The 72089-nt window shown below is 34.8% G+C and overlaps 6 protein-coding genes, 1 long non-coding RNA gene, 1 other non-coding gene and 1 pseudogene across 10 annotated transcripts; 6 read left to right on the top strand and 3 right to left on the bottom strand.

Annotated features, from left to right (window-relative positions):
* Window positions 1–23963: 23963 nt before the first annotated feature.
* On the top strand, window positions 23964–26327 carry LOC108210861 (cytochrome b5). The gene is made up of 4 exons (XM_017382306.2): window positions 23964–24102; window positions 24208–24308; window positions 25476–25542; window positions 25672–26327. The coding sequence occupies exons 2-4, from the start codon at window positions 24222–24224 to the stop codon at window positions 25920–25922; spliced, it is 405 nt and encodes a 134-aa protein (XP_017237795.1). The 5' UTR covers window positions 23964–24102; window positions 24208–24221; the 3' UTR covers window positions 25923–26327.
* Window positions 26328–26974: 647 nt separating this feature from the next.
* On the bottom strand, window positions 26975–27054 carry TRNAL-UAG (transfer RNA leucine (anticodon UAG)). Its single transcript has one exon. It is a non-coding gene; the product is annotated as a tRNA-Leu (tRNA).
* A 4302-nt stretch (window positions 27055–31356) lies between these two features.
* LOC108213460 (uncharacterized) lies at window positions 31357–32986 on the top strand. 2 transcript variants are annotated; one of them, XR_001805277.2, is made up of 2 exons: window positions 31357–32111; window positions 32340–32986. It is a non-coding gene; the product is annotated as an uncharacterized LOC108213460 (long non-coding RNA). The 2 variants fall into 2 exon arrangements; XR_001805278.2 differs by having other exon boundaries at window positions 31357–32119.
* Window positions 32987–39093: 6107 nt separating this feature from the next.
* Window positions 39094–43641, bottom strand: LOC108211281 (CDPK-related kinase 4). The gene is made up of 11 exons (XM_017382839.2): window positions 43024–43641; window positions 42285–42415; window positions 41939–41980; window positions 41724–41832; window positions 41475–41553; window positions 40806–41102; window positions 40561–40670; window positions 40307–40411; window positions 40092–40154; window positions 39658–39825; window positions 39094–39485 (listed from the first exon to the last, which is right to left on the bottom strand). Exons 1-11 carry the CDS (start codon window positions 43516–43518, stop codon window positions 39345–39347), a joined length of 1740 nt encoding a protein of 579 aa, XP_017238328.1. The 5' UTR covers window positions 43519–43641; the 3' UTR covers window positions 39094–39344.
* Window positions 43642–47319: 3678 nt separating this feature from the next.
* LOC135151167 (protein CANDIDATE G-PROTEIN COUPLED RECEPTOR 7-like) lies at window positions 47320–48192 on the top strand (annotated as a pseudogene).
* Window positions 48193–48359: 167 nt separating this feature from the next.
* LOC108210610 (polyadenylate-binding protein-interacting protein 12) lies at window positions 48360–52728 on the bottom strand. The gene is made up of 11 exons (XM_017381973.2): window positions 52558–52728; window positions 51987–52471; window positions 51594–51704; window positions 51474–51518; window positions 51332–51404; window positions 51135–51247; window positions 50942–51001; window positions 50803–50850; window positions 50650–50718; window positions 48886–48947; window positions 48360–48801 (listed from the first exon to the last, which is right to left on the bottom strand). Exons 2-11 carry the CDS (start codon window positions 52422–52424, stop codon window positions 48747–48749), a joined length of 1074 nt encoding a protein of 357 aa, XP_017237462.2. The 5' UTR covers window positions 52425–52471; window positions 52558–52728; the 3' UTR covers window positions 48360–48746.
* Window positions 52729–56227: 3499 nt separating this feature from the next.
* LOC108211214 (transcription termination factor MTERF8, chloroplastic) lies at window positions 56228–58145 on the top strand. Its single transcript, XM_017382752.2, has 2 exons — window positions 56228–56587; window positions 56669–58145. The coding sequence occupies exons 1-2, from the start codon at window positions 56362–56364 to the stop codon at window positions 57973–57975; spliced, it is 1533 nt and encodes a 510-aa protein (XP_017238241.1). The 5' UTR covers window positions 56228–56361; the 3' UTR covers window positions 57976–58145.
* Window positions 58146–63052: 4907 nt separating this feature from the next.
* LOC108210422 (two-component response regulator-like APRR3) lies at window positions 63053–67507 on the top strand. Of its 2 annotated transcripts, none has more exons than XM_017381698.2 (8): window positions 63053–63329; window positions 64715–64876; window positions 64963–65093; window positions 65181–65333; window positions 65540–65711; window positions 65799–66138; window positions 66233–67004; window positions 67107–67507. In XM_017381698.2, the coding sequence occupies exons 1-8, from the start codon at window positions 63179–63181 to the stop codon at window positions 67236–67238; spliced, it is 2013 nt and encodes a 670-aa protein (XP_017237187.1). In that variant the 5' UTR covers window positions 63053–63178; the 3' UTR covers window positions 67239–67507. The 2 variants fall into 2 exon arrangements, with proteins under 2 accessions (XP_017237187.1, XP_017237188.1); XM_017381699.2 differs by having other exon boundaries at window positions 65184–65333; window positions 67107–67373.
* Window positions 67508–70720: 3213 nt separating this feature from the next.
* Window positions 70721–71570, top strand: LOC108213191 (NDR1/HIN1-like protein 26). The gene has a single exon (XM_017384963.2). It carries the CDS (start codon window positions 70774–70776, stop codon window positions 71509–71511), a length of 738 nt encoding a protein of 245 aa, XP_017240452.1. The 5' UTR covers window positions 70721–70773; the 3' UTR covers window positions 71512–71570.
* Window positions 71571–72089: the final 519 nt, after the last annotated feature.

Below are 72089 nucleotides of genomic sequence, written 5' to 3'. Positions count from 1 at the left end.
ACGGAATTATACTTGTGCTGATGCCCAAGTTGTTCTATATAGGCAATGCACATAGTTTGGAGTTTTTCCCACATCTTCATTATTTTTCTAGAAGGGTGGTCCTAAAGATTACGGGATTCTGGTCAAAATCGGTTTATAACTCCATAATCTGTATATACTTAATATGTCCGTGTTTAAAAATATTTTATAGTCAAATATTGTTTTGTGAAAGAATATTTTATACGATGATCACACAAATGTGAAGGTGTTATAGTCAACAGATATAAAATTGAAGCAATAAAAGAGGTGATGTGGATCAAATCTACATAAAATGAAATAAAAAATAAAGAAAATGAGGGAGCAATAGCATTACTGAAGCAGCTGGGATTGTGGAATTACAGGTAGGAATACAGGGTGTAGAGATCAGACTTGACTTGTAGAAGAACAATACTATTATATGATTGCAATCATTCCATCACATAAATGATTGCTGCCTTACTGCTAACGCCCAGTCCCACAACCGAAAACTGCTGTTCACAAGTGATACTGAGCAGTTGTGTGCATTTGACAACTTGTGTACAAGCAGGCAGGCAGCAAATGCAATCTGTTATTGACGCAGGAAACATAGGCCTTACTTAAAACTTGGACCTACTGCACTTAGGAATTCTGATAAAAAGACCGTTTGGGTAAAGTTAAAAAAAGTGAAAATAAAGAATTAGATTATAAGTGAGAATTAATTAAGATTTATAAGCGATCAAGAAAAATTGAAGACGACTTTAAAAAAAAGAAGCTGAAAATAGTGGTAGCCAAACATGCACTAAGTGTATAATCCAACATACATAATAATTGATCAAGCATCCAATTCCAACCCAATATAGGCACAGTTTGGTGTCTATTTCTCAAGAAATATGAAAGCAATCCTTCATATTCACTCTAAACAAGGTCCGCGGGTAAGAGTTACCTGCAGGCAAGGACCGGTTTTGAGCAAGTGCAACAGAACAGGGCTCATAAAAATTTAGCGCCCCCAAATTATGACCATTTCATTCTATCTTTTAATATAGTCATGATAAAATTAATATAATATTAATATCTCTTTAATTTTTATCATTATTTTATTTAAACACTAATCAATTTCCAACCCCCATCTCATTTTATTCTTTTCCTCTCCCCACAAACTAGTACATTATATAAGTAGTAAATCCCACACGGCCACACACATATTTAAGTCTAATTACCCAAAAAACAAATAATTTTTCAGTTGTAGTATTACAATTTTGTTTATGATATCTTGTTATTTTAAATATATTAAAATTTTGTTTCGTCATTTGGAAGGGTCTCATTCTTATACTTAGCACAGAGCCTCAAAAAAGTTCCAAACCGCCCTGCCTTCAGGACCTCCGATGCTTAAGAGCCCAAAAATCTGAATCTTCCGTATGAAAATGTGTGAAATATACCTGATAGATATATATTAAGTTCCAAAACTGATTTTGACTAAATACCCCTCTAATTCTAAATGTGGTGGATCTGAGGGCCTCCCCTGTGCCTTGTACTCTGTTTCAAACTTGCATGTCAAAGACTCAAATTGTGTACCTCTGCGAGGCTCTGTCCCGTATTCTTCAACACTGCCCTCATGTAATAAAACCTCAAACTAGCTTTTCATAATTAAGATCATAAAAAACGACTATTATAATCTATCCTCAGAACTCTATCGATTTCGTATTCAATACTCTGATCACTCCCAGTAAATTTTAACTACAAAATTCTTGTCTAACGCGTTACGCGGGCCTTGGCCCAAGTGCCCAACAGCTTCTGCCTCGTACACAAATGTCTAACCCGGACACCGCTTCTAAGAAAAGTGAAGGAAAATAATAAAAAACAAACTATCCAAGCTCCCGGCGAAGAGGGACTAGATCTGTTTGTATTATTTACTGCAATGTTGTCCAGTGTCACAATCCAGCTAACAAGTCACTCACGCGTTCAGTGGACAAGTCACTTCACGCATCCTGAGAGCCAAAACAGCCTCGCGTTGTAATTGCTCTCAGCCCTCAGGGATATCCTGAAAACAGCCTCGCGTTGTAATTGCTCTCAGGGATATCCTGAAAATCACCGTGCCCTATTCTTAACTAATCATCGGGCACTAACCATCCCACTGACTCAATGTAGTGATCTAAATTACTATGTAGTGATCTAAATCACTAGAATTCTTTTTTAATGAATTCTTTTTCATTTAATGATAAATATATATATGTGGGAAATGCCCACTATTGGACTTGCCCCCGGTCATAAGTGTTATACATGGAACAATCAAGATTAGCTGTAAACCACAAAACTCGAATGCGGAAAGTATACATGGACCACAAAGATGAAACTCCATTGACATGAGAATCAGTAGTTAAAAAAGTCTCAATCATTTGAATATATGATTCTGTATAAAGTCAGACCTTTTCATAAATCTGCTCCATCCACTCAAGTAGAACACTGTGCCAATTTATCACTGAAAGAATCCACAATAAGAAAGGGGGAGGGACCACTTTTGTGTGAGAATAAAAAAAATTCAATATGGGCAATATGGGACTTCTGACGAAATACAATCTCCAGTTCACTGACTCAATGTTCAGTATTTGCTGGAGTGAAGAAGAGCTGGGCTGTGTGTTGAAGTGGGCAATTAACATGCTCTCCCAGCTCCCCAAGTCGAGCTAATTTCCGTTTGCATATCACAACCAAACTTACTGTTTGCTTCCGTGTTAGAGACTTATGGTTATGAGCCTACAGTTATACACATCTGCAACAGTTATATAATCACCAGAACTGAATGATAGGCAAATGCGTGTGTGAGCGGCACAATTGATCAAACACCTATGACCAGCACAAGCATGAAGGGGGCGTCATTTGGTTATCCAGTTAATATCAAGGTGGACTGCCAACAACTCAAATCCCAATTTGTTTGTGAACAAGTGTCAGTGAGGCTCACCAACAAAAGCTAGAACCAATTCAATTAATTTTTACATAAACTAGTATCACTGGAATTCAGTCATCAAGCACAAAACAAACCGCACAAATATTAATGTGAAAACTTGATAACAGTAAATGAAAAAGATCGATCATGAGGAAATCACAATTTCATACCAAACCATAGCATCACAAGGAATAATGAGTAGTGGAATCCAGCCATAGCTGAACTATGAAAATCAGTATGTTTTTCCTATAGCCCCAGAAAACAGATCGACTTTAGAAATCTTGAATTTTTTAATTTTTTTTTTTGCCAGAAAAAAAATAAAAATAGAAAAATTCAAGATTTAACTGATATATACAGTAATAGTTTATGTCTCTCTGACTCAGGGTCCCTTAAGGTTCTAGGTCTACCACCAGTAATGACATGCTTAAACATCCAGTTCAGTGCATCCCAATGAAACTTCAATACATAAATAAGCTTATTAAAAATAACAAGGCCCTTTAAAGTTTTAAGTATACTACCAGTGATAACAAGGCAAATACCTACTTAAATGACTTGCGTCCAGTTTGTTCCAATGAAGCTCCAACAACAAATCACTATCAAGAGCGGTAACATGATTAAGCAACAATCATAGAGACAGAAATTTAGTAATATGAGATAACTTAGCTAGCATTCTGGTATAAGAAAATGCAGAGCATAAAAACAGCTTCACTACACTATGCTCAAAACTTCATTTCAACCAAATTCTATATAAAATAACCCGAAAAAGCATCAATTTAACATAACATCATTAATCCATGAAACATTAATCTAAATTCGGATTCTCATAACATAAAACTACAAACACGTCAAAACTGCATAAATTTCCGGTCCTTGCGAAAATTCAACCAAGAAAACCTGTAGCCATGTGAAGTTAATTTAACATAAACCCGAAAAAGCCTTAATTTCACATTACATCATTAATCCATAAAACATTAACCTACATTCCAATTCTCATAACATAAAACTACAAACACATCAAAACTGCATAAAGTTCCTGTCTTTGTGACAATTTAATCAAGAAAACCTGTTTGCTGAAACACCGCATTCCGAACCCGCCTCAAGTCTCTCCCCTTTAGTGTCCTTCCAACACCCTCAAACACCGAGAACGTAACATGAGACCTCGCCACAATCTCGTGTGGGGGAATCATCTCTTCATCCCCCTCATCCTCCTCCTCCTCAATCTCATCAAAATTCTTGGCCCTCGTCTCCTTCTTCGGCCACACCGGAACATTCATCGGCGCAGACTGATGAAATTTCGCCCCATGACTCCCCTCGGATCGCTGCGGTATGGTTCTGACAGCTGAAACAGACGGATTGAGAGCTGATTTGCGGCGGAGAAGAGGGTGATGATCGGTAGACAAGGCGGCGGAGAGGCCGTGAAAGGAGGAGAGATGGGTGGGTTGACGGGGGAGATGAGAGGGAGTGGGGGGAGTAGGGGGAGAGACAGATACAGACTGTGTGTCTGACGAAGGTGAGAAAAATAAGTCACTTTCTTGGAATTCGAAGGAATCGGAAGAAGGGGGGTTGCTTGGGGTTGGGGTGGGAGAGGTGAGGAGGCGGAGGGTGGTGTTTTTGTGGTGGTTGTGAAGGCTGGTCATCTGTGTGTGTGATACACCGGAAGAACAAGGGGAGGGTTGTGGCTTGTGTTTGTTTTTCAGCTAGTTGAGTTTGTGTGATTTCATTTATTTTGTTTCGGGGAGAACACAAATACATCATACATGTACTCTAGGCGGTGGTCGGTCAAAAAGCAGCTTATGGTAATCTACTTATAAGTTAATTTCTGGTTTCTAAGTTAGAATTTATTACCTTCGTCTCATTTTGTTTGAGTATGTTTGACCAGCAATTTAAAAAAATGAATGTTTAACTCATTTTCAATCACATTAAGAGAAACAGGGTGTATTCGATTGGAATTTTAATGGATTGTTTTTAGTCTATGTATATTAATGAATTGTATGTGATTTTGTTCTTATGCGGATTATTGATAAAATGTCGCATAGTTGATAGGATTTAAGCATAATGCTTCAAAATCCCATTGATTTTGATGGTATTTCGAAAAACTTAAAATACACTGAATAATGCCACAAAATCCATCATTTTATGAAATCAAAAAAAAATCCATCAGCATTTGAATACCATCAGATTTTAATGGATTTTAAACAATCTCAATTGAATATCATCGGATTTTAAAGCATAATTTAAAATCCCAATTGAATACCACCAGATTTTGTAGCATAATTTAAAATCCCAATTGAATGCCTCAAGATTTTAATGGATTTCAAACAATCTCAATTAAATACCCTCGGATTTCATGAATGAAAAAAATGATATAAAATCTCAATCCAATACACCCCTCTTAGTGAATATTAAATGAGTGTAGTTTATGAATGTGTGGTAGTAATAATCTTAAGTGGAAAGTTCATTCCTTTTAAGATATCCAAAAAAGGAAAGTGATTAAAAAAAATGGGACGGAGGGAGTAACAAGTTGGAAATTCTAATTTTAATGACTTATTTTTATTTTTGAAATTTAATCTTATAAAAACGTAAAACACTATTTTAGATATTTTATTATTATATTAATAATTTTTATACCTGATAATTTGTAAATAGAGTAAATTCCAGGAGTGTAGTTATAGTTTACACCAATTTGTAAAATAGTGGTTGGTTTTTAAAAATAGTAGAAACTTGGCTTACGTTCAAACTCTACCTTTCAAAATCCTATATTATAAGAGCATCTCCAACCATAGAGTACCCTTAGCTAAAATGTGAGTTGGCATACTATAATTAAAAATTATAGCCAACATCGTCAAAAAAGTACACTCCAACCACGCCCACCTGTTGTCTATAATTTTAGCCAACCTCCTATGGATGGCTAAATTTGTCGAACCTCTACAGGTCTGTAAGAAAATCTGTAGGAAGATTGCACATCATTTATTACCATATTGAACTGATATATTCTATTTTAACAATTTGAAATATTAATAACATACTATTTTTAAATTATAGCCAACCAAGATAGCCAATACCATTTAAGCAAAATGTGTTACAGGTTCAGCAAATTTTACATAAAGTCTTACATGTCCAATTTAGCCAACGATTATAGCCAACGCCGTTGGAGATGCTCTAATACCTGAGTCTACCCAGGTATGCAGTTAACCAATCAGAAAATAGGAATTATTATTTTAAGACCAATCAGAAGTCAACCCTAAATTTTAGACCAATCATATTGATTCTCCAACTTTCCTTCTACCACTGTATGCAGATAACAAATCAGAAAATAGGAATTATTTTAGGACAAATCAGAAGTCATTCCTAAATTTTAGACCAATCATATTCATTCTTCAACTTTCTTTCAACCACCTTATGCAGTTAACCAATCAGAAAAAAAAGAATTATTTTAGCACTAATATTATTTATTATACAATATAATTAATCAACTCCTTTTCATTATCTGATTATAACTCAACTAATTAGACTCCTTTTCATTATCTAATTAAAAATAATCTAATTAGATAATAATAGAATTTGAGATTTACTTTAAGTAATTTAATTTAATTCAATTCAATTTATGAAAAAATAAATTATTTTAGGATGTTAACCAATAAAAAAAGAGGAATTATTTTGTACCAATATATCATTCCTTATTTTAGGCCAATAATATTTATCCGTTAACTTTAGATAATTTTAAAACAAATCAGAGTCCATCCTCAAATGCAGTTAACCAATTAAAAAGAAGAATTATTTTAGGACTGATCAGATGTCATTCCTAAATTTTAGACCAATCATATTAATTCTTCAACTTTCTTTCAACCACCTTATGCATTTAACCAATCAGAAAAAAAGAATTATTTTAGCAGTAATATTATTCATCATCCAACTTTTCTTCTATTAAATTTTATCCAAAATATTAACCACATACAAGTTAATCATGAGTTAGTCAATACAATTTTTTATTATACAATATAATTAATCAGCTCCTTTTCATTATCTGATTATAACTAAACTAATTAGACTCCTTTTCATTATCTAATTAAAAATAATCTAATTAGATAATAATAGAATTTGAGATTTACTTTAAGTAATTTAATTCAATTCAATTCAATTTATGAAAAAATAAATTATTTAGGATGTTAACCAATAAAAAAAAGAGGAATTAATTTAGTACCAATATATCATTCCTTATTTTAGGCCAATGATATTCATTCGTTAACTTTAGATAATTTTAGAACAAATCAGAGTCCATCCTTAAATTTTTTTTATATGAATAATCAATAATTATATGTTTAGATCAATTTGATAAATCTTTTTTAAAATTATACGAGTCTCCACACCCTACAGATTAGAACGAGCTTTTTATTTACTCGATGGCAAAGAAAAACAGTTTCCTTATGTTGCGGTGGATAAAATATTAACATGTTACATGACGTGCATGGTCTTTCGAGTATTATATGATATATAAAATTATATATTTACTATTTTAGAAAATTAAATTCACACTTAGCCAATATAAACATCGTTTTTATAATTATAAATATATAATTATAATGTGATTGGTTAACTGCATACCTGGGTAGACTCAGGTATTATAATATAGGATAAATACAAGTTAGCATCCAGAATGACCAGTTTTCATAAACCTCACAGTGATTTTATAATTTACTAAGACAAATTTTTTATTAAATCCATAAAATTTATTGACATAAGTGAATTTTTACAAGATATACACTGTTACGGTATACTCGATTGAATTTAATAATTTTTATTATTTCATAAATATGTTAAGTGCATACAAATTATCAGAAATATGGCTATAATGACAATTATGCAAATTAAATGAATATGCGTATAAATCAATTAAATTATATAATATAATAATAACGACTGATATTAGGCATGTTCCACCCGATCCGATCGACCTTAACCCAACATTACTTTATTCAATAGAGGAAATTAAAAAACATTATGACCTTGAAATTACTCGCCCGCTCGCGTCCCCATTCACTAACTGGCTCCCCAGTTCTCATATATATATATTATAAAAAATTTATACATAAATATTACAATATTGTTAAAATTAAAATAATTTTATACAAGTCCACCCATAAATTTTCATATGACTAAACAATAATTCTAATTTGTTGCGGTGGTTAAAATATTAACATGTATTACGTGACATACATGGTTTTTTGAGTATTATATAATATAAAATTAAATATAAAATATTTATAATTTGTTGCGGTGGTTAAAATAATTTTATACGAGTCCACCCATAAATTTTTATATGACTAAACAATATTTCTAATTTATTGCGGTGGTTAAAATATTAACATGTATTACATGATATACATGGTCTTTTGAGTATTATATGATATAAAATTAAATATTTCATATTTTATAAAATTAAATTCATACTCATCTAATATAGTGAAAATGCCCTAAATAACTAATATTTATGTAATGCATGCCCAAAATAACAAACGTCGAGTTTGATGCCTTTTTTATGCCTCTTTTAACCAATCAGTGGCGCATTCAAAGGATGCGCGTATATGAATCAAGTGATTTAACCACTACGGGGTACTTCTGATCCAAATAAAGACAACCCATGCATATTTCTTCATATCCAAAATAGCTTTGGACTCCGTGATGCTGTATGTATGATCATATATGTGTTTTCAAAAGCGAACAAAAAAAATGACACGCATTCTGACTATGCGTGTTTGTTGGTCACGCATACTATATATGCGTAACTTGCAAGCAGATTCAAAATTTAGTCTAATCCTCGCACACGATTGATGCTCATGCACAAAATCAGCCAAAGCATGCGCATTAACTAGATCCGCACTCAGTATTCGCATTCAGAGAATGCGACTCTTTGTGGTTATTTTGGTCCATTTTAGTGTGGGTGATCATTATGGACAATATGCGCAGAAAATGAGTTATATTGGATATTCACCCTCTAATATAAACATCGTTTTTATAAGTGTAAATTTATAATTATAATGAGAAAAATAATATAAAATAAACATAAGTTAACATACAGAACGACCAATATAGAAATCTCACAATGACTTTACAATTTATTAGGACAAAATTTTCATTATGTTCGTGATTAAAATAGATATAAAAATAAAATATATTTATCTTCTTAAATTCATAAAATCTTATTTACATGAGTGATTTTGTTACAAATTTATACCTTTAAGGCATGCTCCATTGAATTTAATAATTTATATTACTTCGTAAATAAGTTAAGTGCATACAAATTTTCTAAACTATGGCAACGAAAACTAATCATGCGGATATAAATGAATTTTTGCGTACAAATTAATTAAATTATATATTATAATAATAATGACTGATATCAGGGGATGCATCCACCCGACCCGATCGACCTTAATCTGACATTACTTTATTTAATACGGAAAATTGAAAAAATTTATGGCCCTCAAATTACTCGCCCAGCTCCCTTCCCTGTTTACTAACTGCCTCCCCAATCCTCATATATACTATAAAAAAATTCATACATAAATATTATATAATTGTTGACGATAATATAATTTTATATGTACATTTTTTATTCTCATATTAGTTTTCAATATCTCATATTATAAAAACAAATTAGTTTAGATCAACATCGGTGCAAATTCAGGATTCAGTATGAAATTGAGATAATTCAGATTTTGGATCCGAAACCGGGAGCAGGGATTGCATTCACATTCCATGATCTCTAAACGATAGTCGATCCTTATATAATATTTGATTGAAAAGAAAATATGATTATTTCATTTCATATAATATGAGGGTGTTGAGCAGAGTATTTAAGAAATAATATTATTTTTCTTAAAAATTTATACCTATATTATGTAATAAAATTATATAAATGATAAAACAATATGTACTTGAATTTGTAAGTATACAAACTTATTTTTATTTTATAAAAATAACCATTCGGTGCGTAGCACGGGTAAAATGCTAGTGTTGATAATGGTAAGGACGTTAGGTTTCAACCGTTAACTTAATTAAAAAAATAAACATTGAATAGGTATTTACACGGCTCTTCCTTTCGACAACCCTCTTTCTTCTTCTTTTTTTCTTTTCAGTTTAATCTTACAGCTGAACCGCATAGTTTCTTACTCTCGCTCTCAATCTCTCTCCTCTCTTTTGTTTGAGATGTGGATGATGACTGAGATCTCTTGCACCGCCGTCTCCATCGTCGGAAAGTCAACTCTCTATCAAACCCGAGTGCATCAAGTGTTTGCCGATTCCTAATCCAATCTCCTATTTGTGACTAGGCAGAAATTGTGATACAGAAGTCTAAGATTGTAAAAGAGCTTATTGGCTCCGTAACGAAGCTCTTCGGAAAAAAAATTGCATATCTTCCACGATCTTCTGAAGGTGTACATGAGTTGGCATTTAAAAAATTTATGAAATGCCAGGAGATGGTAAAACACTAATGACGAAACGACTCTTTAAAGAAGCCTAAGACCAGAATAGTATGATGAATTCGGGTAAGATACTCATCATTTTTGATTATGTGTGGGGTGAAATTTTTGTAAATGATATAATTTAGGTCACTCGCGGTTTCTCTCTCAGAGAATTGAGTTTCTCTCTCAGCTATAATAGTTGAAATTCATTATGGATATGAACTGAAATTTATGGTCTGTGCGCTCTTGTGCACATAATCGTGGAGCGATTAAGAGGGAGAGGGATAGTAGTGAAAGTTAGAGTTTTTCAGAGGAGGAGAAATTTTTCTTAAAATATGCAGATATCATTTGCTCTGTTACATCCATGAGGGAAGATTTAACGGTCATCAATATTTTGAAAGACGGAGTTGAATGTCAGCCACTTTATTCTATTTTTAAAATGCAGCCATAATTTTGCAAATCAGTGTAAACTATTATCACACCCCTGTAATTTACTCTTTGTAAATATTAAAAGAATTATCCAAAAATATAAAATAAAAGTTATTTTTAGCTTATATATAATTTCTCACTCATAAACATTAAACAGTTCCTTTAAGTTAAGTCAAATCAGTCGTAATGTACATGTTTAACAGTAAACTCAAACATAAGTATAATTTATTTAGATGAAAAGTGCACTTTGTGTATCTGTATTTTGAATTTTACAACACTTGTAATAACCTACTTCTAAAACGTACAATTGCGATACTGTTTTTCGAAATTTCTCATAATTGTGTACTTCTGTCAAACGTTGCTAATGTATTTGGTTGAAATATAAATAAACAAGGCTTGGAGTACACTTTGTGTATCTACATTTTGAACTTTACATCATTTATAATACTCTACTTGCGATATTGTTATCGTCTATTTGTATTCTAACATAATGCCGTTTGTAAAGCTTGACGGAAGTACACTAAGGGAAATCTCGAAGTTGATCGAGTATTGTAACTGTAGACTTCCGAAGCACAATATTACAATTGTTGTAAATTCCAAAATATATGCACACAAAATATATTTTTCTCTTTATTAGGGGTGGTGTATATTTTGGTCTTGTAAGCTTATAATTACATTACTTGCAATGTAGTCCGAAAATATAAACGATGGAGAATTTATTGTTATGTTAGATTTCGGTTCTTGTTGTTGGATGCTATGCAAACTTCTATTTTATATTTGAGCGATGCACTAATTGTCAGTGTGAGTTAGAAATAGATGTACTTAAAACATTGTAACTCATATTCTTCTCTCAGTGGAGCATCACATTGATATGCAATTGGTTTTGGCGTATCATCATCACTATTCCTCTGATAATGGCTTATATTGTGGATATTTAGGATCTATTTTTACTGAATATTGATGTTTTGATCAAAATGTTGTTGTAAATTGTGTATTTTGATTGGGTATATATCAAAAAATTAAATTAAATTTATATATACACTACTAGAAAAAGTAGGTATAACATCGCGGCTTTAACATCGGTTGTAAAAAGCATCGATGTTAAAAGCATTTCCAACATCAAAAGTGAAAAAACTGATGTGAAAGAGTACTTTAGACATCAGTAATTAAAATAATTGATATTGTATCTGCGGTTTAAAAATGAAAAACACGCGGGTTTTGTTTCCCCTTTTATCAGACAAAAATACACCCCTTTCTGTACTTAACCAAAAAGACACCCAAATTCATTTTATTTCGTTTCTTTCTCCTCCCTTCAGACAGCGTCCCTAGCTCTCTCACACCCCGCTACTTCTCTGCCCTCTCTCACTCTCGCAATGTGTGTGTGTGTTGCTCAACTTCTAGTGGAGTATCACACTAATATTCATCTACCAATAAAGTATCAACTTGATACTCAAGTACTAGTTGTGATGTATTATCATGATAATCCTCTTACAGTCAAATATTTTATGGGAATTTAGGGTCCTCCTCACAGGACAATCGTATTTTGGTTCATTGTTGAGGCATGTGCATGTTGGATATTTGAGACTCTTCTTTATGAATACTCCCTCCTTCCCATTTTAATTGTCCACTTTGCACAAATCACACAAATTAAGAAGTATTAAATGTGATATGTTGTTATCATTGTCATGCATTGGTTATACAAATATACTACTAAGTTTTCATTCATTTTGGTTAAAAGTCAACATAGTTTGCATTGTAAATAATGAAAATTGTGTGAACTAGTAAATGTTAACATTGAAACTTGTTGTAATTTGTATTGGACAAAGAAAATGGACAAATAATATGGGAAATTTTTTCTTGACAAAGTGGACTATTAATATGGGAAGGAGGGAGTATTTGTATTTTTGTTAAACAGTTTTTAAAATTGAGTGTTTTGACAAGACATTCTGCCAAGAATTTAATTGAACTTATAAATATATATATTGCTCCATTCTCATTGGAATATCACACAGATCCTCATCTACCAGTGGAGTATCATCCTGATACTCAATTGATTGTGATATATCATTATGATAATTCTCTTACAGTCAAATATTTTGTGGGTATTTAGGAGCCTCCTTACCGATGTTCGTATTTCGGTTAAATTTTGTTGAGGCAACGACATCTTGTATTAGATTGGGGTCTATATTTTTGTAATTAGTATATTTTCTAATATTTTTTGAACGAGTCAGGTTTATATGTCTTTGGAATTGTCTCCGCCTAATATTGGTTGCAGTGTGACGCTGTCCATGGCTGCTAGCCTGCTATTCCTCTTCTTTCCCTAACAAACGCTCCTTTTTGCCATATATTGGTGTTGGTCAATGTTAGTTGAACATAATTTTATATAGGCCGGTGAATCATGTGCACCTTCTTTATCACAGGCATTGTCTTCATTATAATTAAAATTAATTATTTTTTAAAAACTATTAAATTTAAATAAATTTCAAATCTAACATACAATATTATGATATATAAATTTGTAAAAGAATAGTCCCTCTACCCACCTATTTTCATACAGTTTGATGCATTACTTGACACATTTTCAAGATTTTTCTTAAATATAATTCTATAACTTATTTTGAAAAAAATTTATTTGTGAATAAAAATATAAACACTATGTTTTCTTTCAGCACAAACAAAAATTAAAATAATCAACTATATATTATAAGACTTTAAAATGCTTGTAAAACTCTATGTCCCAAACGTATACAATTCGGTGAGAATAGTGGGATCTAGGGAGTAACATTTAGAGCAAGTCTAATAGGGTTACCTATCTCATTCTTATTAATAATATAAAATAATGAATCCTATTGAATCTTAGTGATTTAGGTAATCTACTTTTAGTGTCAACTCCAATAACAATCCCTATATTTGTTCTCCTAAAATTATTTTAATAATAAATTTGAGAGAGAAATAGGGAAAGAGAAGGAAAAGACAAAGAAAGAAGGAGAGAGATGATTATTTTATTCATAAATATTAAATAGGTAATGGTTAGGAGTTACTTATAAATAGCTAATGGCTAGGAGATTTGAGGTTGTACTAGTGATTTAAGTAACCACTAGGAGAGTGTTGGAGTGGTTTTTTTTAGTACATTACCTAAATGTGAGTTTGGGAAAAAGTTTAAGTAACCTATTGAACTTGCTCTTAAAACTTGAAAAAAGTTCAATTTATTGATGAAATAATTTTAGATATATTTTTATTCCACTGTACACTCATATTGGAACTTTCATAAATTTTTAATGAACTTCAAATATATATATATAATATATAGAGGTAATTGTATATCGCACCCCATAACAATTGATCAAAAACGATATTGTACTCATACTTTGAGAAACTCTCGCACCCCCTATCTTTACATTTCAATAACGATACGCACATCCTCCGTTAACTTCCGTTAAAATACTCCCTTCATCTTAATTTACATGTCACTTTTGCTTTTCGAGGAGTCAAATTGACTAATTTTTGACCAACTATTAGAAAATATTTATTTATTATTTTAAGAAATAGAAAGTTACATATTAAAATAAACTAGATTTACTTTTTGATGATATTTTAATAGGCTAGATTATTTTATTAGAAAATACTCCCTCTGTCTCTTTATTCTTTTCCCATATGGGATGTCGGCACTGTTCATAACATGAGACAAATTATTAATTTACACATAATTTATAGAACCAAATATAGCCATGAGTGATCTTGTTAGATTCGTATTTATGAGTACTTTAATACGGTGAAATTTTTATATTTAATATTAATACAAAATTAAAGATATTAATGATCAAAAATGTGTGTTGGCAAACGTGTCGAAGGCAAACAAGAAAAGTATTAAGAGACGGAGGGAGTATTAGTAAGATCATTTTTAGGAAATAGTAAGTTACGTATTAGTGTATTGACGCAGTTGTTGGACCTTGGCCCGAGTGATTTCGCCCGGGCAAAAGTCCAAAGTGAAAGCATGAACACGGAGCACAACTCCGAAAAGGAAGGAGGCTCAAGTAAAGCCGATCTATATTAGTGATGAGTACACGTGGAACTAGGAAAATTTACGGGCGACACCTCGTCAGTAATCAGATGGGTCAAAGAGAGAGTCAAAGAAACAATAAAAATAATTATTTTTATTAGTGTTACTCTCTCCGTCCCCTTTTACATGTCCATTTTGCTTTTCGAGGAGTTAAATTGACTAAATTTTGACTAAATATTATAAATTATTCATTCATTATTTTTGAAATCTGAAAATTGCATATTAAAATAGACTAAATATACTTTCTAGTGGTATAATTTTTACTATTTTTCATAATTATATGATACATGTAAATTTCAGTCAAAATACAGTCAATTTGACTGGTCAACAGTCAAACTGGACATGTAAAAGAGGACGGAGGGAGTACTATTTAAGTTTAATAAAATTATATTTCTGCTAGTATCCAGATGGTCAAAACTTCAATATGTGATGCCCATGACTTAGAATTACGTGTAATATTGAATTTGTCATGGTCAATAATAGAGGGAAGTCGTGCCGGTATCTGTCTATTAATATTACAAATTTTTATTTTTTTGCGTTTTCCAATTTATAATTTATGTATGAATTAAAAAAAAAATATAATGATGAAATATTTATTGATCGAATTTAGAAAGAAAAAGAAAAGGCAAGCTAGTAGTATTATTTTTTTTTTTGAAAATAAGAATAAATCTCAACGAGAATCGGCAATTCACTGTGATAATTCTTTCATTCAAGAAAGCTTATTATCTAACCATCGGATATGCAAGATGACCGGGAAAATTTAGACAATAAAACTTTAATGTCCGAAAAGAAAAACGGCCTTCTTCCAAGAATCCTGAAAATAAAACAAGAGAAACAAAAAGAATATAAGTCGATATATTTAACAGATTATATCAAAATATTCCCACAATCATGATAACTCATGATTGAGACAATTAAGCTCTTAATTAAGGCAAAATAATAAAATATTAATATCCTTAATTAAGACACAATTAACGCCCTCAATAATTGAGGCTCAATTTACGCCCTCAATAATTGAGGCACAATTTACGCCCTTAATAAAGAGGCATAATTAACTAGGCACAATTACCGCCCCCAATTAAGGCACAATTAGCGCACTTTCCTTTCTGAAATCGAATCCCGTCCTGAAACCGCCGTCACCGCCACCATCGGCCACCACCGCTATGCTATCGATCAAGTTGCCTCGTCGTATGCGAAGCGAATAACGAAGCGTATCACATGTAACACGAAAAATCGCCAAAAACCAAACAAAACACATGGATTAAACAAACAAACAAATACACACAAACAAACAAGATTAAAATCAACACCTTTCGCAATTCCACTCAAAATCATGAGAAAAATAAAGAATATCGTAAATAATTGTAATAGAAGGACATACCATATTATATTGTTCAAGTAAGAAATATCAAAAATCAAGAGGAGACATACCCATGAACTGATTAGAAGAAGCATGAGCACATTTTGCAGATTTTCCCATGCATATTCCCAGAATCCCAGCTAGTAGTATTATTAGAGCATCTCCAAGGGATTAAAACCCTTAGCTAAATTATCTATATGGCATCTAATTGGCATCTAGTGGCACTATTTAGATATCATGTAAAAAGTGAAGTACTCCAACCATTAATTCTTAGCAAAAAAATTTAGATAACTAAAATTGGGGTTGCTACATTTGTAAAATCTTTAGAGTTATTATGTATAATTTTAGATAATATAATTATACATAACACCATTGGAATGTGTTAACGGAGGAATCTGGTGATAACAAGATTCGGGGAGGGTTGCTGGAACTTGTGGTGGATGATGACGGCGGACGACGGAGTACGGGTGGTGTTTTTGGGTTTGGCTGAGATCGTTCAAGGAATCAGAGTTTTCTCACAAGAGCGAAGGAGTATTCGTTCTTGCAAGGGTTGTGACTTATCCCCAAACGATGTGCCTACGTACCCTATTTATAGGGATCAAGCCAGACGTAGTTCTTGGGGAACAAGTAACCTAATCAGAATAGGTTTCTCATTCCCTGTTTCCAGCTATGGGCCACCGCCTCAGATCAGACGGATATGGGCTTCTGGAGCCCAGCCTCCTCCGAGGAGCATGAAACTAGGTGGGCTGACCAGCACTAGCCCACATGGACCTCCTCAGACTCAGCTGTTTGGGCCAGCCCTCCGTCCTCTCATAGGGCGAGGCTGATGGTGGGCCTGGGCCCTGGATAAAACAATAATAACTAGGCCCGAGAGCCAGGCGTATTCGGCCCTTTTCAGCATTGGGCGAGGAAGGTAAGCATTGGGCGAGGTCCATCAGCAATGGGCGAGGACCCTCTTGAAGACTTGAGCCGCTAGTCAATGGGCCGCGTAGCCTGATACATGCCTAGGACGAGGGTCCATACTGGGCGAGGACACTAACTAGGCGAGGACTGTCCCGTCGACCTGGGTCCATATGTTACTGGGTCCTCACTTCCTGGGCTTCATAGATGGCGAGGCCCATAGAATGGGCGAGGACAATCTCAGAGATTGGCTTTTTCCGTGAATTGAGGCGAGATCTACGCAATCATCTACTGAGTTGATATTTGGGCATAACAACTACCCCCCAAGCCCTTGAAGCACTGGTGCGAAAGGGTTTTGAAGAAGCAATAGGCGAGGAATATGATTCGTTCTCGCCTCCTCCTGCTCGATATATATAAAAATCTTCGTATCGACTTATAGATTTCTAGGAAAATCTCCAAAAAATTGGATCGATCTTCCATAAGTCGCCATTCTTGTTCAAGAGTCGTGCCTCGAAGGACGAGAAATCTGCCCAATCGGGGCACGCCACGTGGCTTTGACAGTTGTAGATTTCCCGCCTCTTCTCACCTCTATATAAAGGCGGCTTCTTTTCTTCCATTTCTTCATCTTATTCCCACGAAGTGCTGCTGGATCTCTCTCTCGAAAGCTCTACATTAGGCGACGCTCTTATCAAAGCTTCGCACCTTATTCTCCTTTCTGAAATCACAGGTACGCACGTCAGCTTTTTTGTAATTCAATTTTCTTTGCATTTACTTGCTTTGCATTTAGTCACGACCTAGGCACTTTAGGTCCTTCAGATGTCTATTAGGAGTAACGACATAGGCGTCAAAACGATAGAGGGCGAGGAACCCGCTAATTCAAGACCATCATAATTACTCAGGGCGAGGACCTTGCATAAGCGTCGTCGCCCTTTGTTTCTTTGCTTCTTTTCTTGACTTCTTCCTTTTCTTCTTTCATCAATTATCATCATTGATTCTATTCTCGCCATCTCTCTTTCAGATGACGAACTCCCAACGCTCACACCCCAGTGCTGAGGCCCCATTTGATTCATGGTCATCGCTCAAGGTTGACCCAAGAGCAGGTGAGGATTTGGATTCAGCGTGGTTAAGAGCCCATCAGGGCGAGGCGGGTCCCTCTCGTCGCCCAGACCAACAGCAGATTGTCAGCATCTCTTCAAGTGACGCAGAGAGCGTCCACAAACCTCATAAAGAGGATGATTCTTTGGAAGAGCTTTTTGAGGGTTTAGACCTCCCTGAGTCTTCTCGCCCTATCTTAGGAGTTGGGAAAGGCAAACAACTGCGGATTTGCCGAAATATCTACCACGACCTTCCTGAGGGCGAGGAAGGTGAAGGCGAAGACGACGAAGAAGGTGGAGACGAGAATCAGGGCGAGGGAGAGCAGAGATCCGATAACAGAGAATCAGCATCTGAGGGCGAGGATGATGAGGTCACAATATCCGCCTCGCCTATTCGCTATGCCATGGAATGTCCTTCTCCTCCCGACAATCCCTACATTCCTCAGACCTTCGATCATGATCTCGACTTCGACTTCGAGGAGGATGTTCCGGAGAAGGAAAGGAACAAGCATCGTCATATCAATAATACAGTCACTTGTGCTGGTCTTTCTTCGCAAATCTCTTCGGATGAGATTATGTGGATGATCGAATATTACAACCTTCAGGGTAGATGGTACCGTCCTCGCCGTTTCATGAGGATGCATAGATTTAATTTTGATGGTCTCCCCTGTCCTCGCATGGTGCTGACCAATAAGCTGGTGGAACTTGGCTTTGGATGGCCTATGCATCCTTGGTTACTGAAGCTTGTAAACCATTATGGCGTCGCCCCCATTCAAATCGGCCCAAACAGCTGGAGGCTCGCCATAGGCATCTACATGATGTATCGCGACCTTGGGTTCCCAGAACCTTCCATGCTTGAGATGGATCACTTCCTTTCCCTGAGGAAGACGGGCGAGGACTACGGTTTCTTCTACCTCACCCTTCACCCTTGTCATCATAAGAAGGGCTTTTCAGTTGGGAACCCCAGTAATATGAAATTCTGGAAACCCGATTATTTCTATCTCTATGACATTCCTCGCCAGAGGGTGTCATTCAACTTGGACCCCTGTAAGTAATCCCATCGTCGCCTTCTTATCTTTCATCCTCGCCTACTCTTCAAACTTATCTTTATCTTTTTCCAGATAAACCACGGCAGGCTGAGCTCAAGGACGAGCTTTTGGCTCGTGCTCAAAGGGTGGATGATCTTGACATCGCCCAGAAGGATCTTGATAAATTGGTGACCCCGGAGTCACTCAAAAAATACGGCTTTTATAACGACGGGTTTGGTCAAGTTCCTTTGATAAAATTCGATAAAAGAAATAAGTCCAAAAAAGCTATGGAGTGTCTAAAGAGATCTCTAGCTTCTCTGACTGGCAAAGGTGAGGACGTCGCCCAATAGGTCTTTGTCGTTACTCATTTGCTTAGGCTTTCGCTGTCAACTAAATGTTCCTCGCCTTTTGCACACACTCGTCGCCACATATTTGCTTATCTTTATCGCATTGTCTGCTTTTTCTATCTTCATTATGTTCTTCGCCATTCATACATACGTCGCCTAATCCTCGTACTTGGCTTTCTTTTCAGGAAAAATGGCTGAGCTTCCTTTCGGTAATAACCCATTCGCCCAAAGTGGTCAGGTCCCTGTCCCACAGCCTCGCACCACAATCTCCATCAATACCACCACCACTCCTCGCCAAAGGCAAACCCTCCCTGTAACAGAGAAAGATCAGAGGGCGAGGAACAAGAATAAGCGAGGAATTGAGGAGGAGGTCGCTGCTTCAAAGAAAAAGCCGAAGAGAGGCGAGGAATCTGTCCCCAGTTCCGTTTCGGTGGCCTTCGGGGTTCTGGCGGAGGACCACTTCGACGCCGAGGATGTTAAAGTCTGGTCGTCCAAGAAGGCCGAGGAAGCTGAACACAGCTTTAAGCTGGGTTTGGGCGAGGCATTCTTTCAGGGGTTGAACGTCCTCTCCGCCAAGAACGCTCATATCGCAGAGCTGACCAAGGTAAATGCCGAGCTTAAGAAGGAAGTAACCTCGTCTTCTGACAGGCTGAAAGATCTTCAGCAAAAATACAAGGATGACATGAAGACGAGGGATACCCAATTCAAACAATGCCAAAAGGCACTCAATGAGCTTTCTGAATCCTCGACCGCAGCTGCCAACCTCGCCAATTCTACCATTACCGGGCTTCAAGCAGAGCTCGAAAACGAGAGGGCTTCAAAGTCTAAGGAGTTAAGTGATGCCTACCGCCTCGGCTTCCTTGGTTACCTCACCAACTTCCTCGCCGCAGACCCTGATTACGATTGGTCTAAGTTCTTTGCTCCTTCTACCCCGGCCTATATGGCGGGTTTCAAAGAATCCAACGCTGCAGACATAGAAAAGGCGAGGAAGGAGCTTGAGGCGAAGATTCTATCTGAGAAGGAGGCCCTTTCCAAGAAAGGAGGCGAAGTAACTCAGGGCGAGGAAGGTGATAAAGGAAACGGCGAGGCTAATGCCTCCAAGCAGCAGAACTGATGAACCTTCCTGTTTTTCATTCATCTTTTTTAAGTTATTCCAAGTACGTTCGGAGTGCGAGCCCTCCGTAATTGGCTTCGCGGTTGTATTTGAACTTAACTTATCACTGTTCTGAAACTTTGGTCTTCAAGGGGACGTCGCGTCCCGGGAGTATCGTAGTGCAAGCTCCGGGGTGTTATAGTGCGAAACCTATCATCAGCCTTCTTGTTTGATTCTGGTGGTTCTGTTACGGGTTCCTTCCCTTGGCGATGTGTCTTATGGGAGGACCTGGCCCTGCTCCCTTCTCCTCCAGTGTAGTGACGACGACTCTGCTCGTGCGGCTTCCCGGTGTCTTTGGACAGCGACCGTACCACGTCTTCCATGGAATCCAGGCGGGTAGAGACAGCTTTCATGGTATTGGTGAAGGCGGCGAAGGTGTCGAAGATCTGGGTGTTGGACATCATGATGGGTGCTTGAATTGTTGTCAAGGGAGTGTTGAGCAGGGATTGCTGATTGTCGGACGGTGGTGGTGGTGGCGCATCAGTAATCTCGATGACAGTTGGGTCCACCGGAGCCTTCTGGTTCTGATCCGTAGCGTCGTTCTTCATATCCTGAGACATCCTTCCTCCAATAGATGTCAAAAAGCCCCTCCTTCTAGCGCCAATTGTTAACGGAGGAATCTGGTGATAACAAGATTCGGGGAGGGTTGCTGGAACTTGTGGTGGATGATGACGGCGGACGACGGAGTACGGGTGGTGTTTTTGGGTTTGGCTGAGATCGTTCAAGGAATCAGAGTTTTCTCACAAGAGCGAAGGAGTATTCGTTCTTGCAAGGGTTGTGACTTATCCCCAAACGATGTGCCTACGTACCCTATTTATAGGGATCAAGCCAGACGTAGTTCTTGGGGAACAAGTAACCTAATCAGAATAGGTTTCTCATTCCCTGTTTCCAGCTATGGGCCACCGCCTCAGATCAGACGGATATGGGCTTCTGGAGCCCAGCCTCCTCCGAGGAGCATGGAACTAGGTGGGCTGACCAGCACTAGCCCACATGGACCTCCTCAGACTCAGCTGTTTGGGCCAGCCCTCCGTCCTCTCATAGGGCGAGGCTGATGGTGGGCCTGAGCCCTGGATAAAACAATAATAACTAGGCCCGAGAGCCAGGCGTATTCGGCCCTTTTCAGCATTGGGCGAGGAAGGTAAGCATTGGGCGAGGTCCATCAGCAATGGGCGAGGACCCTCTTGAAGACTTGAGACGCTAGTCAATGGGCCGCGTAGCCTGATACATGCCTAGGACGAGGGTCCATACTGGGCGAGGACACTAACTAGGCGAGGACTGTCCCGTCGACCTGGGTCCATATGTTACTGGGTCCTCACTTCCTGGGCTTCATAGATGGCGAGGCCCATAGAATGGGCGAGGACAATCTCAGAGATTGGCTTTTTCCGTGAATTGAGGCGAGATCTACGCAATCATCTACTGAGTTGATATTTGGGCATAACAGAATGAATCTAGCACCTTTTAGCTATAATTTTAGATGATTATTCATATGTCATATTATAGCTAATAAATATGCATAACACCTTTGGAGATGCTCTTAGTAGTATTATTTAGTTGGGAAGTAAGAAAGGGAGCGCTGGCCGCTGGTTGTTTGTTGGCGTTATTTATTTGACCATTTAAATCATGGTGCAGCAACAGCTCTGCAGCACGCCAGCCACTAAAGTTGTAACCTACTCCTTTTAGCAGCCACATAATATATTCCATAAATATTTTCTTAAAAAAGAGAGAATAGTAGAATATACATATACAGTAACTGATTACTCCTTCTAGGTGTGCTATAAGTGCACGAATTTATATATATTTCAATATGGTGTATAGTTTAAATTAATATTAAGAAATAAAATATAGTTTATATAATTATCTTCAAAAATTATAGGAACAATATTAATTCAAAAATAAAAAGATACTGATATGCAAGCCAAAATCAAATGACAACTTAATTAGCCGGAGGAAGTAATGTTCAGAGTGGTCTTTAAAACAAATCAAATGACCAGAAAACATGTTAAATTTTTATGACTAATCCATGGTTGGATTACTGGATAACTCAGTTATTAAGAATTTATCCTCTGTCGTCCTAGATCCTGGTTCACCTGGCTCATCCCGAAAGTTTCGTAGAACAGATACTCTATAAAACATGTTTGTCAAAAAAAAATAAAAATAGTCTACTCTACTTTCGAAAATATATAATACATCCTTGTTATAATTATGATTTTTAAATTTTTATTTTTCATTGAAAAATAAATTTTCATTTATTTAATTATATTTTATATGTTAGATGTGTTTGGTTCAAATTTAAAATTATTTTAAATACACGATCACCTGCAATTGTGATTTTACACTATACTTAAAAATCTAATTATATCTACTTAGTGGTGTTCAATCAAAAGCATTAAAGATTTCTTAAAATCTGGAAATATTCAAAAATTAATAAATTTCATGAATTATATAATATGATTAATTTTGTGAAATTGTTTAACATAGAATTCACGAAATTTCAAAATTTATGCATAATCCTATAATTATACATCAATTCTACTACTCCCTCCGTTTCAAATTAGATGTCCACTTTAAAAAATTCACACAGTTTAAGAAAAGTGGTTATTCACATATTAATTGCATTAAATGATCAAAATATGTGGGGTGAGATTGATCTCGGAAATAGGAATAAGAGATATGTGGAGTAGAATTGACTTTGGAAATATGATTTTGCATTGAAAGTTGAAGTGAACAAGTAATTTGAAACAAAAAAATTTCTTCAAAGTGGACATGTAAATTGAAACGGAGGGAGTATATTTTAATTGAAATCCGTTACAATTCACATAAATATAAAATTGTCTATAATCCTTGAAAATTTACATACTATTACTAATCTATTAAATTCTGATCTGAATATACCTACTAAATTCGACCTTCGTAAAAACTTTAATCAAGAGTTATAATTTGTATCAAGTAAATTTTGTTGGAAAAATTTGTTTGGTCCGAACTGGAATCTTAGATCATGATTCGTTAAAAATAGAAAACTGAGGTGTGTTGATTCGAAGTCATTAAAAACGGGTTAGCCGGCCAGCGATAGCCAATTAGCCAACCACATTAATATTTTTAAGAATGTGGTAAACATGCGATCATCAGGGACAGTATTGTAATAATAGAACCCACCCAGGGACGTTTTGGTAATTCAAACGTTGTATCAAGATTCAAGACGTTTGTAAAATGTAGACAACAAGTGCTATAAAGCCTCTTTGAGATTACGTTATTGCTGCTCTCTCTCTCTGAAAGAAACTTTTGGGCAGAGAGAAATATAAATCTCTTTTGTTTCAGAGAGAAATATAAATCTCTTTTGTAAGTCATATATATTTTGTTGTATGAGTTGTATATACTAATTGTTGATAGATTCTTATGGGGTTTCTGTGTGTTTTTTTGATTGAATCTTGTTGACTGGTGCAGTAGCAACTGAAAAAATGGCTTCGGATCCCAAGACCCACAAGTTTGAGGACGTGGCTATCCACAACAAAACTAAGGATTGCTGGCTTATCATTGCTGGAAAGGTCAGATCTTTCTTGCTTTTCTTGATTTTCCAGTGTTCAAGATTGCAGCTTTTTTTTTTATTGCCTAGTTTTGTTGATGATCTGTTGATTTTCAGATGTTATTATCTTGAAATTCACTTGTTTTTTGATTATATGAGCTGCCTGCTGAAATCATGTTTCTGGGTCATTTCTGTTTGATGTATCTACTGTGTGTCTGTGTGTAAGCATGAGGTTAATTTTTTGGTTTTAGAATTGTTAAGATTTTTTCTGATCTGAAGGAATTAGTTGAATTGTTTGGATTGTTGGGATGGTTTTAAGTTGGGGGATCACATGGCGGTAGCACAATTAAAATCGTAAGATGATTTTTAAAATTTCATCATAAAGTTCTGACTTTCTGTTATAGAATTGTTAAGAATTTTTCTGATCTGAAGTAATTAGTTAAATTATTTGAATTGCTAGAATGGTTTAAGTTGGGGGATCACATGGCGATAGCACAATTGAAATCGTAACATGATTTTTAAAATTTCATCATAAAGTTCTGACTTTATATGTTTTATTGACAAATTCTATCGGCCCCCTTTATAACTTTTGCTATATAGACACTGTTTATTCTTGTTGTATATAAAGTCATGCTTGGCTATTCCAGTTGAGAATTTTTTTTCCTGTGAAAGAATAACTGAAAGCTTTCCATTTATTAGAATTAAATGTCAAATCATTGTTTCAGGTTAGGCAGATAAATATAAAAAGTGGTCCGTTTATTGTAATAAGGTTATTGACTCGATCTTTTAGATGCTGGTAGACTTAATTTACTATAATTTTAAATAAAAAGACTTCTGATGCTTTCATAATAAGTTGGTGTTTTGCATTCTAGAATTTGCTTAAATTCCAAATATTAACATCCCATATAGGCCTTTCAAAATAAGGTATGCAATGACCATTCAAACTTCTTCAAAGTAGTAATTACTTTCTAGTGAATCCCTTAGTAAGCTAATTGTAGCTCTCAAGTGAAGATGTTATTGCAAAGAGTTGCAACCATTGATCTGCTGATGATACATTATACATTTGTCTATGACGGAATCTGTTGTTTAATGTAGACAATAATTAGAAAATTTTCCATTTCATTTTTGGAGTTGCAGTTACTTCATCAACCTTAGTTGTCACACTCAAAATTTTAAATGACTATCACAGGTGTATGATGTCACGCCATTCATGGATGATCACCCTGGAGGTGATGAGGTCCTTCTAGCAGCAACAGGTAATACTTTGATATGTTTCCGTCGTCTTTTGTTTTCTGGCTAAAGTTTGGTTCTTTTCCACTTTCTCTCTTTACAAATTTGTAGCTTATACTAGGAAAGTATTCTTAACCTTGTCATAAATTCTGTAGGGAAAGACGCAACAGATGATTTCGAAGACACTGGTCACAGTGATAATGCTAGAGAGATGATGGACAAGTACTACATTGGCGAGATAGACCCCTCAACTGTTCCCCAGAAACGCACTTATGTTGCACCGCAGCAAGCTCACTACAATCCTGACAAGACCCAGGAGTTTGTGATCAAGATTTTACAGTTTCTTGTCCCTATCTTGATCTTGGGTTTAGCATTTGCAGTTCGACAATACACCAAAGAGAAATAGGCGGTTGTAAGTTATGTCCAGGATCAGATGGTTGCACTGAGCTTCCAAATTCAGAAGTTATAACAGTTACTTTTAATAGTGTTTATGTCCGCTGAACTTGAACATGAGTTCATAATTTGATCCCTAGTGTCAGTTCTGATTCTTGGATGTCTTATTGTATCACCGAAGACTAAAGTTGTGTTCTGTTATGTGACAATCGGCAGAGTATTGTGGCATTTCTCGGGGACCTATTTGCCCTCGTTGAAATGTTACTTTACGTCTTTTTATCAATCCTTTTTCCTAGTTGTGGTAAACATTTCATTTCGTCCATTGTTAACTAGTTCAGAAGCATAATGCTCTGATCTTCTGATGTGGTTTAAGCTGCATTGAACATCAATAATATAGTAATTTTGTTATTTTTTTTTCCATTTAGCCAATTTATATCCTAGGCAAAATTTTAGATTTTTGTTATATCTTTCGTCCCTATTTCAATTTGGTTGTAGAATGTATCGTGATGATCCAGTTTTGTGGATTATACAAGGCATGTTGAAAGGTTACCGATAAGTAACACATTAATAGACCGTGATTCATAATATAACAACAATAAGGTTTGTTTTAAAATCATACCAATGATCAATGTATAGAAAGATAGCCATAATCAATGTATAGAAAGATAGCCCTTCTTTATTACATGAAGTTTGCAACTACATCATGACGATTGGGTACCAAAGTAGATGATCCTCGATATCTTTGTTAAAGGCTCTCTTTATGTTGTTGCAAGGATCACGCATCTTGGAGTTCTCGCTCTCTTTGTCTATGTAAAAGTTACATATTTGTCGGAGGAAGCGGGTGCGTGAGCGTGTTTAATTATAAGAAAAACCTATACAAAATGGATGCATATTTAAATTATAAAAAAAATTGATATAAGACGGATGCATGAGCGTGTTTAATCATATAAAAACAAATGATATTCACAAGAACAATATATAGTCATTCGGATTCACAAGAACAATTCTCAAAATAAAAACTGAAAAATGACAGCAAGAACAATTCTCAAAATAAAAACTGAAAAATGACAGCTGTGGGATTTGAACCCACGCCCTTTCGGACCAGAGCCTAAATCTGGCGCCTTAGACCACTCGGCCAAACTGTCAGCATAAAAACGAAGCTGTGTTTTTACAAAATCACAGCATCTCATAGGGAGATGGGTGGTTCATGGAAACAGTTGGGTACTTCTCTCAGCATGCAAGTTTGTGAAACCCCACTGCCAATTACAAACATTGATGACAAACAAAGATCCCACATTGTTCATCCCAGTTACCCTGTCAACAGTGGCGGATCTGACTATGAAGTTAAGGGGGGTCAATTTTTTTGTAAAAAAAATTAAAAGGTGTCACAGAAAAATTAAGGGGGGTCAATTTCAATTTTACAACCTAAAAATATGTATAATATTAACAAACAAAAAAATTAAGGGGGGTCAACTGACCCCTCTTGCCCCTTCTAAGATCCGCCTCTGCCTGTCAAAACTGTAAAATGGGTAATCTAGATACAAAACAATGGACAAAAAGGATGTTACATGAGTTTGGAACTAACTGAAAACTAATCTTGAACTCTCTCGGTGTCTAGGCCTGCATCAAGCCAACAAGTTCAACCAGTTGGAAGTGCCATATGAAGGGGCACAACACACCATTTCTCGGTTGGAATTGGACTTAATTTCAATATTTCATGACACCGTTAAATATTATAAGATCATGTTGGAATCTTTCTCTTACACTTAAAATTTTAAGACACAAGTTTTGAAGTTGTGGACTTCATGCGACACAAGTTTTGAAGTATTGTGTTATTTAAATTATGAAAGTTGCGTTTTCCATGTGGCTCAACACTGCTATCTTCATTCTCAGTCCTCTGTCTTGGCGTCTGCCCTCCATATCTCTGCTTATATGTTCACCCACAGGACATCAGTTTCCTTTACCACATATACCTTAGATCGCCCTACTTTTACAAAACTAATACTCCTCCGACCTTGTATACATGTTCATTTAGAAAAAAAAATTGTCCCAAAGTACATGTCCCTCTCTTCTTTCTAACACAAGATTATCTCTATATTTATTATAATTTTTTTGAAACTCAAATTTATTCTCATCATTCAATACACTAAGGTTGTGTTCACTTGTAGTGAATGGAATGGAGGGAGAATGTAATGAATTTTGTACTCTAAAATGGTGTTGATCAAAGAAAATGTATATAATTTTCATTCCTTCAATCATTCAAATCTTACTATTTTAATTATAACTTTAACCCACATGTTTTGGAAGGAATGCTCATTCCATTTTTACATCAAGTTTCTTCACAATTTTTCTCACAAAAAATTTAACTACATTCATATTTTGTCACTATTGTTTCATACTTTCTTCTTTCTCCTTAAAACTTCTATATAATTTTTCATTCCATTCTCCCCTCATTCCATTCCATCTCATTCCATTCCATGAGGTGAACACAGCCTAAGTCTCTATATTTTTGTGATTTTTTTAAAGCTCAACTCTATTCTCACTTCTTAATACACTAATTAATGATATATGAAATAAAATTATCTAACCAATTTTTTTCTTAACATGCGTAATTTTTTCAAAAAGAACAATGTATAATGGGACTGAGGGAGTATAAATTGCTTGGAATCGTTTCATCTTGCAGTAGGTTATAAGTTTGTTTGGACGTTGATGCAAGATCGATCAATTATAATGATAAATATATATTGTAATTAGATTTAATCCGACCCTGCTTTCGAGATCATGATAGTCCTAATTAATAATGACAGTTTTTTTGACATATATTAACCGATTTTGCGATGGGTAAAATCCCTATTCCTTATAGAGTATAAACAAATCCAGTGCAAAGTTATAAACTCTCAATAGAACTCACCGAGTCTAAACTCCAAAATTATAAACTCTCAGTAGAACTAATCGAGTCCAAAGTTATCGAGTCCAAAATTATAAACTCTCTGATTAGAAGTCCCGGTTCCAAATTGGGAGTACAAGTACTAAAATGTGATACATAATTGAATATATTTTTAAAAAATCAATATATTCTTAGAAAATTACAGTGTTAAACATAATTTGTTACTTATCATTTAGTTATCTTTTCCACCAAACCACCACTATATATATAGACAAACATGCATGCAGATTCTCTGAGGTAGCTAATAAGTTGTGGGGGCTAGCAAAACTGGAATCTCACCTGCTAAAAAAAATAACAATATTAGGTCTGCCCGATGCTCAACTGCTCCGGTATGAACATTGAACAAGCTGGTAGTGAGTGGTAACTTAGCACTTTGTTTGTATTATCTCCAGAGACTAACAATATATTCTATAGGTTAAGTAAACAGTTGTTGAGCTGCATGCTAATTGTTGTTTAGCCGCATGCGTAGTTGTTAATTCACTTTATTACAGTAATACTTTATTAACTTGGAACCAGTTCAGATCTTGCTTAATTAGGTCATGATTTCGACTTTTCATATTAAACAATTTTTTATATGTGACTATAGTTCAAAATTTATATTTTCTCTAAAGGATTTCGGCATTTAAATGAATTATTACAAGGACAATGTAAATCCATGGCGAGTTTGTCCCGGCTTAAAACCGAGACTCAAGGATGATTGTGACTTTAAACTGAAAAAAATTTATTCGTATCGTATATCAAGTCAACTTAAAATCAGAAATAAGCGACAAACAGCGACAAAAAGAAAAAGAAAAACAAATAAGCGCCAAACTGACTTGAAGCCAGAAGTCAGTTTGTGGTACTTTTTTCAGTAAATTAATTTTTTTGAAGCTTTATTTTAATAAAAATTACTCTTAAGACATAAACTATACTATAAATCATTTTTATTTATATTATTATATTTTTAATAACTCATAAGTAATTAATAAATCAAAATTATCCAATATTTTAAGCTTCGATTATCATATTAATCACTAATGTTAAGTCATAAGTTATAAGCTCACTCGGCAGAAACATGCAACCTTGAAGCTGGCACACTACAGCAGCAGGGCAGAGTTGAAACTAATATTGGACTGAAAGCTACCAGAGGTAGGTCCTTTTCATTTATTACCCACCCCACTTTTTCCGATAAACAGGAGGGAGGGCAACAAGGACAAGGACGAGACCGTCTGGGCCAAGCTTCCTGAGAGCCTGAAATGTACTTAAATTTGCACCCGCGTCACCTTATTCTAAGGGACTTAAATTTTAATTTTGTCCCAGACTTTCGAATGATACGGAATGACCCTGCTTTTACTTAATGACATTCCAAACATCCGTCGGTGAATAAAAGCAAGTTATGAAGCCTGTGTGTGTAGATTGCTAATGGAATCCATAAAGTTAAAACATAACTCCTATGCATGTACATCCAATCATATACATCTCCATTGCTTTTGCCATTTCCCAGAGACACAGTCACAAAAAATTCTTAAATGAAAAGGGTCAAATTGCACACTATTTTGAGTATTTCAATCACATTTTGGCTTTTTGATGGAATGGCTGAAAACTCAATAAACAAAGTGAAACACTTTCTGGCATAACTCACTTTTTCACATGACGTGGGACTGCAGGCTATGCGAACAACAAAAACTTAAATTCACGACTCCAATTTCGGGTTTGGGAATTGCTCTCAAGCAAGTCCGGTCAGATTTAAGCTTGCTTGATTTACCGGAATCCAGTCCAAAACAATTTACTCTGAAGGTCAGTGGGGGGCAAGTACCCCTGCCCCCACCCTCAATCCGTCCCTGACTATAAAGTATATGAGAAGAAATGGAAGCATCACAGATATTATGAGTGTATATTAACTTAATCACCCTTCAGCAGTGACATAAAATTTGTAGATGAAGATGTTTTGGCAACAATCTTTTCACGCTTTATATAGCTGAAAGAGAAAAAAGATTAGAAGAATGTCCGAAGCACATGTAAGAATTCTGATCTTGGCAAACCCTCCTCCTAACTTTAGGAGAACTGGCTACTTAACATGCTATCTCCCAACAATAGAAGAACCCGTCACTTAACATGATAATAAAGTTCAGGTTCACGAGAGACTCGAATTCAATTCCCTGTGACCTCAATATTCTGATATTTTCACTATTTATTGGTATAGTAGTAGTATCCTAGCGAGGGTAGGCAGGGTTCACTGAAGTATTGAGTAACAGAGACAAAAAAATAGTCTTGCACATACAGTAACTGCTGGCTGTCATCTGATTTATGCATGTCACTTGAAATAAAAATGTTCTAGTAGAAAATAAATAACCTACACGCAACGAACTAAAAGGAGGACACATCTTTTCCATTTCTTCAGTTATCAATCTACACACTCTTTTCTTCTTACAATATTGCATCTCTACATTAAAGAAACATATGTAAATATATATATCTTTTATGTCCGGAATCAAATTGTACAACTTGGTGACTCATTTTCTCAAATATAAAGTAGCTAGTGGGTTCTCTCTTTCTAAAATTTTCTTTCTGTCCCACCCTTCTCTTGTTTATTCTTTGTTTATCACAATAACAAACTCATTATTGAAATGCTACAAAATTTGAAATTGTCTTGCTAGTTTACTAAAACCTAGATATATACAGCCTGTCACCAGATCTTGCCAACAAAACCTAATAGCCTGTATCCATATCTTCTCTTCACATCTATATATAGCAGCAAGCTTGGAGAAGGGAAAAGAAACAAGATATCTCAGTTTGAGAAAGTAGAAGCTAATAGCAAGCGAAAACACATGGGTTGAGGGGAATGTTGTCCGGCTCGATGCTGCAAACTTAGCTAATACAATGTTGTCAAGTGACCGCTAATTATGTAATTAGTCGGGTTGATAGCTAAGTTTGTGTCATCGGACCAGGCTTCATTCCCCCCAACCAGTTTCTCGTGAGCTAGCTAAATATGCATATATATATATATATGTAATTAAGTATGTAGCACAATACATTTGTAGGTTTGTCTTATATATCATATGTGTGTGCAGGCACCCATTTGGTGATACATGTATAATATATATCTTCATACACACACACATATCAACATGTGGATGATTCGAGATGATTTAGGAAATCATGAATATATTGATTGGTTTCCCTGCAGCAACTGCAAGCTTTAAGGGAGTAGAGGACACAAATATTGGAGTAATGATGGATAGATGAATGCAAGATCCTCCTTTTCTAGAGACAAAGGTAGCTAGGTATTTGTTTATCACTTTTTTCCCTTGTCATAAACCCTCTCTCCACCAGCTGCTAGTAGAAATATATTTGTAATTTATATTTTAGTCCGTGACCAAACATTTTCAGTAGATCTCTTATTTTCTATTTATTTCTTGTATATGAATGAATAAACAAAGCATCATATGTATTCGCTTACGCAGATTGGAAGAAATTTTCTGAAACTGATTATTGGTTTTGCAGAATGAAAAACACAGAAATTTGAGATTAATAGACAAGAAAGGGGAATGAAGCAACGTCTGCAATAAATTTAGATCCGATGACATTAGTTAAAACGATATTGTTTGTGTATCTGAATTAATTTGCACTTGCTAGGCATATATGCTAGTAGATTGTCATGAATAACCTGATATTAGTGTGACTAGCTCCACTGATTTTCATAATTTTCAAAGCCTTAAAGATAGTTGTGTCATATATCATGTGCTTAGTACAACCACTAGCTATCGATAAGTCAAGATTCCAAAGAGCTCCGCTTTGAAAAAAAAGAAGGTCGGTTGTCACAAAAATCTGGTCTTAGCATTGCTGCGGCTATTTTAGAAATTTAGCTTTTACAAAATTTGGCTTCAGGCTCCAGCTGATCATTGAGCTTACTGCACTTTCTGTAAATGAAGGATGGCAATTTCTGATGCAATGATGGCAAAGATAGATGCTAAGATAATCGTTACTCATCTAATTATATATTCCCCGAGGCTAGAAATGTATTTGATTCTCTGCTATCACTTGATCTAGTTTCATATGCATTATAATTCCTTCACTACATCTTCGCTTGGAAGTGTCTTTGTTACTCTTTTATGCATCTTTAAAGTAACTTTTCACATTCCAGATTATAATCTTATCTAGGAAGCTTATTTTATTCGGTACTGCACTGTATGTTTTGTTGGCTAAATGCTCTTTTAATCCTCAATATTTGGGAGTGTATACCGATACTGTCTCAATATTTTAACTCCTGAAATATTCTTTTTTTGTTGACTAAATACCCTTTTAACTCTCAATGTTTGGGACTAATCGGAACATATAAGATACTTTTGGAGGGTTGAATCGGCCGAGTCAGAACATTAAGACCGAATTGGTACACATTGAGGATTAAAAGGGCATTAGACCTTTTTTTTTTACTTTTTATGCATACATTTTTCAATTTATAAGCTGCTTAATAATCATGAAAAAAAATTAATATCGTCCAAAATAGATACTCTATGATGTATAATTACATAATTAATTAAAACTTCTATTTTCTTGTTTATAGCGTTTCAGATGGTCAAATAGTGTTGGCCCTATTTCTTGTTTTACCTCATGGGCTAATTATTTCAGAGCTTTACTTAAGTCTGCGCAGAAGATGACTATTATGGTAGTAAAACATAGCTAATGCATCAGGAAGAAATGCAAAGACTGCAAATGCCGTATAAAACCACAAATGCAGGAGCCAAGTTAATCGCGGAACCAATATATATTTCTTACTGCTAAACGGAGCTGCTGGTTGACAATATATGCAATTCATATTATTTTCTATGTCTTTAGACAGTGAAAGCTTAAGTGTACGTTGTTATGGGATCTTTAGCTGTACTACTAAGTACTTTCCTTGGTCGACTTTAAAAGACATATACTCCTGTTAATCTGCTCCCTCCGTCGCAACCAATTGTATACATTTGGTTGTGACACAGAAACCAAGAAAAAATGTAAAAAATTACTCCCTCCATTCTAAATTAGATGACCTCGTTGACTTTGGGCACACCTCCATCTCAAATTAGATGACCTCGTTGACTTTTGGCACACAATTTAAGGTTCATTGACCGCATAGCTACATGACTTATTTTAAAAATTTTATTTTTGCAAATAAAAATTTAAATATGAAATTTTCATTTACAAAAGAAAAAATAATAAAATAAATTTCAAAAGTACATGGTCAATGCACCTAAAGTTACGTGCTCAAAGTCAACTAGCTCATCTAATTTGGGATGGAGGTCGTAGTAAATTTAGATGAAAAATGGATATCATGCTGTGACCTAGTTATATTTAATACTCCCTCTGTCCCATTTAATTGTATACGTTTCTTTTCAACTGTTCGACACGCATTTCAATGCTCTTATAAAATATAGTTCCGTAACTTATTTTTGAGATTTTCTTTTCCTGAATAAAAATATAACATCCAAACTTTAATTCAGAAAAAGAAAATTTTAAAAATAAATTACACAACTACACTTTACAGGAGCATTAAAGTCCGTGCCGCGTCCCCGTCCCCCAATGTATACTACTCAAGGGGACGGAGGGAGTAATAGATTTGTGTAAAAAATAAGTAAATTTAGATATAAAAATGGGTATAGTGGTGGGACCTAGTTATATTTAATAATAGATTTGAGATAGTGGAGAAAAATATTGGGTGTAATAGTATTTATATTATTCTAGAATGGAAACACCCGAGGAAAGTAGTTGATGTAATGATATTTTATATTATAAAAAATTATTATTTTTGAAATGTACAGAAATGATGGGACATCATGAAAGAAAAACTTTGTAAAAATTAATGAGACAGAGTGGGTGTATAATATGTTGTCGGCTATTGATTACTTGTATTTTTATAAAATGATCCCCTTTTGATCAGTTCTTAATCTAAGTAGATACACGGAAATGAAAACAACGAAGTAATTAAATAAAATGGGAGTACGCCTTTAAATGCGTCGGTGAGCGAACGAGGAATGGAAGACATTTTAAGTAGTTATTGGATGCTAAGCGCATATGATCCAAAAATATAAATTTGGGACAGTTTTACTCCTTTGATTATGGATTAAAAAAAATCTAAATTCACTAGTTCAAATTTGGATCACTATTATTCACTGTTTCAAATCTTTTTATATTAAAATATTATTATTTTTATTATTTATGATTTTATTAATGTTATTAAAAATAGATTAATTGAGATTAGAATATAATTAAAATAACATTTAATTACAAATTAAAAAATTTAAAATATATATGTAAAATTTCTAAATACATGAAAGTTAAAAACCTGAAACAAAATAATACAACATACATATTTAAATGATATATGATGACTGCATGCATTATTATGCACTATTTAATAATCTAAGATACACGTGATTTCAAACGCAGAAGTTGAGAGAGTTACGAATAATGAAAATGAGCGATTTCAACAATTTATCCATCGCTACAGCAAAATCAAAGATAAAGATGTCCATCCTGAACTTTGAAACGCACCAATTGAGCATTTGTGTGAAAAATAATATACTAATTCTAAGAATGAGTATTTTATGTGATATCTTAATATTTTTAATTTATTTCTACGTACTAATTTAGAGAATTACTAATACGGATGAAATTAGTTAATTTTCTTTTTGACATTTAAAATCAGATTTCCACCTTTCTGGTGTCCATAAAACAAACTTAGATTCTGGGACCGCAACGCACGAGATCGGAGGTTTACCCTCCTTCCAGAAGAAGGGTCGGTCTCAAGAGGTAAGGGAGAGAAATATGAGCAACCATCCCCAACCTGGCGCGCCAAATGATAAGGCTAAATATGTGAAGCCTCGATTTCCACTTATCTCCTTGATCTATGACTATGATGTTTAGCGTCGCTATTAGGTGGGAAAGCCTGCAAAGCAATACCTGATTGGGGGTGGTGGCCATCAAGCACCTTCGGTGCAAGAATGAGAATTCATTATAAAAAAAAATGATAAGAGAGTATATGAGCGTGAGAGTATGTCACTGAACAAGTGTGTATAAGAAAGAGTGATACTATCACTTTTATAAGGAATGCCCATCTCGACTCGTCCTCTTTCTTCCACCTTATTTGTGTGATAAAATGTATTATAAAAAAAAATATTGCAGAGCCGGGTAGAAGATACTGTAGAGCCGGGCTTAACTCTGCGGAAGCGGAGTAGTATCATTGTCCCCAACTTCTTTGACTTTAGTGAGTTGGAGTATACGACAATGAAGGAGTGTCTTAGGGTTTTTTGCCTTCACGAATATTGTCAAAAGAGTATGTGTGATTTGATCATTTAATTTTATCTATTCTGTGCAAATTTTACAACCGTAGCAAATACTTGTATTGTTATCCAGAGAAACTTGTGCGCTGGTGTGTAGTGACTCGTGTCTATTTATATTTATAGTAGATACTGATACATGTTGTGACATGACCTTTGTTGCTGACAGGCACGTGCTATTAGGTGTTCCCGTCATAACTTCGGGTGGTAGGCATTGTTCCCGTAATCCATTGCTTATGTAGTTGTTGGCAGGTAATTAGCAAATACTTGTGGTAGCGGGTCCTATCAATAACAATCAATGGATTTGAATTTATATTTGGATCAAATGATTGGAATAAGATTTGGATCCCGTCCTAAATTTAGATCACTGGTGCTCCAAATTTGGATCGATGGTTGGAATTGGCTTAAGTCTCAACCGGTAGCTTGTCCTTTGAATCACTCAAGGGCTCATTACCTCTGGTTTCTTGGTCAGCCTCCGGAATTCTGTCTGTATATCATATGCATGCTAATGTTCAAAGTGACTAAAAGTTAAATCAGGAGTTAATTAACAGAAAACATAGTTAAATGATTACAAGTTCAAATATTGGACAGCGTAGCTGGGAATGTGTCCACTGCAAGAAAAAGGGTTCTTGATGGATGTCTAATACATACTGTAGATATTATCTTGAAGATCATATTGGTAAAGATACTCGAGCATAACTACATTGTCTCAACATTACTCTCCATGCCCGTCATAAAACCTTGTTAATGATGATATAAACATTGATGATTGTGGACTATGTTGCACGAGGATGAGACGTTATGATTGTGGGCGTTTGGGCGGGGCTTAAAAGCCTCGCTTCTAGAGTTTTAGGTTAGAAGCACTTATTCGTATCGTTTGTGTAAAAAGTCGAGAAGTACTTATAAAAAGTTGGGATTCCTAGCTTTTGTTCCATGACTTCTACTTTATATAGTCTGGGGGCATGATCATCCCTGGAGTGTGATCATGGCCCTCATGCCCATCACTTTGAGTAACCAGCATCAGGGTTACAATGATTAAGCCATACCAGATTAGGAATGCAGAAGCTGAGCCAATACCAAGACCCATATTTTGTTGAGAGCTAGCTAGCTAGATTCATATGGCTTTATATAGTGAATGCAGGTAGTACGTTGACATTAAATTGTGATTTAGCTGTTGTACTGCAATAGCTAACCCATTGTACTACTTTCTTCCATTGACTTATAAAACAAAAATTAAAATACAAAAATTATATTATATCCGGTTACATTATATTATAAAACAAAAATTAATTAAAATACATTATCTTGATATGATGGTGTGTTATAGTTGGTGATATGTACAAGGCAAGATTTTCGGTGTTCAATAATTTCACATAAAAAACGAAGTTAATAGACAAAATAAACGGAGAGAGTTACAATAATAAACTTTGTATTCATTGGTGAAAATTTATCAAAAAAAAAAAATAGTGAAAATTTTGGTTCAAGTTGAATTAATTTAATTAAAATATACAGAACCAATGAATGATCCGGATTAGGAAGATGACAAGTGGACTTACAATTATGTGAAGATAAAACTTTTGTCGCAATTTAAAGCCGGAGCTCAGTTTATTAAACTCAACGATTTGGTTGATTTAGTCGAAATGCCGCTTAAATTGCTACATGTGATCAATTTTTAAATTTTAGATGTCTGCAAAAATGACGGAACCTTCCTATAGTGAGAAAGACATTGGCTCGTTGGTTAAATTGGACCTCCAAGATATTATGTAAAATTTGCTGAATCTGTAAAACATTATACTTCAATGTTATTGGTTATATTGATTAGTTATAATTTAAAAATAGTATGTTATTAATATTTAAATTATTATAAATAGAATATATCAGTTTAACATGGTGATAAATAATTTGTAATCAGTGGGAATGAGGAAAATAAATTGCGAGAGATGATGTGGACTTCACTACAGATCTATAGTGGTTCGACAAATATAGTCATTCATAGTCATTCATAAGGGGATGACTATAATTATAGACAATGAATGACTGTGGTTGGAGTGGCATTTTTTCACACGGTTGGCTATATTTTTTAATTTTGGTATGCCAACTGAATTGTTATCTAAGGTTTTCTGATGGTTGGAGATGCCTTATAATGTCAAAAATCATTTTCTTTTCATGCTAAATATATCAATTTCTTTGCCTACTTTAACATTGAAAAATGTCAATTTTAACATGAAATTTGTCCTAAATTGTTACGGAGTATACTCTTAATGATTGATTATATCTAAAATTTTTACTATTATTTGAAATTATAAATAAACATGTTAAAATCATTTTTAGATAATGTTAGATTTAATCCGATATTTAGAAGTTCTACTTTCGTGTTTAAGTTATCTGAGAATACTTTTAACACTTCGAACATGCTATTAGAGCGCTTCATATCTTATGGCTAGCCGAAGAAGAAAAATGTCAAGAGTATGACGTTTTGCGTGTTTGAATATAAGGCACTCGGAGTACTTCTCTTCTATTAAATTCCAAGTATTCTGGCGCTTGAATTGCCGAAAGGCTGGTTACTGAAGGACATCCTTTGTGACCAGGAGCTCTCTTTCTGTCTCCTCTCTTCTGGGAAATTACTTAGGGGGCGTGGGAATGGGAATGAAGGGGAATGAAAGGTATAGGAAAGGGTAACCATAAGGGTGTGGAAGGAATGATTTACCCTCCAGGAAGGAATGAGGTTCCCATCCAAACAAAAATTTTGATAATCGAAACACAATGTATGAGTATGAGGTTCCGATTCCCGTTAACCGGGCTCATTAACTATGAACCAAACGCCCCTTCAGTCTCAAAGATGTACAAGGCAACCTACTGCGGCTAGATCCTCTGCTAAAACTGAGTACAGGTCCTGGTTTATAGTGCTTGTGATCTCACCTGGGATTGTCAGACTACTCACAGATTGCAAGCTTGTAGCATTGCCGATAAACATATCTGTATATTACAATTTTCTTTAGTATTTGCTTCTGCAAAGGCCTTAGTTTTACAGAAAGTTTTTTAACTGCCTGTAGCCGCTGCATATCACTGCCATACATTCACTGCTCGACTAGTATTCATTCATCAAAACTTTGATTAAGCAATAAAGAAATGGGGAGCACTTTAAACCGACTGATATCTCCTTAAACCAATTAATACCTCCTTGCTAAATATGCTACTGACGCCTTGTATTATGAGAACTACGAACTGTTACACCATGCAAAAACTTTGTATATCCAACAAGACTGAGTTTTCCATCTGAATTCCTTATCCAATCTTTGAGTAAATTGTATGCTGAAGCCCCCAAATTCATCTCCTGACACATTTTCATAGATATCAGCAAACAGCCAAGTTAAATAATCAGCCAGAGATATACTACTCGCAAGTTGGGGAAGACCACGGAGATGTTACCATACTCTAGGAGTAGCCAAGTTAAATAATCTATCTAATGGTTCATATATTTATTAGTCACAAACGACGATTTGCACCTGTGCTAGTTCTTCCACAGTAGTGGCCTTGTTTCCTTCTTGTTCAAAATATCCAAAAGCTGTACTAGCAATACTTTCCCATTCTTCAAGAGCCTCAATCTGATAGGAGCTAATTGCAGCAGCACAAAACTCTTCAAAATACATGCCTTTGTATGAGAGAGGCTCCATCTTCAATAAAATTAAGATATAAATTAGTTTTAAGATATTTTACCACAAATGGAGCATTTGATCAGCAACAGATATTAAATGGTTTATTGGACCAAATACATGGTTATTTGTTTGCTTAAAGTTTTTTCTCTTCCAGTCAGTTACGATTGCCGCTGTGTGTGATGTATACAAGATATGAAATATTGAAGCTTTACTATCAAGGCGACTCCTAAAATTTACCCAGCTGCAGACAGGTATTCAAGTTAAGAAAAGACGTAATGCCTCACCGCAATTAATATATCAGGAATTCTAGACTCTTTCATCGTATCAGTCATGTTTTTAGCAAGAGCCTGCAGAAATCATTAGATCATTTAAGAAAACACAACATAATAGGAAAGTAGATTTAAGTCAATATATTTTAGGAATATATGCAAGCACCTCGAAAGTTTTGAAAGATTATTTCAAAGTAAAAAAATTAAGGTGAGAAGAAGCATCAACTTACCAATCTAAAATTCTCGAGGGTTATAAATCCATCTTTAGGTTCCAAATGATTAAATTGAGCCCTGAGATAAATGAGATGATCTTCTGTCAAAGCTTTTGAGAGTGCCTGTACAAGAAACAATCACCAAACGAATAAGTTACATTAGACTCCTTGAGGCAAAAGGAGGGCATCATAACTGTGGTTTGTGCCAATTAGCAAGAGACATATGCTTATAGAGAGACAGGCTTCCAGTTTAGTGAGACTAATATACATACCTTTAAAGCTGCACGCTTAAATGATGTTGCACGAATGTATGACTTCACTAATTTGTACGTTTGAATATCTAGGGGAATAGGGTGCTTTTCATCTCTCAACCATGGGTGGCCTGCATAAATAAGTGGCGCATATAATTTGATCAGGGGAGCTTAATATCTTAGTGAGTTACATATTTAGACAAGATAAATCAAGTGATTAGCTGTTCTCCATGCATTACTTGGTGATAACAAAAATACGGTCATACCAAGTGCTTGGGCAGTTGTCATTCTTTTCCTGTGGTCCTTGTTTAGAAGCTTTTTTACAAAATCTTTAGCTTCTGGCGATATGTTAGGCCAAGGTGAGTCACTGAAGTTGGGGTCAGCCCTTAACACTGAACGGAAGATTCCAGATTCAGTTCTTGACCAGAAAGGTCTGCTCCCACATAAGAGTATATATGCTATGACACCTATACTCCAAATATCAGCTTCAATGCTATACGATCTGTGGAGCACTTCAGGCGCGACATAGTATGCACTGCCAACAATATCATTGAGGCGTTCATCTGCACTTCAAGAGAATCATATTGTTTTGCCTCAAATTGAAAAATAAACGCAATTTAATAACAAAAGATAGAAAGCAAACACTTAGGCATAATGTAGATAACTGTATTTGTATAGGCATGTGAAGCTATGCCAAGTTTAGCAATTAAAACATCTCAATCAGCTAGGAGTTTATTTGCTCTAAAGCCCAAGGTCTAGATTGCTAGAGCTGATAACAGAAGCCATGGCCAGTGGATATATCACTGGATACACTCCAGGAGGTTGCGAGTCTAAGGAACTATATATATATCTTCTGTGGTAAGTAGTCGTATACTCGTATGAGGTCTCGAAAAAATAAACCAGACAAGAAGACAACTTAATATGAGCAATCATACCTGGCCTGCTGAAATCAGATAGGCCGAAATCTATGATCTTCAATGGGGCATCCTCGTCTCTTGTTGCGAAAAGAAAGTTCTGTCAATTCATTAAGTTAGGAACTTGGTTGTGAGTGACTGACTGAGGGTACAAACATAGAGGATAAAGTGAAGTTTTTTGTGCTTTTCACCTTGAGTGAATTACAAGATGAATTCAAGTCATACAAGCAACAAATAATTTAAAAACACTACAATGTGTTAAACTAATACCTCCGGTTTCAGATCACGGTGCACAACACCTTGTAGATGACAAAAGGCAACCACTCTTAGTATCTGCACAATAATAGTTTTAGCATCGTCCTCTGCATATCTTCCACCCCTGTAGTGAAAAACAATGGCAAGGTTTAGTTCGACTGGAAAGCATCTCAATACTACGAAATAAGCACTGCTGGTACAAATATATTTACAATTCTTGAAATAATCACCTTGATAAAATCCGGTCTAGTAATTCTCCACCTTCACATAGCCTGTTAAGGAAAAAAATAACCAAATGCATCAGTATCCGATACTATGAAATACTGACAGAGGTAATCCAATATTAATTAGAAAAATGCACCCCTAATGTAAAACAAAAGAAAATATAAAGAAACTAAACCATGATATATATCAAATGAGTACCCAAACAAATGCGATGAAGGATGATGTAACACAAGATTAAAAGACTTTTTATTGAGCAACAAAAAACTGAAAAAGTGTGCAACCAAAACTTAAACCCTGTAAACAAACTCAAGTAATGTTCACATAAATTGGTGAAGTAAAAAGAATGCATACTCCATGACAATGTAGATGTTTTGTGCATCTTCAAATGCATCATAGAACTTGACTGTATTTTCATGTCCAGATAATGCTTTCAGAATCTTCACTTCCCGACGAACATCTTCAATTGCTATAGCTGTTGTCATCTGGCGAAATAGCCATTGAAGAGAATGTAGGTTTTTATTATGAGGTAAGCTAATAATCCTAGAAGTAAATGATGCTATTAACCTACCTTGATAAAGGAAATCAGACAATTGAGTCCAAAACAAGGCCACAGATTTTTACTTCCAAAATTTCACACTTTAAATTACAATAGACATACTCTACTGTCACAAAGATTTGGTTTCTACATGCGTTATTTATAGGCTAAATCCAAGTGTACATATGCTAAGAAACTAGAGTGGTAATGTCTAACACTGAATCAAATTTGACACGACCAAATGACCACAAAATCAAAAAATAACTCTAACACGACCCTATGAATCTAATTATATATTAGTTTGTTCAATTAAGTTTGTATATTCATGCCTAACAAACTTTAACAATTTCTAAATCAAACATTTATGAACACTGTTAAGTTACATTTAACTACTATGTGAGAATCTCGTCCCATTTTCGATCCACCCTAATACTATATTCAATATCAAGAGGTGAAAAGAACTTAAACTTGAGACCAGTTCTCCTAAAACTCCGAGTTTTGCATCAAGCTTTCGAAAACCAGCCAAAGTAGTAAAATACAAAACATAACACACACCTTGACTTTGGAAATGATCTTTATCGCAACAGGCTGATTCTTCAACTGACCCTTCTTAGCCTTACCAGCACACGTATGACCAAAATGCCCTCTCCCCACCTCCTTCCCTAGCTCATACTTGGCACACAAGTTTTTCGAAAACCCGAACGTCTTATCAAGCTCCGGCTCCACTCTCTCCTCTACACTACTATCAGCCACCGGATTCTCCTTCACCTTCTTCGTAGCTTGCCGCTTCATGATCGCCGACATGATCGGCTTCGCCGGCGACGGCGGAGGAAACGGCCACTTGAAAAACTTCTTCGGAGTCCATGACGGCGACGGGTCAACGCCGGCAGGGTAGTGCGTTTGGAAAGGACTCGATGAGAAGGAATGCGCCGGCGTGTCTTTGCTGGAGTTGGTGGCTCCGTTCGTCCCCGCATCCACCGCCGACGCCGCTTCCGGCCGTTTGACGTCGTCGACGGCGATCGTCACGCTTTTGCTACAACAGTGACCCATGATCAATCTTTCAAAATCATGTAAGGTAGAGTAGTTAATATGTGCGTTGAAATATAACCAAAGTGTTAACTAAAATAAATTTCTGTCTCAAGTTTTGAATTCGATTTTCGCTTAAAAACTAATATTTAATATTAAAAAAAAAAGTTTTGAGTTCGATTGACTTAAATGGAAACGGGTTAATGGTCAAAGTGAATAACAGAAAATTGTTTGAGCAAAAGAATTGTGGTCTAAAAACAAATGTGCAGACTAGGAAAAAATGTAAATGATTTGGCAGGAAAGGCAAAGATAAAGAGGACTAAGGAAAGAAATTTGTAACGTTGTTGGTTTGATAAAGACACGAAATCTTTGATTATATCGCTGTTGCCGCGTTACTAGTTTCATAAAATATTAAAGCGGTTTGACGTTTTTGTTTGGCTTTGATGCCAACCTACTGCCATTTATCCGGCAATTACATACACAATCGACTAGTTTGTGGGCTGTGTCTTGCTCATTATTTTACTGGTGTATATGTATTTATGTAACATCAAAAGAAACATGCTACAAATATTTATACCCAAAACAAACATGCTACTCTACTTTTCACTCGAGGCATTATTGCAAGGATATTTTCGATCGGAACATGCGGATGTTAGTAGAATATATTTGGCGGGAACAAAATTCTCATCGTCGAGCGAAAAAATTCGTTGATAATAATTTTATTATATTACTCTCTCTTTTAAGGTCGATGATTAATTGTGATTAATCACTGATTAACTCTTGTTCTGATTCTCGATTAATTTGATTAATTTTTATTACGTGATTTCACTGAATTTTCACTTTTCACACCACTGCTTACCACCTATATTTTTCTATTCTATGTTTCTGCTCTATGTGTTGTGCTGTGAATTTCATTAATTCTATTAACGGGATTTATTAATGGGAAAAAAGGATCAAGGATGAATTCATATATGCCGGACCATATTAGGAAGAATTAAACATGCAGGTAGGTTTCGAGGAGTTGGGAGTTTCATAATCCCTCAAGATACTTCAATATGCCGAGAGGCAGAAGGAACTAAAGTAAACGAATGATTATTTTGTTGGTTCAGGATAAATAAAGGAAGAAGGAATTTATCAAATAAGAAATATAGAATTTTGGAAAAAAAGAACAACCGATTTGATGGTGGATATTTAGAATAATGCTGAATAAGACTTTTAACTGAGTCACAAACGGAGGGAGGGTATCATTATTAACATGGCCATGGCCATATTTCACTTTTATAAAAATAATGATTCCACCGTTCTAACTATTTTTTATCATTTTTTATCCTTCTTTGTTTTTTATGTTGTTAAACTTTTTTGAAGCCGTGTGAATTTTTCTTTTTTTGAACTTTTGTTACCTAAAAGTTGATTCATGCACCACCTTCATCCATTTTCCAAACTTGTCAAATAAATATTAAGTATTTCTTTTATTTATTCTAAGAACTTATATCTAACTCATGTCTTAATTTTTGTACAAAACTTTTATGTAATGAAATGAGATGAACGGAGAGACTAAATTATTTGATATATAATGTCATAAGGTCAGTAATTATAAAAGTTAGGTTTTATGAAGTTCACAAATAAATCAGTCTTGAAGTACCATTTATAATTATTTTATAATATTTTTTATTATAATTTTTCTTATATAATTCAGTATTTAAAAGTAATCTTAAACATTATTATCAATTAATAATTTCGCTCTAACTTTAACAATGATTAATATCATTGTTTAGTTTATTTATTATATTTCAGAACATAGTGTACTGTGATTTATAAAAATAATTGCTCTTGATTATGTTGTAGAACATAATCATTAAGTTATCGGATGTTTAAGAATAATGTTGGAAAAAAAAATTGAAATTTATTTAAAAAATAACTTGTTAAATAAAAAAATTTATGTTTCTCATTATTGTAAGTTTCATTCAAATAATTAATTTTTACTATTAATTATTCATTGTGTCCCTCTTATTTATTTACAGTTTTTTTACATTGCTCGACACAAATTTTAAGGCGCATATAAAATATAGTTTCATAATTTTTAAATTTTCTTTTTCATATAAAAATTTAGATAATAAAAATTTATTCAAATATGTTAAAAATAATTTATCTAATTATATTTTTCGGGAGTATTAGAACGTGTGCTGAGTATCAATTATGAACTTAACAAATCAATATACTACTTATATAAAGGAGAAGCGAGGGGCGTGTAGGTGACGCCTCTCACGTCGCTCCACTTTATTTTTCTAATTTTCTGGAATTTTTGGATGAAAAATATCAAAAATTAGAACTAACTTTTTTAGTTTCGGGTACATTAGAAGCAAGTTTCAGAACCTGATTTTGTTTTTGATGAAAAATATTAAAAATTAGAAATACTTTTTTTAGTTTCGGGTATATTAAAAGCAAGCTTCAGAATATGATTTTGTTTCAGATTATTTATGGAATATAGTAGCTTGAAAGTTTTAATCTGATTTTGTTTCAGATTATTTAATTATAAAAAAGAGTAGCACACAAGTCTTTCTGCATCTATAAATACCCTTATAGATTGTAGGGTTTCGGATCATCTAAACACAATTCATAGTATTAGTCCTAGGCTGCTTGCTAATTTTATGTTTTTCTATTTTCTGAAATTGGACAAAGTTTAGTCACATTTATTAGCTTAATTAACAATGTAATTCAAGTTATCGGCTATTTTTATAGAAAGGGAGCTTGGAAGAGCTCGGATGAATTGATCCAATTTAAACATAACAAGCATGTTGCAAGCAAAGGTAGTTATACACCGCTATATTGGAGTCGACAAATTCAAACACGGGAAAAAAATATAGTCTTGACATGATATTGATGGATGATATCAATAAATTAACTGTTAGTGATGTATGTTTGTTGATTATTATTTTGTAATATTTGTTTTGTCTTTCGGACATGTTTGTTATTGTTAATTTTTTTATGATTTACTTTGTATATAGGAAAAAAATTGTTCATGCATAATATGTTTGCTCCGTTCAATCAATTTCTAAGTAAAGGCTGTTATACAGTATTAAAATATAAAAGTTGTTACAAGCAAGAGTAGTTATAGACTGCTATCTCACGGATTTAAGTGACATATTTTTGTGCACAATCAATCCAAAAAATCAAAGAACATGAATACTTTTCAAAGAAAAAACACATATGAAATTAAGATTCGTCGTGCTTTAAATTGTTAATTACGTGTATAAATTTATTTTCATTTTTTCACCATGAATTATGGTCTAATTTTGAATTTATATATTAGTATTGGTATTACATCAAGATTTTTATAATATAAAATTTATTTTATTCTACAAATATTAATTTTGAAACATTAATATACTTTTCATGGACAGTCACAAAATTATTTTATTCTACAAATATTAATATGGAATCATTGACATAATTTTTATACGCCGTCACAACGCGCGACTTCTCAACTAGTTTAAGCCTAAAATTGGATGCACGAAGATTTAGCTGCCGGCATGAAATTGCATGTTTCAGACAAAAGTTGACATCGGTAACTCAGTCATGCATCTCGTGTCCTTCACCCGTAACTAAACTCTCTTTCCATCTCTTCTCTGTTGGATATAATTCAGTAACCTCACTCGAACACTCACTTTCCTATGTTGTACTAATAAACTCTAGACCCCAAATTATTTCTCAATTTTCCTTCCAAAATGATGCCGCATTTTGTACTCTCCTTGATTCTGTCTCTGTTGCATACTGCTACAATCACTCTCGCTCAAATTCGGGTCACCAAGATTCGATCCGACGATCGGGCCATCATCCCTTTTGACGAATTCGGGTTCACCTCATTCTCAACGTCTCTCTTATCAAACTCTCTAACCCTCGAATTCCTAAACCCGATCTTTCAAATGTCGGGTTTTATTCTCAACCCGATCCTAAATGAATGTTCTGTTCTATATCTTTGGCTTCTTCAAGGGGATCATATTGATAGTCTTGATTGGGACGGGTTGGTCGTTTATTAAACCGAATTTGCAAGATAAAGAGAAGAAGGTTTTGATGATTGTGATACCTTTGCAAGTTATAGCTAATGTGGCTCAGGTTGTGATTGATGAAAGTTGACCGTTTGGGGAAGATTTGTTGGCTTGGAACAAGTTGTTTGGGGCTGATATATTGTGTTGCTGCGCGGTTTGTTTCCCATTGTGTGGTTGATTAAGAATTTGCGCGAAACTGCTAAGAGTGATGGAAAGGTTGCGGTAAACTTGATGAAGTTGATGTTCAATATCAGTAAACAAGTGTGGTGTATGCTGAAGTCACGACACTTGCCTTCTATGTATTTACGGGGTATAATTTTAGACCTAAGACTCACAATCCAGATTTTGCTATCGAAGATGAAGAGGAGGAAGCTGCTTCTGATGCACTCAAGCTGGAAGAAGACTTTGACTTGTGATTATGGAATTTTTGTGCTCAAACAGAGGATAAGAAAGCTATGAAATGAGTTTAAGATGTGTTGTCGATGAGTTTCGCGTTCTCGGATCATACATACTGTGCAATGCCCTTGTGCTCTGCAGTATGTTTTTCAATCTATCTGTCTCCAGTTATAATAAGTTACTGTATGAAAAAATTGTGTACAGTGAATGAATGGTTCATCATTTACCCAATAAAGATTGCAGTCTTCTATTCTAATGCAGCTCCATTATCAATAATGGAAGAATAAGATGATAATCTAACCTGTTCTTGTGATCCGGAAGAATAAGATGATAATCTAACCTCTTCTTGTGATCCGTAAATCTGAACATCGTTCTTCAAAAGACCATGATACTATAATATCAGAGTAAGAATGAGAATGCAAATAGAGAAGATTGTAAATAAAAATATGAATAGCCAAATTACATATCTAGATGTATACCCATTTCACATACTTCCACATACCATGGAAGACCAACTTGAACAGAAAAATCCCATAAACAAGTCCTCTTCCGAGGTTTCAAGGGAAGTACAGTAGATAAGAAAATGCCTACAGAATTTAACATAACATGCAACATAAAATTCGCCCTAGAGTTCAGCCTCAAAGCCTCGAGATTACATACAACTCTACATTAAAAAACTCCCATAAATAACCACTGGACGGCTGGATGACAGATACCAGGCTGCAAAGTAGCTTAAAATTAACTCCTTACCTATCTATGTATAAGTAGATATATATTAGCTGAAATCAGTTCAGAGAAGATGCAGCATCACTACATAGGACCACGTGGAGCACGTGGCCGGACAGGTGTCTTTGATGGGCTTACCCTGCATCAACAGGAAAACATGCTTAAAACAAGCTGGGATATATAATAGATAGGACACAGGTATGTGCAAGATAAGAAAACCGACCTAATTGGCAGTGATCCCATGACTGCACCACTATAGTTCAGTGCTAAAATAGCACTCTCAGCCTACACAGGAAAAATAAGTTATTACAGCATTTTAAAATGACAAGAACATACAACTTGCTAATGTGGACAATCCAACCCTAAAAAAATTTATCGCCAAAAGGTGCGTGGTAATAAAACAATTACTAATCGGAAAAAGGTTTAGACTTGCAAAAATGACAATAATGTGAATGATCAATAAAATCCCTCCAGGCTATTAAAGTCGGCTATTAAAGTCTGCATTACGCTCATTATTGACCATAATATATAGGTTAAGAACACATTGATTTTGCATGTGTTGTGTCTTAGCATTTAAGGTTTAGCATCATGACCACACAAAATAGGTAAAGCATTAAAACTGCTCAACATGCATAAACTCATGGAGAAAATGTTTGTTTATATCTATAGAAACCCAATTAATATCAAGATTATCTACCACGGCTTTTTCATCGTTGCTTGAAGTGCAAGAACTGCATTAACAATGTCTACTTGACATGTATGGCTCTTTTACATCAAGTTGACTCATATATGTATTTGATATGTTACAATCTCCGCTGACCATAAATATGATTTTATGCAATAAATATTTAGTGTGTTAATTATATATTCATATATATACTCTAATGACTAGCAACTATTGCTTATTGCATCCTGAATATATAACTCAAGCAACTCGCCAGGCTTTACCAGAACACTATATTGTAGACCTTAGTTTACTCAACATATATGCTCAATATAGCTATTCCTTTATCGAAAAAGTATTTCCAGCATAGCCTTCAACTTGTTAACAGAACAAACAGACTATTTGAATGCAAAAAATGCACAGTTCACTTAAATTAGTTATATAACTTGGTTGCTTTCCTCGCATGCGAGAAATTCTACTGCACAAAATCTTATAAGAAATGAGCGAATAGTAATTTATGATCAGTATACAAGAGATATTTCCATGACACAAGCAAAACAAGAAAGCTATATCATTTACCAAACATATATTTGGATGAAGAATATCTAAGAACATAGTGCCTATTAAAATTATGCAACTTCCAACTTTGAACTCATAAAAATCGCAAAATTTTAGGCATCTACCAGGGGAATAACATTAAGGATTTTATTCAACCATCCTCATAATTGCCCATTTTTTTTCCACCTCAATAAGAAACCTAGGATTTCACCGGATTGAGTACTATTAAATTTCTAACGATCATTTTATCATTTTAGCTCCAGCAGGGAGAAGCCAGCCAAACTAGTGTGAAGTGCAGGAAAGACACCCTAAATTTATTTTTCATATTAATAGTTACGCAGAGATAGGAGGGAGAAGACACTTGAGACACACACACACACACACATAGTTCTCATGGTATCATTTTCAAAAGAAAAAAGATTGGCTCTGTATCCGAAGTCACCTACTCTTCTGTATCATTAGAAATCATGCAACAGTTAGACAAGTGAACTTAATTTGTTCATGGTAAAACAAAAACTATGATTCTTAATTCTTCTCAAATAACCCTACTTACTAAAGCAAAGCACAATACAGTATCTAGATTACATTTTCTATAAAATGGTTCGACATAAAGAAATATTTATCTGGCCACAATAATATCCAGGATTGCAGTTAATACAAAGTAAGCACGCGAGATTTCTTTCTGATTACATCAGACTCCAGAAAGAAACAGATATGCGCCACAACAAGGACCTAGCAGAAATTTGAAAATGTACAGAGGCTTACCATTACAAACTCCACAAACGCAATGCGTGTTGAATGATGATAATCTCCAAGAAGCCTCAAGCGATAGACCTAAGGCAGCGAAGATATTTTATAACTTATAGTTCGGAACATAAAGTAGGGAACTTTAGATTTTAAACATATGCAGCTACAAACCTCTCCACAGAAAGTCTCAAAAAAAAGTTTGACATCTGCTTGAGTAACCTGGATTAGATAGGAAGCATAAATATGGTTATCATTTTCCTCTAACAGGTACTAGCCAAAAAGCCAAAGAATTTTTCAACTCCGAAATCACCTTCTTATCAATATTTGTGCAGTAGATAGTTCTTGAACACATTTCCCTTTCATCCTCAGACTGGAGGACATAGCAAAACACATTAAAATAAGTTTATATCTTGCACTAAGAATGTTAAATTTTCATGATCGAATTCAGCTGTCAGTTTTAACAGGTCAATAAGAATTTCAATACAGTGAACCAAAATACTCACACGTGGTAGAAATGTTGGATTCACAGGTGCAATTGCAGTTTTTGAAGGCAACACCCTGACAGGATAAAAACCAAGGACAGTTCCTGCCATACCCAAAGCATTCCTTGCACCCTCTGCAGCTCAAATAGAAAGCTTTGCAATGTAACCAGACTCAACAATCCATCCATTCATCTCAAGCAGTAAGTTGATCACCTTACCTTCATCCATGAACTCAATAAACGCAAAGCGGAGAACAGAATTGGGATCACCACAGACACGACAGTCGACAACCTTCGTTAAAGTATAAGAGTCAGCAATCATTTCTTCTTTGGCAATGAGTTCAATAAAGCAAGGAATTACCTGCCCGCAACTAATAAATAGAGCTGCAAGTTGTTCTTCAGTAACCTGAAGCCACCAGCCATAAATAAATATGAATATTTAACAATGAAGACGTAACAGATAAACCTCACAGAAGCGTACCTGCTGATCAATATCAGAAACATATACGGTCCTCCTTATGATTTCTTCTCTCTGTGCCATACTGGTTCGACTATTCATCCTTCTTTTTGCATGACTATAGCCATTTTTTTTCTGAGTACAAAAACACATACAATATCCATTACTAAAAACAAAATGAATACTGTAGAATTTCTTTTTAAAAAAAGCACTTATTAAAGAAACTATCAGCCAGCAATAAACTATCTCCAACATATCATTAGCTAAGAACGACAAGCTCAAAGCTTACAATATTCAATAAAGTTCCAATTTTTAAGCCAGAGGAAGCAAACAATACAGAAATGTTCCACAACCTACCAAAATACTAATCAATATGCAATAATCGAAATACAGGATCAATAATAGTTCAAAACATACTCTTCTCGTCGAATTCCCATTAACTGAAACCGGAGAATTGGCTTGCAAAACAAAACCATTTTCAGCAGCATCAGCCACATAACCATACTGTGGAAGACCATGATGGATCAACGGCTGCTCCTTAAAATTAACATTAACAAGTGAAGGGGGCACAAATTCCTCGGCCATCGGGTTCAATTTCGACAACATTTCTTCCAAATCCCTCATCTCATCATCCTTATAATCACCCTCCTTCTTCACCTTCACATTTGCCTGGTGGGCCCCACCATTCCCATTTGTCTGATAAGCCACCTTATCAAACTGCTTAAAATCAGTGTGATCAACGTTACCATTAGTACTCTTAAAATTGTTAGATTTAGAGTGATCCATGGCCGAGTCTTGAATCGCTGAGTCAGAACGATTCGTTGAGTCAGCAGCAACATTTTCTACAACTGCCATCGTCGATCTTTGTTCAATTCTCTAAGTTGGTGTGAATATAATATGATCTGATCAAATAAAATAAACGATTTAAATATAATAATACGAACACAAAAGGATAAAGATTCGATTTTTATGCAAAAAAAAAACGTACCTGCTGAATATTTACGGAGGCTAGAGTATGATCGTGTGCATTACGTAAGACGTAGTGTAAGAAGATAAAGATAGATACAGATAGATACACGGAAAAAGAGACTACTCTACTTTGTTTTTTCTTCATTTCTTTTTCTGGAATACACACAGAAATGAAATTCAACTGTGGGCTGGGTCGGGTCGGGTCGATATTTTCAGGTCGTCTGTAGTGTACATTCACGTTGGGCCTTCTTTTATTTCCTTTGCGCGTGAGGTTTGATTTTACTTCCTCTTGTCTCCATTTTTTTTACATTGTTTATCAATTTCTATATTTCAAAATTATTTAAAAGTAATAAATCTTATATAAATTAAACAATTTCATTTATTATTTTCATCCAATTTTATCGATCTATTAATTAAATATCATCATTATATTCATTGTTCTTACTTTTTCATATTATTTAATATAATTGTCTTAATTAGGACGAATTGAAAGAGTTGAGTTTGGTAGTTAAATTTATAGAACACATTTTTTTTTATTCTAATTCCAGTTCGTTGAGAACGCAGTTGAGTTCCAACTTGTCACGAACAATTCAAGTCGCTCGTGAATAATTTGAATCGAGTCGAGTTTTTTTTATAAAAATTTGAATTTATTTTATTTTGATCTTATTTAATTTTTAAATTACTAAATTATGATGGACAAATCTCAATCGGTAATGGAGTTTTTATGTAATGTTGGTATGTCGTTTGTCCTACGTCCTCTACCAATAAGGAGGAACGGATATCAGATTGGCACGATTTTATAGTAAATTTAAAATTGAAATCGTAAACACTCGATTTTTGAAATTAAAACTAAAACCATTGGTTAGGTTATATTCAATTTTAAATTTCTCAGGTCCACTGCAATCCGTTCGATTTCTTTTATAAAATCGTATATACAAAAACAAATAATGAAAATTTTAATGAGTAACTGATATTGTAATAAATATCCTCTGAAATAAAAATACAAGATTTACAATAAAATAATAAAATCCAAAATATACTGCATCTTTGCACCACAACGAGTGCATCTTTAGTAACTATCTTAAACATGTTCGTGTTGTTTCTCAAATGAATATATGCTAAACGCTATGATAAACACATTAAACGAAACTTTCTAACTTCTTTAACAATATATTTTTCTTGTTAGAAATCTGTAAGAACTATAAAAGCAGCCAAGCCTAAGGTTATCAAATCACAATGTCCACTGTGATTATGATTTTTCAATAACATATAAATTTGTATTCTGATCCATTCTTGCAATTCAATGAGAAAGATAATGAAAAAATTAAATTCAAATAACTCAAAAAATATATGTAATTATGTATTTTTAAGAGAAAAAAGGAAATCAGATTAACCTCATTTAATATATTTACTTACATCAGGTCAAACGACCCCTAAAACTGTCGTTTAATACTATATATACATAACCCACGTCTGACACCATTAATAATATACATTTTATTTTATTTTTGAATATAATAATTATATGTATAAAAAATTGTGATTGTTGAATGTACAATGTGCTTTAGCTGAAAAACCATTTATATTAAATAATATATGTTAAATATAATAATCACTAAATCAAATTTATCTGACAAAAAATATCAAACTCATAAGACAGAATAGATTAACAAACAACAATTTTATTGACCATCGAGATTATCCATTCATTCATATTTCAATCGTCCAGAAAAAATGGTCCATATTTAACAAATGACCCCTTAGTAACTTGTTATTCCTCATTAAATCTTTAAACTAATGACTTATCGGAACAAATGTAGGATTATCATTATTAAATAATTTAATCAATGTATTTTAGCCCTATTTCCCAACTAGTCGTCTTCACCATCTCTCTCGACATAGGTTTAGTAAACGGATCTGCAAGAGTTTTACACGATTTCACATAAACAATATGTACCATTCTCTAACAGTTGTTTCACATGCCCATGTCTCAAGTTTACGTGTCTAATCTGTCCATTATATGTATTTTTATTAACATTAGAGTTTTGACTATCACAATGTATTGAGATTGGAGACATCATATTAGGCCACAACTTGTAAAGCACAACGTAACTCATAATGTAATAGCGATAACTGAACGCAGTTAAAAACAGAAAATAATACATAAATATTATACATGAATCAATATGTTGGGGATCCGGTACGTACAGATACAAACAATCCATTTAATTGAGACGAACACATGTCCACTAAAAGAAATTCATTAATATGTTTAAGCCTCAGTGATGAATAAAGTTCAAGACATTTCCGTTATCAAAAGTTATCTATTAATTTAGATTAAGAACCAGAAGATTTTTAGTATACATACGTTGATTATTCGTAATCAGATATTGAAACAACAACAAACAGGATGGACTGACCAAACTATTCATCAGGAAATGGTACAAAGATTAGCTTTAGTATTAGTCGTTTGTGAACCAGACACCGATTTCAAACAAATTCAAATTCGAAAGAAGCGCCAAGCTTCAATTACCATACCATACTATTATATTTTATTTATTTGATGTCATTTGATTTTATCTCTAAATTTATTTAGAGTGGCGCCTGATAATACTATATATGTGTATGTGTAGTTTGCTAAGAATTTTGCTAAGGCAAAGGGGTGGCGTCACAGGGGATTCACTGTAATGGTGCCACTTGATTTAACAAGAAATATGGGTAAAGCATTTGATTAGAGGCGTCATTTGAGATGTCATAATAAGTTAATGCCACCACTTGTTGTGTAAAGCAATATTTGTCTAAGGCATAAGTGCTAATAAGGTCTCTACTTCCGCTTGATTGAGGTCTCAACCTCTCCTATTTTCAAGTCTCAAATTCCGTTACTAGATCGTTATCTATTTTATGACCTGCTCCATGACAAATTCCGTTACTAGATCGTTATCTATTTTATGACCTGCTCCATGACAGCCTCTTTATCTATTTGAGTTTGGCCATGTGAGTTATGAGCCTTCCTAACGGCGACTTACATAATCTAACAGACCTGGCCCCTGATGGACGAGGACAAATTCTAATTCATCTAGACTATTTGTTACCAAGATTACGTGATAACTTCAACCCTGATACGTATGTCTCATGTGTCGTGATCAAATATAAGATCGACTATAATATTCATCACTCTCTGTCCAGTGTTATTCGCAATATCCCTACTATATTCAACCAAGTTCCTACATTTGTTATTAACCATTTTCTCCAATTGACACTATCCTTTGATCCATTTGGTCAAGAACGAACTTCTAGATTTCAAGGAGCTGACTTAGTAGAACTCTCCGGGATTAATCATTTCTTATTATTAGCAAAATGCCACTCATAAAAAATACCACTCTCTCTGTCCTAAAATAAGTATCATTTTGATTTTTTGCACATAATTTGAGACGTAAAAAACACATACTATCTTATTTTTTTAAATTTATTTTTCAGAATAAAAATATAGATGTTAAATTTCTATTCCAATGAAAGAAAATTTAAAAAATAATAAATAAAAGTATATCCTTTTTACGTCTCAAACTACGTGGTAGGAAAATTAAATTTTTATGAACTTATTTTTAACCCTTTCTTTTTATTATAAATTACAAATATATTATTGTTTATTAATTGAAGATATTACTAAATGACAAATAGGAGCCAAAATTTGTAAATGGAAGTATGAAACACATTCTCTAGTCGTTTAAGCTTGGGTCTTCTCTGCTGACCCTAGAAAAGGTTGAAAAGCGAAGACGAAGCTTATCCACCAACCCGAAAAAACTACAGGATCTTATTACCAACAATGGCTGTTTCAACTATGCACATTCATTTCTTAACTCCCCCTGCTCCATTTGCAACTCCTCCATCAACACTCCACTTCTCCTTTGCCCCTTATTCTTGGACTACTTTTCTCTCAGTTCGAAGCTTCACTCACCGCACTCCGCTTTTCAGTATCATGGGTTTTCAATCTCCCATCAATTTGATTGCACATTGCAGCAAAAAACCCACAATTGCGTTTATTGACACGGGTGAGTTTTTATCTCAGGCATTTCATCAAACATTTGGTGTTCTTAATTTTTGAGTGACTTATTTGTGTTGTTTTTCGTCAGGGATAATGTTGTTCTCAGTTTTGCAAGATATTGGAATTGAAGAGAAGGGAGCTAAAGTGCTTTTGGACAGCCATCCTGTTCTTAACAGTATGCCAATTGAGTCGATACGTGCTAGAATTGAGTCGTTGCGAGCAATTGGATTTGACGGTCTTGCATTGTCTAAATTGATTGTAAAGAGACCAGATGTCTTGACAGCCAGAGAAATGGATTCTTTTACATATTACTTATGCAACAAGTTGAAAGGAGATGTTGAGCTGATTCAGCTTCAGCGGTTGTTCAATACTACAGAACCGAGATTTCTTGTGGGTTTTGAGGAAAAAGTTAGCTTATTGCTCCATCATGGATTTCCAGAAGAAAAGCTTGTTTATGTTCTTAATAATGTGAAGATAAACAAGGCCTTTTGTCTCAAATCACGGGAAGAAATTGAAAGAATGCTGACTTATCTGGACCGTTTTGGTGGAGTTGAATTTATCCTTGGTCGTCCTGCAGTACTCAATTATGATCTGGACACTCAGATAATACCACGAATAGGATTTCTTTTAGAGTTAAGTGGGGGAAATGAGGATGCTACAGCAACCGTGTTAAATAAATTGCCGTTTATCTTAGCTTATACAGTGGAACATTTGAAGGATCATGTTGAGTTCTTGATATCGTTTGCCGGATTGACTGACCAGGAAATTTTTAGGATTATTTTAGTATATCCAAATGTGTTCAGTGCCAGTAAAGACAGAAAATTGAAGCCTAGGATTGAGTTTCTCAAGGAATGTGGTTTAAGTTCCAATGATATATTTAAGTTCTTAATTAAAGCTCCTTTGTTTGTGAGTTTGTCCTTTGAAGGTAACCTTGCACACAAACTCGTTCTCTTGGTTAAGATTGGTTATGCAAATAAAACAAAAGAGCTGGCCTTGGCTATGGGAGCAGTGACCAGAACAAGCTACAAGAATATGCAGGCGGTTATCAGTCTTTTCTTGAACTATGGCCTAACTTGTGAGGACATCCTTGCCATGGGTAAGAAGCATCCGCAGATACTGCAATATAATAACAAGTCGTTAGACGAGAAGATGGAATACTTGGTTGAGGATATGGGTCGTGAAATTGGAGAGCTGTTGGCGTTTCCTGCATTTCTTGGTTACCAGCTTGATGGTAGGATTAAGCATCGCTATGAAGTGACAAAACATAAGCTAGGCGAAGGAATGTCTCTCAACAAGTTGTTAAGTGTATCGACAGAAAGTTTCTCATCAAAGAAGAAAAAGAAAAAGTTACCTGTCAAGGCAAGTAGCAAGCCAACTAAGATGAAGGTGAGATGAAATAGCATATACATGCTTAGCGCGGTGGATGTATAACATTCTTGTATATTGGCCAAGCAGCAATGCGGTAAAGATTCTATCTTTAAGAAATTGACTGTCTCAGGTTTCTAAAAGTTGGGTATTTTGATTTGAGTCAGATTTATATTCATGATATGATTAGTTGAGGTGTTTCTTTTGGGTACTAACAATATCCGCGGCAGCGTTAAGATAGAGAGGCTTGCAATCATCATAGTTAATTAGGATTAGAATAGGTATGGTACTTATAATTACATACATATGACTTTAAGCTTTTAATGGTGTGCAAGGTTGTGTCTGCACCAATAACATTTTTAGAGAAACATGCAAAAAGTAGAATATTGGAGAAATATACATAACCGAGAATTCTTTAAATGAAAATGAGGTCACTGTATTCATGTTAAGTAACATACCTACTCCTTGTATTACATTAATGTTGAGATAGTGAATATGTTGTTTTGCCCCTCGAGTGTTCAATTTATTATGCAAGTATATTTACAGTACCAACCATGACGTCACGGGCCTTGGTCGAAATTGACTATTGGGACCCTGATCCATATACACGCCACACGTTTTCCGAATACTGCTTTTAGGGGCCTTAAACTTTCGGGGTCCTAGTCGCAAGTCTTATACTGTTGTTGCACGATAGATTAAAAGACCTGGACGGTTCAAACTTCAGAGTAATGTTAGTGTACATTAATGAGATTCTTTATATTTGTATGTTCAACTAAAAGACTCTGCAGCACATTGACATATATAATCATATAATGTTTAGATGATGCTTTGATCTCCGGTTAGTATAAATCTTCACTTTTTAGCCTGGCACGGATCAAAGCTATAGGCCTATAGCAGTAAGTTGAAATTCTGTGTATTAGTTTTGAGCTAATTGCTTGAATTGCCTTCGCTGCAGAATTAACTAGTCAAAGCCAACTTTGTATTCAGTTATAAAACTATATGTTATCAAAAATTGTATGGTTTTTTTTATAAATTAACAAATTTAATATGTAAATTAACATATCAAGGAAAATATTTTGGAAAATGGAGATTAGAACAGCGGGACGGAACCTTGAGTTCTAAATTGGGCTCATTGATGTTACAAACGTCAGACTGATACGAGCAATGCAATCATCTGATTCGAAGAAGTTTGCCATGCTGGCCCAGCCCAGACAAAGAACACAGTCTTATGAAGCCCAATAGGCAATAAGGCAATGTGTAGTATAAATACGTGGAGGACCATGCGTATAGCTGTATAGGAGAAACATACGATAAATATCCGTATATGTTGAAAAGGAAAAAGTTTAGAAATTTTGGCACCCACCAAACGATAAGGATAGTCATATATGTTATTTGAAAGCATCTCATTTGATCATCGCTCCTTTATCTATTTCATGTATTTCAAAATAGTTAAAACTAGTTGAGAAGCCGCGCGTTGCGGCGGCCTATAAAAATTATATTAATGATTCAATATTAATATTTGTAGAATGCAATAATATTATGGCGGTCTATAAAAAATATATTAATGATTAAAAATTAATATTTGTAAGATTAAATAAATTTTATATTATAAAAATCTTGATGTAATACCAATACTAATATATAAAATTGTAATATTGAACTATAATTCATGGTGAAAAAATGAAAATAAATTTCTACACGTGATTAACAATTTAAAACACGACGAATTTTAATTTTATTTGTGTTTTTTTTTTTGAAAAGAAATCATGTTCTTACATTATCACCTTCCTCCGATTTTTTTGGATTGATTGTGCACAAAAACATCTAACTTAAATCCGTGATATAGCGGTCTATAACTACCCTCCGTTATAACAACCTTTAATTTTTTAATATTGCATGGACAGTCTTCACTTAAAAGTTGCTTGAACGGAGCAAACAGATAATGCATGAATAATATTTCCCGTGTACAATGTAAATCATATAAAAAATTAACAACAACAAATATGTCCAATGAACAAAATAAATATTATAAAAGAATAACCAACAAACATACATCACTAATAGTTAATTTATCGATATCATCCATCAATATCATGTCAAGACTATATTCTTATCCCGTATTTGGATTTGTCGACTCCCACATAGCGGTCTATAACTACCTGGCACCACCGAGTTAGAAATCGAGCAAGAGAACTATCACCAGAAAGAGTTAGGATTGTGGTATTGAGAGAGAGTGAGTTGTGTTTAGATGATCCAAAACCCGACAACCTATAGGGGGTATTTATAGGTGCAGAGAGACTTGTGTGCTACTCTTTCCCATAATTAAATAATCTGAAACAAAATCAGATTAAAACTTTCAAGTTGCTATATTCCATAAATAATCTGAAACAAAATCAGATTCTGAAACTTACTTCTAATTCTAATATATCCGAAACTAAAAAAGGCAGTTCTAATTTTTGATATTTTTCATCCGAAAATTCCAGAAAAATAGAAAAATAGAACGGAGCGATGTGAGAGGCGCCACCTACACGCCCCTCGCTTCTCCTTTATATAAGTATATTGATTGAACATAAAACACATATAATTTATATTAATATGTATATTTCGAATTTCAAAAAATACTTTTAAATTATGATTAGATTTGGATCAATTTGATGATAAAAGAAATTAATTATTAATCACTAATTTTAAACGAGAGTAACTTGTATATGTAAAAGTATAGATATTACCTCTGTCCCAATCATTTATTTTCAATTTATTTTTTGGGTGTCATTCAATATATTACATCTCAAAACTCATCAAAAATATTTAACGGGTCCAACTGTTTCCCCAATTTTCTTCCCACAATCTCTCATTTATTCCATAAAAATTAATGGTCTCACCACTTTACCCACTTTTCTTTCTGTATTCTATTATTTTATATATATTTGTTAATTATGTAAATAATTAGCTGAGACGGAGGAAGTATAAAATCAATAGAGCCGAAAAAATATGTATATATTTATTAATTTGTTAGTCAAGATAAAGGGATAATAATATTAAATGGATGCATATGAAATGATATATTGACGGTACAATCGTCCCTCTCGTCTTTTTATTCTTTTGCGGTGTCAAACACGTATTTTAACGTGCGTTTAGATTTTTTTTTTTTTATTTTCTTATACATAAATATTTAAATATAAAAATTTTAATTTAAAAGATTAAAATTTAAAATAATATATGAAATTATATTAGGTGTTTTTCATAATACCCGGAACAAAAAGCTTTTTTACAAAAGTACTTTAACTTTATACAAATTTTGTGAAAATACAATATTCCAAATAAAATTTGTATAAACACCATTTTTTCAAAACATTTTTACCAAAATACGAAATGCATTTGCCACCGTATCTGCAAGACTGACCAGCGACAAATATGCAATCATAAATTTTTGCAAGGCGGACAGAGTAAAAGAATGTGACTAACACATGATTCTACGAAGCATCAAGTGTTTTGGCCACTTAGATTGAATCATGATTAAAAGTGTAATTATAGTGAAACCCTCACCAATCACCTAATCAAACATCACTCAAACTTTTAATTTGTGGCCAATGAATACCCACCACCAGTTTAATGAAACATACCCAAACCCTAGCACTATTTGTACCTTCTTTAAACCTAATCACCCAATAGAAAGGCGAGTACATTACTCTAATCATACCCGCAGCGCGTCAATTATGGTTAAATAATACTCCCTCCGTCCCGATGAATTGCATACAGTTTCTTTTTTGGAAGTCCCATCAATTGTATACATTCCAAAAGTAATAAACTTTTATAGTGTAAAACATCATTACACCAACTACTTTCCTCCACTATCTTCATTCTATAATAATATAAACACTATTACACCCACTACTTTTCTCCACTATCTCAAATTTATTATTAAATATAAAAGGGTCCCACCACTATACCCACTTTTCATCCAACTTTACTCATTTTTAGGGCTGTAAATGAGTTGATACGCTCGATAACTGCTCGGTGTTCGGTTCGAGCTTGGTTCGATTCATAAATGAGTCGATCTTGAGCACAATTTTAAAGTTCGTTTTATAAACGAGCTGAACTTGAGCACAGTAGAGTTCGACTCGATAGTTCGCGAACAAATTCGAATTATGAGTTCGTGAAAATGGTTCGTGAATTTGGCTCGTGAACATGGTTCGTGAGCCCGTGAACATGGCTCGTGAGCGTGCCTCGTGAATATGGCTCTTAAGTGTAGTTATTATGAATTTATGATTCCTTAGAGCATAAACTAAAATATTGTTAGAATTTTAATTTATTTTTTAATTATATTAAATAACAAACAAGCTCGTAAATAAATTTATGAGCATAAGCTAACTCGTTAGCAAAGTTTATTAAACAAGCTCGTGAACAAAATTAATGAGCGGTTGGTGAGCAAAAATTCGTGAGACATGTTCGTGAGCGTAAGTTAATGAGCGGTTCGTGAGCAAAAACTCGTGAGACAGCTCGTGAGACATGTTCGTGAGCGGTTCGCGAGCCGTTCGTGAGCAGAATTATTCCTTAATGAGTCGATCCTTAAACAATATTTTTGGCTCGATCCAAGCTGGAGCTCGACTTCGAATTCGCTAATTTTTTAACAAACGATACACGAGCATTCTAGAGTTCGGATCGGCTTGGCTCATTTACACCCCTACTCATTTCTTACACAATTTCTTGGTCTCCGTGTCCCAACCATTTGTATACAAATGACTGGGACAGAGGGAGTACAGCTATACATTAAGCATCAAAGCGCAATTTAAAAACCACAAATATCAACTATAACAAGTGGATATCCACGTGTCATCACATTACCCACTCGATCATAAAAATTTCGTTCATCTGCGGGGCCCACATTTCTCCTCGCAAAATATCTAGCAAGAATATTAATATTATAAGGATAAAGATTGTGGGCACAACAGCAAGAATACTTTTTACATCAGACGACTGATGACGTGGCAATTCTGGGCCGTTGATGAACAAGATATTTTGTATTTGTTTCAATCTTGACGGTAGGATCCAAGGCGGTTGTGCACCAGACGTGGCAGTCCAACGTAAGAGATATTGATCCAACTAAAGTAGCAAGTTCAACTAGTCTTATGTTATGCAGTTCGTATCTATCTATTGTATCTTTGTTTAAGAAATAAATATCTAATTCATGTGGGTGAGTAAAATTGTGTGATTACAAGTGTTTTTTCGAAGAATGGAGAATCAAGAGGAGGAATCGAAGAATGATGGGGTTGTGAGATGGGAGAAATTCTTGCCTAAAATGGTGATGAGGGTTTTGTTGGTTGAGTCTGATGATTCCACTCGCCAGCTCATCACTGCGCTTCTTCGAAAATGTAGTTACAAAGGTATAATTTTGTTTATGTGACATGGGTTTGATTGGATCTTGATTTGTTTGAAGCTGTGTTTGTTATGTTGTTGTGTTTTTGAGGTTTGGTGATTTTGGGTTTGTGTTTGAATTGAATGTTTATACTCTATATTACGGGTCTATGTGAAGTTATTAACCTTGGCTTTGAAGTTATTGTGAATTGAAAAGTGATAGATTGTTGTGGATCATGTGAAGTGATTTTGATGCTAAATTGAGCTTGGTAGATAAGCAAATTGTGATGGTAATTCTCTCTAATGTCTATGTAATGTGATAACTGGAAATTGGGTCTGTAGCTTAATCCCGTTATTAATGATACTCACTCAATCCCAAACTAGATGACCTGGTTTTGAGCACTTGTGTTGAATTTTTATTTACAAGAAAAGATTTTTGGAAAAATTACGGATCTATGTGATCAATACATTTTAACATACATGCCCAAAGCGATCTGGGTCATCAATATGGGATGGGGGAAGTACAATTTTGCCACTAACTTGTCACCGATGGAAATTGTGCCTGCAGTTAAATTAAACATTACCATTTTAGAGTTTGATGAGTGTACAATTTTTAGGTGCAGCCTATATCTTGCAAGAGATTTTCATAATCTGCGCTCTGCGGATTAGGAAATTTTAGCTCAGATTTAGCGCAATGCGCACTTGCAGACCCCTACACAGAGCATCCAAAGTGAGGAATATGAATTGCAGAGATCTTATAAAAATATATTGCTGAACTTTTTGTTTTTCGTATAAACTGGTATTCTTAGTGATTACAAATAACTAGAGCATAGAAGATCACATCTAGCGCAATGCGCTATAGGTGGATTCTGTAAATTTTAGCGCAATGCGCGCGCACAGGCTCATACACAGCGGTTTCGAACTTAAAAATTAAATCGTGGAGATCTTTAACAAATATATTATTAAATGTCCTGTTCTTCATATCGACTTGTATTTTTAGTGATTTCAAATACTGTGTCTATATGAACCTCACTGTGGCCTATTTCAAAACACTTGACCATAAAAGATCACATCGTTAAACTAGTATCCAGCATCAATATATGTTATAAGGTAACTGTATTCATGGAAGTCTCAGCTTCGAAAGGAATTTCCATCTTTATCGGTGCATGAACTTTATAGTTTTTTTTGCTAATCTTTGATGTATACCTCATACTTGCCCACTTCTATGAACACAGTCAGACAGACATACTTGATTCATTTCACACAATTATACTCTGAGGTAATAATAATACCTATTTAAATAAGATCTTTGTTCTTTCGTTGATATTACTTGCTTTTGTTCCCTTCCTTTTGCTTTGGCTGTATGTTCTCTCCTCGAACTTGTATAACAGTTTCTTTTCTACCACATGAGTAGTTGCTGCTGTTGCTGATGGCCTAAAGGCATGGGAGTTGCTGAAAGGAAGGCCACAAAATGTAGACCTTATACTGACAGAAGTGGAGCTGCCATCTATCTCTGGATTTGCTCTTCTTACGTTGATCGCAGAGCATGACGTCTGCAAAAATATTCCTGTGATAAGTAAGATATGCTAAAGTCACATCCTACATATGATTTGTTTATATTAATTTATCTGCGACTTCTAACATTATTTTTCTACTATGCAGTGATGTCTGCACATGATTCAGTTAACACAGTCTATAAATGCATGCTTAGAGGTGCTGCTGACTTCCTTGTCAAGCCTGTTAGGAAAAATGAACTCAAGAACTTGTGGCAGCATGTTTGGAGAAGACAATCTGTATGCTTTATATATATGTATATTGGTTTATTTGATATTCTAGAACAACATTTTCAAATAATATTAATTTCTATCTTACTTGTTTAGCAGTCAGTTAGTGAAGGACCCCAAGCTACAAGTGATGCACAACAAAAAGTGGAAGCCACCGCTGAGAACGATGCTGCTAGTAATCATTCAAGTGGTTATGAGGCATGTGTTCAAAGAAATCGGGAATGCATTGAGAAAGGCAGTGATGCCCAGGTAGCGTCTCTTTCTCGCACATATGTTTTCTTTTAGACGTGCGATGCATTGCTGAGATTTGTATATGTTTATATACAAAATTATTAACTGTGGGGGAATTGGGGGGTTGGGGGTGTTGAGCAAGTACACTTGTGTGCTTGTTTACTTTCTGGTTTGCATATTTAAAACTAAATCCCCCTCAACTAAATGGTTGTTTTTCTTGGCAGAGCTCTTGCACAAAACCAGATTTAGAAGCTGTGGAAGCAAACTTGGGACATAAGCAGGACCTCACACAACAAAAGCAGAAAAAATCTCTAATTAGTGACATAAGAATGCAGAAGTTTGGCCAGTGTGTCAAGGAAAGTGCACAAATACTGATGCATGGCGGGGATGCCTATGGTAAAATATTCGAAAAGCTATGGATCTAGAGTCTTCATTACATCATATATTTCATCTGACATATTTATATGCACCATTTATATTTAGGATTACCTGCAGTTCCAAATACCACTGATATGTCAACTTCGTCAAGGGACAATGTGGCTGCCGATGGGCAATGGAAATGTGCTATTGTCAGTTCTGAAACTTTAGATAAGAACAATGTTCGTGCTGACTGTTCTAGGGAAGCAATTGACTTAATTGGTTCATTTGATAAATACCCTACGCGCAGTAACAGAAGCTTAGGCTCAACCTATGGCACAAACAAGGTTGATTCTTCCTCATTGTTGGACCTTACTCTTAGAAGATCTCATCCCAGTGGCTCGGTCAATCAAGATACAGATGATGGGCATAAGCTAAAACAGTCAGATGCCTCAGCCTTTTCGCGGTGAGTTCTTTATTTAATATATCTGCAAGTAGTGCATGATATTCAAAAAAATCATATCCTTTTTATTTAAATTTGGCTTGAATCTTTGATGCAGGTACGTGAGCAACAGGACAATCCAGCCCCCACATTCAACATCTGCAAGCACTTCCAATCGACAAAAAGGTTATGAAACCAGTTCTGATAAACAGAGATCCAATCAAGCCTTTGATTACAATTCTGATACTCGAGCACCTGCAATTGGTCCCGATTTTAATAATTTATCCCTGATAACTAGTCAACTTGGACAAGGCGAAATTCAGTCTCCTTCCCCTCAGCAGAGAGTAGTAATTCCTGTCACAGTTCCAGTCAGAGGTGTGAATCTTGGCAGTCAATCGAATGTCAATCGTTCTGCAATACCTTCTGTGTTCTTTTCACAATCAACTCGGTCCCAGTTGCAGAGCCCAAATTCAACTAATTGCCAGAATCCTGCCATTCAGGTTAATCAATCATATCCGTTTGATTCTCAAACCAAAAGCTCTCCGCAACTACTTTATGTGATGGACCAAAACGCCAACGTGGCCTCCCCTGACCAGATGGATCATAAGCAAGGTCATAAACTAGATATTTCAGGAGATCGAGGACATATTTCGTCAGCTACTGATCAGAGCGGTAGTAGCAGTTTCTGTAACAGCACTTTGAACCGTATTAACAGTATAAACAATGGGAACAACAGCAATGCAAATTTATATCCAAATGTGAAATTTGGTCCAATGTCTGGAAGTGAGGTTACTGCCCTTATCAAGGACGGAAGTCATCATTCTACTCGAAGAGAAGCTGCATTAACTAAATTCCGCATGAAACGTAAAGATAGATGCTTTGAGAAGAAGGTACATGCTTGTTGCCATCATTCAGATCTTCATACTTCTTCAATCGCATAAATATGCAATTAGGTTCTAGTACACTTATATAATGTGTAATTTGTAACCCAGGTGAGGTATGAAAGCAGAAAAAAACTTGCAGAGCAACGCCCTCGGGTGAAAGGGCAGTTTGTTCGGCAGCTGCAAGGTGGCGATCCGTCTATTGAAACTGATAATCACAATGTAGACTCCTCGGCCAGTTAGCAAGAAACTTACTGTTTTTTTGAGCCTAGGTAAAATCAGAAAGCGCCAACGCCACCCATACATCTTGTTATGAATATAGCTCATGTAGATTGTCTTTGTTTTCTTTCCAGGACTAGAGTTTTTTTTTTTTTTTTTTGGTCGACAAGATTGTAGATTGTTTTTGTTGTTATATAGGATTTCATAAATGATTATATAGGCATGTATAATTATGTGTTGCACTAGAATGCAGTAGGTTTTCCTGTTTTTATGTACAGAGGCCTTTTCTTTCTTCCCAGAACGAAGCAACTGTGCTCTTTACAATCTTTTGTGTAAATAACTGGATTTAATCATTAAAAACTTAAAAGTATTCGATAGGTATTTCCCTTGACAACACAGAGTTAAAGTTAACACTGGCAATATTGCTAGCCTTCATTTTAGAATGAAAATGCTGCTGTGACCACAAGTGAACTTCACCATCCATATAGTGTTGCTTTTTGCGTCCAAGAGTTGAGTGAACTGTTTATTTTCCCAAACAAGAACGCTGCCACGCGGACTTGATTACTGGAAGATATATAATTATTGTGTTATTGCAGAAAGAAGAAGCAACAGGGACACTGATCAAAATAATTTTGATTTAGATGTGCATTATAGCAGGTAATCATTCAAGCCCACAACAATCGATTTCTTCAGCGATCATTCTGCCATTTTCATTGCCAAAAGACACAATCGACTATCAGGTATGAACTCATCATTGAATTTGCCAATTGATGAATATAGTGGATACTGAAAATACCCAAATGAACCAAGCAACATTAGACATCTATGTGGCCGAAGGTGACACGATCACTAGATCCTTTTCACCTGCCATTGGTCACAAATAATGGGGAGGCATAGATCAATACTAAACATGGGGTCGACAGACTGCTGTCCGCACCTGATTGATAAGCTCTGAACTGATAAACAGAGATATTCAAGGAATAAATATTGAAAACTAAGTTGACACGGAGGAGGCTGACCCATGTCGAAGTCCCAGTTCGCTCATTTGAAGTAAATAATTTTTTATTCGTATTTTGTTCTTGAAATCAACATATACAGGGGCCGTTTGGGTGAGTTTAAAATAAGTGCTTCTTACCTAAAGTAAAAAAGTGAAATAGAAGTTAGAAGCAAGGTAAGAGTTATAAGTGATTAAAATGTTTGATAAATAAGTGGAAATCATGAGACAAAAGCTAGCATTCTCAGCTTTTTATAAATACTTCTTGACTTTTTACGCAAACGGTATGAATGAGTGTTTCCAACCTATAAACCCAGAAGCTGGGGTTTTAAGCCCGACCAAACACCCCCATATATTCATTTGAGTCTTGACTAATCTCGAATTGTTAATAAATAAATAATTTTATTCTAGATTTTAATCCCGTCTCATTTCGATTCCTAGTTCCGCAGTCATAAAGTCCCCTTTTCTGAGGTTACCGAGGCTTAGGAGTTGAGCCTCTACCGATATTTTACAGTCGACATCTTCAACAGAAGAAAAGATAAAAGATCCTTTGTATTCAAACCGACTTGCATTTAAAAGCTGTTGGAAGATCCAGGTCCCCTTCCCCTTTGGCATTATCAAACAGAAGAAGCCTAAAACATGCATACACGCAAAGTGCAGGTAGCGACTGCACCACATTTGTCACAAACCAAGTGTTGACATGCAATGATCTTTCATCCAGAACTACTGATGATCATGGTCCACCACATTTTCTCTGATCAAAGGGCCAAGCTTCATCCTAATCTCTGAGTCCTCAATCAATCTCGCAAACACTTATTTCCTTTCCTTAGCCTAAAAGCAATAGCTAGTTCAGACTCCCCAGGTCCACCACTTCAAAAAGTTCCAACCCAACATTTTTTCCATGGCTTCCTCTCTTTGCATTGTTTTCCTGCAGTCTTTATAATATATTAAAATTGTATCCATAAATTGCCAATACAAAACAAAAGACCAATATATTCAAGTAGCGTGGGACAGAATTTCAATCAACAAGACAATGGCTATAGGCCAACCACAAACTGCTACCACTTTATAAAAGCTATAGCTTTTTCTTTCACTTGTTCAAAAACACTTCTCTTCTGATCCTTCTTAAAGCGACATGCACGTAACATGATTGTTTGAAGGATTATAAATGGATTTTATATCCATTAAAATATCTCACTTAATCCACCTATCTCATCAAGAACGTATTTAAGCCATTATAGATCAAATATATATCATTTTAACCATATCACTATTCATAACTCTTTACTTAATCATTTATCAAAAATTAACTGTATGTTTTTTTATTACAAAACCACAATTTTCTCTAGTATTTATCAAAATAATTTGGGATTTTCTAAAACAACATAGTTATGTAGTTAAAATATATATACCTATAAATATATGTTTATATGATCACCCTAGCTATGTTGCTTTAACAATTCTCAAATTATTTTGATAAATACTATAGACAATTATATAGGTACTCGAAGTGGTTTTGTAGTAAAAAAACAAACCGTTGATTTTTGATAAATGATTAAGTAAAAAAATATGAATATGTGTTGGTAAAATGATATATATTTGGTTTATGGTGGCTTAAATGAGTTCCTAGTGAGATGGGGGAGCATATGAGATATTTTGACGCAACGGGTGACATGTTTGATATAAAACCCGATTATAATTCCCGGACAACTACATCATTTTCTCTAAATCTTAAATATTATAATCCTATCTACAATCACCTTCTTGATTCATTCCTATCTTGCAAGGTATTATAATCCTGTAGAAATGAGCTTAAACAATAGTTAGAATACGAGTTTATGAGACTATAATCCCTTACATTTGAGATAGATGAATAAGGTAATTATCTGGGGATTATAATCCCTTCAAACAAACAGAGATAGTATATCCATTGTTTTCATCAATGAGCTATAGTTTCATTTGTAACGTCATCGTGTAAAGAAATCAAGAAATCTATGCTAGTTAAGTGCACAACTCAAAGATGGCATAACAATCTATGAGGACCACCATCTGCAGTTCCGCCTTATGCTAACCACTAAGGTCCAACTTTTTCCCGTCAACTTCAGAGGGAAACCAAACAAGAAAATCTTTTTTTCTTCATTTACTCAGACAATCATCATGAAAATATAAAAATATCAGACTGCATCGATGATTCATACAGCTACTGAAAATCAGCATGAGGTTTAGTAAGATCTTAAAACCTCTAAGGTGATAAAAAAAAATTGCAGTCCATAGATTCTGCACTGAACAAAGCTCGCATGTTTAAAATTTTGATCATCACATTAAACAAAACTTTCAAGAAACATGTTTTTCCAAAAGTTTAGCAGTATGTAAAATGTACAAGACTTGTTAAAAGTAACTTTCTTAAAACTTCAAAGTGCTTGCAATTAACGAACTTTTTCACTAGCTTTTACAAATAATTCAATTCAGAAGTTTTTCTTCTGGTTAAAAAACATGCTTTTGAGGAGCCACGTTTAAATCAAATGCAGGGCACAAGTCAAAAGCAGCAAGCCGAATTATTGCTGTATGTTGCTTCCCGGGTCTTCTTGGCTAGACCCCTTATATTTACCCCAATCGACGCAGCTTTGGAAATATTACCAACTTATCTCTCTGATTCATTCACCACCAATGTCTCGAATGGATGCAAAGTCCCCTCAACACTGTGCCAAGAAAGGTTTCCACATTAGAAAGCGGTATAAGAAGCTCTTGTACACTCTATGTACGATACTCCTATCAGTTATCTCGATTGCCTTCATCATATATTTCATCCTACGCCCCTCTAAGCCTGAATTCTCACTCAAAGAAATTGATATCAATCAACTCAACCTGAGCTCAAGTCCTCAACTTGTCAACTCTTCGGTTGAACTCACCTTACTCTCCAAAAATCCAAACCAGAGAGTTGGCATCTACTATGATGAGCTAAATATTTATGCATCTTACAAGAATCAACAGATAACTGTTCCAACATCTCTACCTCCTTTCTACCAAGGGCACGGGGACAACAACCTCCTCACGGCTTCATTGGTTGGCACAGGGCTACCTGTGGCTCCCTCTTTCGGTTATGAAGTAAAACGTGACCAGACTGTGGGAAAACTGGTGTTGTATTTGAAAGGAAATGGCCATCTCCGCTGGAAAATAGTGAGTTGGGTTTCCGGAAAGTATAGGTTTAATGTAAATTGTGCAGCTGTTCTGCCTTTTGGACCTTCTATACCATCAGGTCCAATTAGTTCTAAGCAAGGGACTCAGTGTTCTACTACAGTTTGATAAGTTTGGTATCGATTTTATTTACTTAGACAAAAGTTAATTATATACTTTAATGTCAAGCTGTCGCGAACATATGCTTGTAAATTCTGTAAGCTAAAGCAATACCAGAACTCCAGAAGGGTGGATTGCTATTCGGAAACAAAATATGAATCATACTAAAGGTGGGAATTTTAAAGAATCAAAACTTTCAGAGCCAAATATTTTTCTAAAGCTAAGTTACTTTTTTCAAGTTCCAAAGGGAAAAGAGAGTTGCAACTGACAATCTAGTGACCACTTTTCTCTTCTCCATCCAGTGGTCCTCATCCTCCACAAATTTAAAATGAGAAGATTGAAGTTGGTCTATATATTTATTTAAATATAAAAGTACATGATCTAACTAGATTGTCGAAATGTAGAATGAGAAGAAGGATATGCTTTGATATATATCTCAATAGAATTTGAATCTTCGGATTCGATTCAAGAATCTTGATTATTCTGATGAATCTTATCGAAACTTTGGAAAGTCTTGATCCTCTAACTGTTTTCAAGTGCCAACTTCTTAACTGTTCACATCATGAGATCTCCAAGCCACTTTTATT

The sequence above is a fragment of the Daucus carota genome, chromosome 3, assembly GCF_001625215.2.
Source record: "Daucus carota subsp. sativus chromosome 3, DH1 v3.0, whole genome shotgun sequence".
NCBI classification, from domain to species: domain Eukaryota; kingdom Viridiplantae; phylum Streptophyta; class Magnoliopsida; order Apiales; family Apiaceae; genus Daucus; species Daucus carota.
Note: the sequence above shows the minus strand (reverse complement) of the source record. Positions and strands in the feature narration are given on the sequence as shown.

Coding starts and splice junctions, on each gene's coding strand:
- LOC108210861 (XM_017382306.2), top strand. CDS start 24,222: ATGGCTTCGGATCCCAAGACCCACAAGTTTGAGGACGTGGCTATCCAC. Junction 24,309..25,475: donor GGCTTATCATTGCTGGAAAG/GTCAGATCTTTC, acceptor TGACTATCACAG/GTGTATGATGTCACGCCATT. Junction 25,543..25,671: donor GGTCCTTCTAGCAGCAACAG/GTAATACTTTGA, acceptor TAAATTCTGTAG/GGAAAGACGCAACAGATGAT.
- LOC108211281 (XM_017382839.2), bottom strand. CDS start 43,518: ATGGGTCACTGTTGTAGCAAAAGCGTGACGATCGCCGTCGACGACGTC. Junction 42,416..43,023: donor AGATCATTTCCAAAGTCAAG/GTGTGTGTTATG, acceptor CTATTTCGCCAG/ATGACAACAGCTATAGCAAT. Junction 41,103..41,474: donor ATCTGATTTCAGCAGGCCAG/GTATGATTGCTC, acceptor CTTGAAGTGCAG/ATGAACGCCTCAATGATATT.
- LOC108210610 (XM_017381973.2), bottom strand. CDS start 52,424: ATGGCAGTTGTAGAAAATGTTGCTGCTGACTCAACGAATCGTTCTGAC. Junction 51,248..51,331: donor TATTGAGTTCATGGATGAAG/GTAAGGTGATCA, acceptor TTTGAGCTGCAG/AGGGTGCAAGGAATGCTTTG. Junction 48,802..48,885: donor ATGGGATCACTGCCAATTAG/GTCGGTTTTCTT, acceptor CTGTTGATGCAG/GGTAAGCCCATCAAAGACAC.
- LOC108211214 (XM_017382752.2), top strand. CDS start 56,362: ATGGCTGTTTCAACTATGCACATTCATTTCTTAACTCCCCCTGCTCCA. Junction 56,588..56,668: donor AATTGCGTTTATTGACACGG/GTGAGTTTTTAT, acceptor GTTTTTCGTCAG/GGATAATGTTGTTCTCAGTT.
- LOC108210422 (XM_017381698.2), top strand. CDS start 63,179: ATGGAGAATCAAGAGGAGGAATCGAAGAATGATGGGGTTGTGAGATGG. Junction 65,712..65,798: donor GCATGGCGGGGATGCCTATG/GTAAAATATTCG, acceptor ATTTATATTTAG/GATTACCTGCAGTTCCAAAT. Junction 66,139..66,232: donor GATGCCTCAGCCTTTTCGCG/GTGAGTTCTTTA, acceptor TCTTTGATGCAG/GTACGTGAGCAACAGGACAA.
- LOC108213191 (XM_017384963.2), top strand. CDS start 70,774: ATGTTGCTTCCCGGGTCTTCTTGGCTAGACCCCTTATATTTACCCCAA.